Source organism: Cajanus cajan, chromosome 6 (genome assembly GCF_000230855.2).
Source record: "Cajanus cajan strain Asha chromosome 6, NIPB_CcT2T_4, whole genome shotgun sequence".
Lineage (NCBI taxonomy): Eukaryota > Viridiplantae > Streptophyta > Magnoliopsida > Fabales > Fabaceae > Cajanus > Cajanus cajan.
Genome location: NC_138522.1, coordinates 56,886,566 through 56,958,654, shown reverse-complemented (window position 1 = coordinate 56,958,654; position 72,089 = coordinate 56,886,566). Strand labels below are relative to the sequence as shown.

The window sequence follows — 72,089 nt, the reverse complement described above, 5'->3', positions numbered from 1 at the left end:
AGATATTTTTAAAATTTTTATTATTATTAATTTTAAAAAAATATTATCTTAAAATTTGTTTTAGACATGATAATGTGTTAGATTGACTTTAAAAAAAGTGGAAAAGAAAAATTATACTCACTTTACTTAACAATCATAATCACAACTATCAAATCATTCCTAAAAAATCAAAACTTTATTTTTTAAGAGTAAAATAAAGTTTTTATTAAATTATATTCAATAAAGTACAAAATATTTTTGTATAAAGTATAAAAAAAGTAAACATTATGTAATAACACAAATTACATGCTTTGAAACACACTTAAACATCATTAAACATGCCTTAAAACACATTATTTATTTTTTTTGGTAATGGGGGGGGGGGGGGGGCTGAAAGCCCAAAAACAGAATCAAACTAAAACCGCATTGTCTGCGGCTAACAAAGAAAGTAAAAAGCTAGGGGGAGAATCAAAAATAGTAATACTCTCCTCTGAACCGGGACTATGCCTAGCTAACTTATCAGCCACTAGATTTGCATCTCTAGAAATATGAGAGCAAGAGAAAGAAGAAAACTGTAACGATAACTCATTAATTAACTTGACGATATCAAAGCATGGATGCCCTCTGTTGCATCCTTCTTCAACCAATTTGACTGCCTCCTTAGAGTCTGTTTCAATTGAAATTTGTCCTCCTAGATGGTGATCCCGAATGAGACGAAGTCCTTGCAGTAGCGCCCAAAGCTCGGATTGAACAATAGAGCATCGTCCAAGACTTCTAGAGTACGCAATGATAAATCTGCCTTCTGAGTCTCTGACTATACCTCCACATGATCCTTCTCCATCCCTTGATACCGCGCCATCCCCGTTGAGCTTGATGAAACTCTCAGGAGGTCGCTTCCAAAGATCAGTACTAAATAGAGGGGGTCTCATTAGTGTCTCCCCTGTCGAACTAACCAGTTTGTATGCGAGAAAAGAAGAAACATTCGCTCTTATCTCTGCCACCACCTGTTCCACAAAGAGAGTGACGTTTTGGAAAATCTTTCTGTTACGATGATGCCAGATTTATGCAAGAGTAAAGGCAAATGTGAGGGGCCAGTTTAGATCTAACTGACTGTTTCTTACCAGGTTGGAAGTTATCCAACACTGAATATCTCTATTTCTTGACCTTCTAGTTATTGCTCCACCTGTAATTTTATTCCAGACTTCCCCTGCAAACTCACAGTCACGTAAGACATGGATAGTATCTTCTTCTTCCTGCATGCATATGGAGCAAGTAGGGTCTGGTCCAAGGCCGCGTTCAAAACGGGTCAGGTTGGTCAAGAGACTGTCATGCAGAACTCGCCAAAGGAATAAACGAATTCGTTCAGGGCCTTTCCACTTCCAAACCGCTTTGAAAGGTGCAGAGTGAGAATCATTTTGGGTAGGAGAAGCAACAAAATAAGCTGATTTAGTGGTGAAAATCCCGTCTGGAGTAGGACCCCAAATTATTTCGTCATAGTCATTATCAACATGTGGAGGGCGAAGACTCTGAATTAACTCAAGTATCTCGGATGGAAGCCAAGTTTGTAATCTTTCAATATTCCATTCTCTCGTATCAGTAACGTAATCACCCACTGACTTGAAGAGTTCCACTGGAGGGACAAATGTTATAGCCTTCTGGATGATAGCCTTCTGAGTTGGTAGCCAAACATCATACCAAAATCGAATAGTCTGACCATTCTTCACCCTCCAATGGATGTGAGGAGTTACCAGGCTCCAAGTGGCGCATATACCTTGCCAGAGATTTGACATTTTGCTTCTTTTTGTTACACGTGGTATGATTTTATCGAGATAATTATATTTAGATCTGACTACGTGAACCCAAAGTTTATGCGGTTCTGTTATTAGACTCCAACAATTCTTCATCATGTAAGTTGTGTTTACATTGCGCATGGAACGTAACCCCAGACCCCCGTGCTCTTTGGGTTGACACACCGTAGACCAGCCAATAGCGTGGTATCGTCTCTGATTATTACTCTCACCCGAAAGAAAGCTTCGACATAGGCGATCCACTGACTGCATAGTGTATGAGGGAATAGCTGACAACACAGATTTGCAAAGGGTGAGTCGGCCTGCAAATGAGAGAGTAGAGGTTTTCCATCCGCTTAATCTTTTATTTACCCGTTCAATGATCTCTTGGTAATCTCTTTGACAAACTCGTGAGTGGTGAGCTGGAATGCCCAAATATTTCCCCAGGTTGGACGTGCATTGAAAGCCAAATGTTGTACTGATTTCGTTTCGAATAACGTGAGAAACATTTTTTGAGAAGAAAATCCTAGTCTTCTCAATGCTTACCTTTTGACCTGAACTGCCACATAATTGATCCAAACATGATTGAATTACCTCAACTTGGTCTGACGTTGCTTCAGCAAATAGAATTAAATCATCAGCAAAAGCAAGATGGGATAGAAGAGGCCCATCTCTAGACAACTTGATTGGCCTCCATTGCTGAGATTCTACTGTTGATGTGATGAGTTGGAATAAGCGTTCCATGCACAATACGAAGAGATAAGGCGATATAGGATCACCTTGGCGGATTCCGTGAGATGGGGAGAACTCCTCTAGTGCCTCTCCGTTCCACAACATACGAAATTTAGGAGAGGTTATAGAAGCCCATACGAGGTTTACAAACTGACTGGGAAGACCAATGTCGAGGAGGGTGTCTTTTACAAAAGACCACTTCAATCTGTCATAGGCTTTCTCAAGATCGATTTTAATAGCCATCCAACCTTTGCTTCCTGATTTATATCTCATGGTATGAATAACTTCTTGGAATATGATAATGTTGTCTTTACTATGTCTCTGTGGGATGAAACTGCATTGGTTAGGGAGAACTAACTTATCCATTATTTGCCTTAATCTTCGGGCTAGAACTTTTGATAGGATCTTGTAGGATACATTGCAAAGGCCAATGGGACGCATCTGTCTTAAATGGGTAACTGTATCCACTTTAGGAATAAGGACAATCAATGTTTCATTAATCTCAGCAATCTTTTGTGGATTTTCTTCAATTTCATGAATGAGTTGACATAAGGAGTTTCCGACTACATCCCATTGAGACTGATAGAATATGGCTTGTAGACCATCAGGGCCAGGGGCCTTAAAACCTCCCATGCTCTTAGCCACAGAAAGGATTTCGTGATTATTAATAGGTGCCCCAATGGCAGCAAGCTCATTGTCCTCCAGCTGGTGAAACGCATTCGACACAGGGAACTCCTCGGCTTCATTTGTATCAGAGAATAAAGATTTGTAAAAATTTGTAACCATTCCTTCCAAATCTTCCTTCCGGGAAACCCATTCTTCATTGTCATTCATAAGCTTTTCTATCCTGCTTTTCCTTCTCCGCACAATAGTAGACCCATGGAAATATCGTGTGTTTCTATCACCCAAGTGTAGCCATTTACAGCGGGACTTTTGATACCATAATATTTCTTCTCGCTTAAGGATTAAGTCTAGTTCTGTCCATAATTCCTTTTGTAACTTTTCCAGAAAAGGATTAGACCTTTGGAAAAGCTCTCGGGCAATCCCATGTAGGCGTCTAAGGATCCGTCTCTTTGCATAAAAAATGTTACCAAAGGTTGACTTGTTCCATTCTATTAAAGAATATTTTGTGTATGTAATCCTTTGATTCCAGTTCTGATGGTTGTTCCATTTGCAGCGTAATATATCAGAAAAGCCTTCGTGAGTAAGCCAAATAGCTTCAAAACGGAAGGGTCTTCTAGTGGTACAAATAGGCTTGTCGGGAGAGAATCTTAACAAGATAGGCGAGTGGTCGGATTTCAAGGGGTTAAGGTGTGAGAGGGTTGCATCAGGGAATAGGAAACGCCAATCATAAGATGCTAAGGCTCTGTCAAGGCGCACAAAGGAATTGCCTCGGCGCCATGTGAAGGGGGCCCCAACACAACCCAAATCTAAGAGATTACAATGGTTGATACACTTACGAAAGGCTATATCCCCTCTTGTGCAATAGTTATCAACGCCTCCTTTTCTTTCAGAGGAATATAAGACTGCATTGAAGTCTCCCATGACCATCCACGGTCCATCTACTTGCTTGGCAATTCGACAAAGATCCCTCCAGAGAGGTATACGACCTTGTGGGTGCGGGCTAGCGTAGGTGAAGGTACAAAACCAAGGGTCACTCCCATTAAGAATCTTTAGATGAATGAATTGATTAGAATGTTCCCTGACTTCAACTTTCCAAGTCCTCGAATCCCACATGCACCATAAACCCCCTGCATGTCCTTGAGCTTGGACCAAAAAGCTCTCATCAAGGTTAATACGGCGCGTTACTCTTGTTGCATTGTCACCACTGATATGAGTTTCCATAAGGCAAAGAAGCCCAACATTATATTCGTGTATAACATCATTCATTAATGATGAAAACCCACGACCACCTGCTCCTCTACAATTCCAACTCAAACAATTCATGTAGACCCATTTGTATTAACGGGTTTTGAAACCCCTGGCTCCTCAACATCCTCCATGTCACTTGCGGCAAGATTGCATGTGACTTCAGGCTTGCTACTGTAAGAAGGGTCTAAGTGTCTCCTTAAAGCTTCCGCAAATGCTCGAGTTTCAGCATCTGGTAGGATAGCTTGCGACAAGGCATTATTTAGGAAAGGCTCTACTGAACGTAAACCATTAAGCACTCTTCTCGAGTTTTCTCTTTGTCGTTCCACCAAGTCCGTGGGTCCCTGGGCGCTTGGGGTTGTATCCGAATGTGAAGCAGTCATGGTTGCGGAATGATCCAGCATGTTTTTCGTATGGCTAACGTGCCCCGTTTTAGGTTTCATTGGGCCTCCGAATGAAGAGTTGCCACTTCCCCGAACATGTTGGGTATTTTTCCCAGCCTTTGGGTTACGAATCTTGGTGGTTTGAACCGAGGTGGGAGCGGCATGTGTGGTACTCGCGTTGTGCATGGGCTCAGTTGAGTGCCCCGTATCTTGTCGAATATTGTTGCCAATTCTGGGTTTTGTTGATAAAAGATTTTTCCCTAACTTTTTTCTGCGATTCACTATCATCTAAGGCCCGTATGTAGCCTCGCGTTCTGGGATCTGATTATCAATATCCGAAATCCTTGCATCATCAACAGGCTGAGGAAGATCGGTCCTTGGTGCTGGAGTTGACGCTGGTGCAACCTGGTTGCTAGAATCTATAACCATGGGACCTATGTTTTGTAGATTACTATTATCCGCAACACCCGGCGTTTGGGTCACAGGTTCACCACAAAGGTCCTGTCTATGACTGTATTTTTCGCATTTGAAACAGATCGCATGGAGTCCCTCGTACTCTAGTTTAATGACATGGCCCAATACATTAATCACAGATACGAGTTTCCTGTTCAGATTAATTTCAACACAGATCCTTGCAAACTTACCTCTAGAATGGATTGAGGTCAGTTTATCTATCTTTAGCATAGTTCCAAGCTTGTTTCCCACTCGCCAGAGGAAACGATCATTGTATAGTTCAATGGGCAGGCCAGGAATTCTGACCCATGCTGCCACTTTTCTTATTTGGGTTGATGTTACTGTGAAGAACGGTCTCCATCTTTGGACCAAAATATAATGATCAGCGATCATCCAGGGGCCTTCATATAAGGCATGTCTATAGTCTTCCTCTGCAGTGAATTGCACCAAGAAGAAATCGTCTGGCATGTCAATCATACGCATAGAACCAGCCTTGATCTAGTCACGGTTAATTTTGTTTTCTAGTGCCTTGAAAGAGATGCGTTTGCCTAACACATGAATCACAAGAGCATTCTTCCAGGGTGAGCACCATTCCTCAAATTCATCTTGGGAGACATTAATGGTGGGGCATGGATCAGGATCTGATTCCTCGTCTACAGTCAGATCGTTATCATCATCAAAAACCTCCTTAAAATCTTCCATTTCCTTAATCATCGCATTATAGTCTGTGAAGATTTTTCCGCCATTCATGGTCAGAACGCTTTCAGCGTATGATCGCTTTGGGGAAACTCCGAGAGGAGAGGCCGTCATTTGATCATCCATGGCAATGTCACTAAGCTCCTCTCCGTTCTTCGTTTTGACCTTCTTGGTGCAGCGATGGTTCACGTTTTCTTCTTCTTCTTCGGAAACCCTAGCAGAACTCATATTATTGTTTACTCAAAATAGTTTTTTTTTTTTTTTATAAACATACAAATGTGTTATTAATAATATAATAATTTAAGTCTATTACTTTTTTTTAATAAAAAAAAAACAAGAGATCATGCAAGTGCAATGGAGTGTCTAATGTCTCCAATAGACCTATTTAGCCATTACCTCGGACAAATTAACAAATTTAAGGGAATCAATAACTAATAAATATAAAATATTATTTGTAACTATAATATTTCATTATTCCCATAATTAATGTTACATTAAAATAAAAAATAAGTTTTAAAATAAGTGTTATGTTAACTTTTTATATTATTCTAATTATTTGTAACTATAATTACTTTTTTTTTATTGATATCTTTGATAAAATTATGTAGCAAGTAGTTTTTATATTGCATTATTTCTAATAAAAAAGATTAATCATGTTATTTTTATAAAATTCTTTTTTTTATCTATTTATTATTAACTTTTATTGATTTATATAAAATATAAATGAAGTAATTTTTTTACAATAATAATAATAATAATAAAATTTAAATTTAAAATTAAATTATATATTCCTTAATTAATGATCCAAATTTAATCTTCTTAAATTGAATATGAAGTTAATTAAAAAAAATATTACTACTTTATCTATGAAGTCAACAGAGTTAAATCCCATTAAAAAAAAAAAACTCTAGAGAATTACATTAACAAGAGAGTGAATGACATTAGTGCATGCAAATCGACAAAGAGGACATGTGCCATTGTGCACAAACCATTCTAAAATACAATGATAATGACAAATGTGGGAACAAAGCAACCTTGCTGCATCATCATCAGAGTTGAACTCTTCCAAGCATATGAGACAATTCTCCTTTTCATAATTTTCAAATTTAACCTTGAATCTTTCAAGTGTAGTTGTACCCGCAGGTAATGAATAATTATCACCCTCACAAGTCATTCGTTGTAACAACTGTCACGATGGAACTTCATTAAGAAACAAGTATGGGACATTCACTATGTTATAGTGACAACCAGCCTTGAACACCATAACATACATGCAAAAGCGCAAGTGAACCTTGTGATACTGTAGTACTCATTCACGTCATTTGAGACAGGTTTGTAATCATATCACAATCATTAGTATTGAGGAAAGCTTGAGGTACGCCAAGATTCACAAGAAAAGTGTTTAACCATTCACGATTTGCATTAGCGAAAATATCACCATGTTTTGGTATTGCTAACATCAAGGCCTGAGCTCTTACTTTTCTCCTCGGTTGTGAAGTCCCTACAACCATAATCACTCAGATAAATTTATCACCTCGCGCTTTCATTGTTAGAGGCTTCTTTTGTGTATTTACACGAAAAAAATAAGAACAACGAAGGAACGAAAATTAAAGGATGATTGATTCCAAAAATTGTGAAGTTCCAATGTATTTATAATGCTTGAGTCATAAATATTTATTAAATTAATTGACATTTTAAATTTAATTTAATTTTTTTATATTTAGTTTGATATGTTTGTAATATCATGTTAAAGATTTTTTAAAATTTTCTGATATACCAAATGATGTTGAAATTATGATAATCTTAATTAATATTAATTTGAATTTAATTTTTAAATTTTTATAAACCATATCAAATAGGGATTATGATATGGTAAAATGAGCTTCTCAATTTTCACCTTAGAAAGTATAGTAAATATTTATCGATAGTCATGATTAATCAAATTGAAATAAAATTTAGTCATAATTAAATTGAGCTACTTAAAAAATTATTCAATAATCATGATTAATTCAGATTTAAAAATTTTGAAACTTAAAAAAAAAATCTTATCAAAATACTTGCTACAATCTCTTTCAAGTAAGATTATATATATATATATATATATATATATATATATATATATATATATATAATAACTAGTTGGAAAGTGGAGGTACACTACAAGAAAATTCGAGATTACAGACGGCCAGAATCCGTGGATAATCCCAAAAATCTGTAGGTAATAGTTCATTTTTGACGGATTATCGACGGACAACAATCCGTCGATAAATTGCTCGTCTGGAATATTTACCGACGGATTATAATCTGTGGATAACTTTTCGACAGATTTACTTACGAATTTATTCGTGAGTAAAAATAAAATATATAAAAGTTAAAAGAAAAAAGGACGAAAAAACGTAGTTACTTCTTCTTCAGAGTGGTTATATCTTATTTATAGGTAGTTATATCATATTTATAATTAATTAAGGATATTATTATAGTGAGAAAAGTGAAAATTAAAATGAAGATATTTTCTTTATTTATTGTTATCGAAACTATTTGTGAGTGTTACACATGTTCTTTATGTTTTTCTTTCAAACTTATTTTTTTAAAAATTTATTTCTATTTAATGTAATAAAATATTAATCTATCTTTAAATTGTTAATAAAGGTGACATAATTTTTTGATGTACATATTTTTTATATATTATTTTATCTCTTAATTTCCAAAATATCTCTTTCATATTTTTATTTAATTTATATTTTTTTTCTTAATTTTTTATAATTTTTTTTAAACATTTCGCATCCTTTAAATAATTACTAGTATTTTAATTTGTTTATTTTATCAATTAAATATTTATTATATTGAACTAAAATTTATAATAAATTATATATACTATATTTGAATATATAAATTATATTTAAAATTATATAAATAGGTATTTTTAAACATATAAATAATCTATATTATGAAAAAAAAATTTATTTTAATTATTAATAATTTATTTTAAAAATATTAAAATTTAATTCATAATAAAAAAAATGTATTAGATGAGAAATTAAGAATTCCTAAAAATGCTTATGTTGAAGAATAGTCCCTTGAAATATTTTCACATAAAATAGTTATTTACTTTTAATATATAAGAATTGATATTATTATTAGGGTAATTTTTATTTTTTTTATAATGATATTCAATTACAAATTGATGTTATTTTGAATTTGTTAAATTTTATGATAATATCTTAAAAATCATAACTAATATAATTTTTAACTGACTAATTAATGATATAACAATTATTACGCTGCATGAGGAATTTGTTTAATTAATAATCCAAATTCCAAACCATATCACGAAAGTATTAGTAAAATACTTTCATGTATGCGACACTCTACTTTTATATGCTAACAGCCGTTAATTTATTTATGTCCAAGTACATAAAAATCAATTATATTTTCACACTTTCTTAATTTTTATGTGTTATTATATTTAATTACTCCCATATATAGTATGTCGGTATTTTATTATTTTTATACACTTATTATTCTATTAAATAATTGTCTTCACTTTTTTTTTCTCAAAATTATCTTTAAATTTTTCTATTAATATACTGTATTTTTCTTAATGAAAAATCCTTTGGTTTTTTTTAAATAATTAAAGATATCATAGTTTAATTTATTCATAAAGATTGCTTTTGAGTTTTTTTTTTTTAAATTTTTGAATCCAGTTAATCTTGTATGTTATAATTGTTACTGCATTTGTCTTTTCACTATTCTATATTTCAGTAAAAAAAATTATCAAATTAATTTTTTCATAACATAAATAATGAATATAATAATTATTAGATAAAAAAATAATATATAATTAAAAATTAAGAAAAGGTATTTGATCACCACTAGCCTATGCCATGCTTCATTTTTGTTGTTCAATATTTTCATAAAATATTTATCTTTTTATAAATATGATCAAGAATGAGATGAAAAAATGTATGGGAGTTAAATAATTAAATGATTGTTTGGTTATATATCTATAAATATAATAAAAAAATATCACTTTTTAATTTTTACTTTATATTAGATTACTCATTATAAATTTATACATTTGGTTGAGTTGCCTAAAAAAATGAAGATAAGAAATAAACAATAATCATGGAAAATGACATATTCTCACAATTTTTCAACACCGAAGAGAGAAGACCAAGTTAGTATTGTGTGGTGGAAAAAGAGTGTGAAAGAATTCCCCTCCACTTGTTTGCGTTGACCACAATCTGATATTCCTAATATTCGCCTTCACTCTCAGATGTTGATGTCCATTGGGTTGAATGGGACATGGATCAGCTCGTGAAGCATGTCATTACCCAAATTAAGCCCATGGCGGCCCAAAGTCTCACTCCAGGACCAAATTCCATCCATGTTTCATGCTTGACATGAGCATGCACTACTATGCTTCCATTAGAAACTAACAACCTATGTAGATGATGACATGCTTCCATTAGTACTAGCAGAAAAAGGGGGGAAAAATATCTATGCTTGCATTTAAAAAAAATAATAATAATAACAACAAAGATAAGTTTCATTTATATTTAGTAATGAATAATTACATAACCCCTTTTCACATTATCATTTGAAAACAAAATGGCATTCACACTTAATAATAGAAATTGAAAAGCTCAGTAATAAAAATTTATTTACCTAAATACCTATCTTCCCAAAAATATTTTTACCAAACTACTCAACTTTTCCTATAAAGAGGAAAATGGGCCTTTGAATCCACAACTTGTACTTTCAAATTTTGTTTCTATATCTCTATACTCATAAGTTTGGCATTAGCAAAGCCAAATTCCACCTTTTTTTAATTATAGTTTAAATAGTTAGTTCAATTTAAGTTTACTTAAATATATAATTAAGACTAATTTATATTTTTTATTTTTTATCTATCAAATTTAAAATCAATTTAATTCTTTTAAAATAATAATTATTTTCAATTTTTAAACATGATTATAAATATCTTTAAACTAATTTAAGATTTAAAATTTATCTTATTAAATTTATTTATATAAAAACTCTTGAACAAAAATAAAAAAATTATAAACATGATGAAAATTGTATAAAAATAAGTTTAAAGAATAGTTAAAAATTTAAAAATTATAATTTCATATTTTTTAATTATAACACATTTTTCACATGATTTTCATTATGTTTATAATTTTTAAAGATTCAAATATCAATTGAATATTATAATTTTTATGTAAAATTATTATTGTTTTTGAAAATATCAAATAAATTCAAATATAAAAAATCAAAATAAATTAATATGAATATGAAATATAAAATAAAAGATAAAAATATAACTTAACTCATAATTAACAAGTTTGTGGTTGAGTAGCATGAGTTGTCATTTGTTTCATATTTCCTATTTGATTTACACGTATCAAAACAAATTTTATAATTAAATTTTTTATGTTAAAATAATGCAATATTAGCGTAAAATAACAAATCAACTCTTATTATGCTAGTGTAAAATATTATAATATATTAAATTTAAGCTTCAATGACAATTTCTCTTACTTCAACCATCATTTCAAAAATTAAACAAATTCTTTTTCTTATTCGTTCGTTGCACTATGCGTCAATCGTGAGCTAGCATATATACTAGCGGAATTTTAATATTTTATTTTAATTTTTAAATTTAGTCATTTATTTTAACTTTTTAGTTCAAGTTAGTCTTCCAAGTTTTAAAATTATCATTCTTTACCAATATATTTCAAAAGACCAATTTAATCTAATGAAGACATATTAAGAAAATAAAATTAATTTTTTTTATATTAAAATAACAAAATAAAACATTTTAAACTCAGCAAAACAAACTAAAATAAAAAAAATTAACGACTGAAATTCTCATTCGGCTTGCAATTTAAGCCGTCAAAATTAATTGTGTAAATAAAAATTACATTATCTTAAACCATTTAAATAAAATATTCCGTAGGAAAATCTGCTTTGCAAAATGCCAAATTCCCCTTATATATGCCTTTTTTACAAAGAACCCTTTGTATATATATGTTTATTAACCGATAAACTTGGTAAAGAAAAATTGATAGCTACAAAATTTAAAACTTATGAAATGAATTGAAACGGCAATTATCATAAAAGCCTGATTACTTCATAAAAAATTGAATAGAAGATAATTTTGTTATTAAAATCTTATTTATGATTAATTAAATAAAAACTTGTAATTTTAAGATATTTTGTTCAAGAGCAATTTTACTAAAACCAATATGTTTAAACAGTTAATATATCTATTTATTATCCCATCCCAACCATTCCTGATGGAATCTGTACAAGGAGCCACTTTTCATATTTCATTCATTTCCTAATGATATTAAATTATTGCAATTAAATAAGTAAAAAACACCTTCGCAATAGTCTATCAACATTGAATTTTCTGAAACTAATGGTGTATGCAATTTCAAATACATCATCAGAGAGGTCTCAGATCGTTAGGACACATCATAATCTAATTAAACAAGATACTCAGCCAATGTAGGCAATTAAAGTTCATCACAGACCTCAAACAAATTCAAACTAGGACGCGAATCCAAAATCATTTTAAACAACTAAATTAAGTTTAAATAAAATGCAATTTAGGGTTCATAAAAATGAAGGGGGAAAGAGATCACTCAGTGATGGCTAAGATTTTAAGGTTCGATTCTGCCAGCAATTTTCCTCAACTTTATCTCAGAAGAGGGAGCTTTGTATCCTCATTGTGATTACTCTTTTCCCAAACAAAAATAATTAAAGTAATAATAATTAAAGAAAAAAGAAAAAAGAAAATGTAAGAGATCACTCAGTTCAGCGGGGTAGTCGACACGCAACGCAATCTCCCGAAAGAGAGAAAGCTCTGCATTCCGGTCTGTTGAGCTTGAATTTTATGGAGTCATCACCGTGATCTCATACCATGCTTAACGATATTCATAAAAACAAAAACAGATAAAATGATAACAATGATAAATCAGATGCATAACCAACACAAACGCATATTAGAATAAGAAGAAGAAGAACATGTAATCGAATAAGGTAGCTTCGACGGTGGTTCAGAGGCAGCTGTGTAGGCTTCAGAGTTGCTCATATTGTCAATTTATAGGAAGCATATTAGGGTTTCTGAGAATGCGAGAACCCCGGATCAAACGCTGCCGTTTTACAACAAATAAAACCTCGCTTTCTGACGAGTGGGCCGGGCTGAGTACAATCAACTTTATTTTTTTTGTCATAGTTGGGCTAAAGAAAATCTCCATAAATATTCAATAACTAAATGATGTATTAAATCCAAAAGAATTTTCAATAGTTTTTTTTAATATTAATTGATAATTTGTTCTATTTACTAGGATTAAAATTAAAATCGGTGTTCAGTTTCAATCCTTAACTAATTTTGTTGCTTTAACCAATTTTTCAAAATAAATATATGAAGTTCGTACAAATAAAATGACATCTACTATTATTTTTTTTTTTTGCGTAGAAACTACTTTATTGAAAAATGTAAAATTCACTTAAATGACTATATGCATCTTAAAGGATTAATGTATTTCTTAAATAAATTATTTAAATAAATATTTTTTTAATTTATCTTTAATGGAGTAAGAACTAGGAATTAAGAAAAAGTCTTTTGCACTCAAAACACATAAAAAAATGTCTCATATTTATACTTTGAGTGAAATAAAGAGGAAATATAAATAAATAATAATAATACAGAAAATATGTTCTATTTTAATGAATAGAAATAAGAAAAAAAAATAAGAGATAAAAAAAATCTCTTTGTTAGTTAGGCTAAGCAGAAAAGAGTATAAAAAAATAGATAAATAAAAATTGTATAAAAATTATTTATACTACTTAAAATTTATAATATTAATCTGTCATTTTTTCCCTAACATAAATTTTTTTATTCTTTTAAAAAAAGTGTCATGAAAATTAATTTTCCAATAAATTTAAACAAAGAACGCAAAAGAAATAAATCATGTGTTTCTTCCATCCGATGTTAATTTGAGGAGAAGTATTTTGGTTTGTCCCTTTCCTTTTAAATAAATGACGAAAATGTAGCATTTATATGCCTTTTGATTGAGGGCAAGTTAGTGAGATGAAACAAGTCATTAACACACATAGTCCAAAAACTACTAAGCAAGCCACTAATAGCATATTAGGGTTGCTAGTAGAGACCTGTCAAAAAATTATTTTACATGATTAAATAAAGTAATTTTATTCAATCACATCTATTCAATTACTTGATAGACACTAAAAAACTTAACACCTAGTGAGATTTTAGTAGTGTAAGAAGAAATCAATAACATCTATAAACAACATGATAGCTAATTCTTTATCATTAAGCATGCGTATCAACCCATATTAGCAACGTTTTATCAAACTATACAATTCCTTATGTTTTACTTTTTTTACTTACCAGTTAGTAAGTTTTAAGGTTCGAATGTATCTTCCATCAGTCTTTTTCTTCTTTTCTTTTTAAGTGCAAAGAACTTTAATTTCAAATACAGTACTACTCAAAAGGGAGAAATGTGGAGACCATCCACCCGCCGTATTACATTTACTAAATATGAAGCTAAGCACAAAAATAACGTTTAAAAACAAGAAAAGAAAATAAAGGACCAACTATCCGAATAGAACGTATTAACACACATGTTTTTCATATATTGGAAGGAACCCGTGTAACTTCGTGTCCGTTGAACACACAAGTCTTGCTTCCTTTACTCTTCTTTTTCCATGTTAAAGCTTAACTTGTGTAGAAGCAACTGAGGGTTGTGGACCTTGTGGTCAAGGTGATCCAAGCATTTCACCATGTTTGTAGTAGACTGGTAGTGTTTGGGTTTTTAAATCTGTCATTTCACTTGATAAACAAATACTCCCTACTCCTTTTCAAGAGCGATAGACAACAGTCATAAACTTTATATTTTTGCTGTCGCACTTAAAAACAATAATAAAACCTTTGAGGGGTAATGTTCTAACAAAGAAGGATATCATACGAATCCTTAGTGTAGAGGACTTGAGTATTATATTTCACGGTCAGTCCAAAACCGGCAACAATTACCTAACCAAGTCCAATATCTTATATAGTTCGAAATCTTCCTCTCATGTATGAAGGTTGGTGTAGCCTGTGGATGTGAATTATGAAATTATGATTTAAATTCTTTAATGACAAGCACTATATATAAAGGGATTTATTCCCAAAAATGTCTCTTAAGCTTCATCACACAAGAAACATCACTTTAACTTGCATAAAAGTCTTAAAAATAAGTTAAACAAATTTAGTAGTGAGAAAGAAGCTTACTTTTATTAGCTAAAGGGAAAGACAAAGCGCATGCATTTTACAAGTAGCAACGGCTCTAGGAGTAGGAGTAGGATCTTTGCACATGAAAGCCACCAAATATGCGTCACGCAACGCAAGGAAATTGTCTTTAAATTTCCAGATCATGACAAAGTTGTCGCATAAGCCACATATTCTCATCCTCCCACAAACTCTCCATCAAGTCCCAACCACCCAACCCAAGGGTAACATGCTATTCCCCTGTTCCAACATTGGGTCATTGAAATTGAAACTTTCACTATAATCGAAATGTTGAGAATCTAAACGACCCTGAAACTCGGCGCATGGTGAGTCCAAGGCAGTGGAAGCGGAAGCGTGGGCCAGAGCAGCAGGGTCTGGGGCAGTATGGGCCGGGGCGAAAGTTTGCGATGGTGGGTGCATCCGCTCAATCAAACGGGGCATCCAATCGTAACGCAGGACATCTTTGAACTGTTTACTATCCACGTCACAGTTAAGGTTCTTTGCTTGCTTAATCACTCGGGTCCTCCAATAATTCTTTATTTCGTTGTCTGTTCTCCCGGGAAGGTGCCGTGCAATTTTCGACCACCTATAAATTATTATTTCCCCACTTAATTAACTTAGTTTTGATTCCATGTTATCCACTAACTCAAAATTAACAGTAACATGTTCCAATTAATTAAATACCTGTTGCCCCAACGAGAGTGGAGGTCGAGAATGGTTATCTGTTCTTGGAGTGTTATATTTCCGCGACGAACATCAGGACGCAAGTAGTTTAGCCATCTTAGCCTGCAACTTTTCCCCGATCTCTTCAACCCTGCACATTTTATTTTAGATTATTAAAAAAAAGTTAAATAAAAAATGAATTTTTTTTTATTTTGGTAGCGTTAGAAAGAAAAGTAAAAATGCCTGCGCAGCGAGCGAGGGAGTTCCAGCGACCGTGGCCGTGGGTGGCGACATAATTCACGAGAATGGTGTCCTCTTCAACGCTCCATGGACCTTTTCTGATGTCTTCTTCGCTCTGTTGTGTTTTCTTCACCTTAACATCCATTCCTCTTATTCACACAACAAACACAGAATTTTAACATGCTATTGCTGGCCTACTGCACAGTGTCTTAATGCGTGTTTGATTTTTGAGAGATAAGTGAAGTGAGTGATAAATAACAAATAACTAGAGAGGAGACAACACCAACCAAGTATAGATGAAGGGGATGGATTGTGACTTACTGACTTTCTTCTTCCACCGTCACCAACTATATATAGCTATTAAGCTATGAGATATATGGATACAGGTACTAAAACTAATAGAGAGATAATTTCTTTTTTTAAAATACGTCACATTCTCAATCTCTATATATAAGTTTAAATATTTATAATGAGAATATTTTTAGGATTTTTTTCAAAAAAATACTTTAATCAATCAACACAATTACACGTTCAATTTGAAAATAAATTAGTTTTAAATATTTACGATGTTAAATACTTTAAGAGAATTTCTTTTTTTTTCAAAAATTGTCCAATAAATTTAACAAAACTAAATGCGTCGATTTCACATGGCAGAGTATGCAGCGCAGCATGATACATCGCTGTTAATGTTTAAATTGTCAATCGTGCTGATTGAATTTTGGTGTGTATAAAAGGAGTTGCATTTTTTTTTGTTTTCTCATTAAAAAAAATAAATTATAAAGATACCAATAAAGTTTGAACTAATCATTCACTACTAGCTTGGCCAACTTTTGCATCGTAATTGATATACAGGAAATAATTTCAGCAGAGATTAAGATTATTAAAATCAATTGTTTCTTAATGAGTAACCTTTTTTATCTTGCTTTCTGAAATGCAATAAGAGCATGTTTTCCACACGGGACCTTTAGAAAGTTATTTTTTATTTGAATTAATGGTTCAATAGTTATTCACTTTATTGATTACTAATTTTTATTATAAAAAAATTAACTAATTATTTTTAGTGAGATTTTTTCTTGTGAACCATATTTTTTCGTCTACAATACTTAAATTTGACATCTTATTTGAGAAAATTAATCCTAATTTTGTTCGAAGTAATGACTTATTGGCACGGGTTAATTTTTATTAGTTTGATTTTTGTAATTTTTTTTTATATTATTTAGTACTTCAAAATATTCAAGGTACACTTTTAAAAATAATTATTAAAAAATAATAATCTTACTCTTTCTAAATATAATATATCATATAATAATTTGTTGTCCCTTTGTCATATAAATAATATTCTAACATATACACATTTGACAAATATTTATTTTATATGACTATAATTTATAATAAATAAGTATTTTAAATATTTAAATTATATTATAATTAAAATTTATATTAAATAAATATTTTAAACATACAAATTATATATTAAATTTATAAAGAAAATTTATATAGTAATGTAATATTATTTTTAATCGTTGATTTTTCAAATGCTGAAATTTAATTAAATAATAATAATTTGAAAGAGATGAGACACCAAAAATTTTCTAAAAACGCTTTTATAAAAAAAATCATCTAAAAATGTTCTTATGAAGACTCTTTCTTAAAAAAATCACTTTTTTCAATATAACTATTCTAATTTATATGTATAAAAACATTTAAAGCACCTCAAAGAAAAAAAATACTTATTATATATTACAATAATATTTTATTTGTTATATAAATATATTTTTTTACAAAACAATGAGTTTTTTCTTTCTTGTAAGGTGTAACTATATCATAATCTTACATAAAAAATACATTTAACTTAAAATAACAAATCAATAATTTACACATGATTAAATTATATGTAAAATTACGGTAAATCAAAATATAAAATATAAATTTTCATGATTTATCATAATAAGAAAAAAAAAGTTAAATTAACAATCAAAATAACAATTAAAATTTAAATATAAGTAATTAAAAAACAATAGAAAATAAACATGTATAGCATTATTTTGTTTAAATAATTTGTTAAATTTAGGAGTTAAAAATCATAATAAGAAATTAGTAATACATTTTTATAATTTATAAATTTTAAATAACTATAAAATATCATATTTCATAAAAATTATATAACTATTTAACTTTTAACTTTAAATTAACGAGAAAAGTGATAAAAAAAACAAATAGTAATTGCTAGCAAATAATAATAAAATAATTTTTAATAAAAAACATAATAAAATAATTTATTAAAAGTTTATAATGAAATGTTGCACTGATTTTATTTTATTTTTAAAATAATTAAAAATAATAATAACAAAATAATATGTCTACTAAATTATTTAATTTAATTTATATTTTAATTAGTTAATAAAACTAATATATTTTTGTGATTTTTGTTCAAGTGATAATGAATAAAAATATATTAATTAGATTTTCTATTTTAAAAAAGATGTTGTGTCTTTTTATATATATAAAACCTTATTCCTAATTTATAGAAGTTAGATTTTCATCTCATGAAAATGTTTTTATGAGAAAGTGAGATAAAATAATTTTTTTAGAAATAATATTTTTTTAGAATCTTTTATTCTTAAATATAGTTATTAAATATGAGAAACTAATATTTTTTATTTAAAAGTTTAAAAAAAAAAAAAAAAAAAAAAAAAAACACTCTCAAACGCTCCCTACAGGTTAAGCATGTTTCCTTTAACAAAAGACATGGATTAAATAAAAAGAAAATGGAGTAAAGGATAATAGATTCTTTGACTGCTTTTTAAGAAGATTACATGATTTAATTAACATATAGTGGCATAGTCATCAAATGTTGAACTTCATATGGGCCATGCGCTATCCATATAGAATGCCGGGAATAATTGGAAAATTTCGGAAACAACAGTTTATTCTATTAATAATTTGTTTGTAAAAATTATAGTTTAATACCATTTTATTTGTTCTATCTCGTATGTCAACAATAATTTCATTCATTTCTGAAGAAATGTTTCTTCAAATTAATATATATATATATAATTGAGATTTGGGAGCTGGGGATAACGGTCAAAAGTATGATAAGGCAAAAAAATACAAATTAACGAGCGAATGAATGAGCCACTAGTTCATCAAGAATAAATGCCATGACCAAACACAAATTAACACACACAATGGTGGGTTAGTAAAAGTCCAAATATTTTATTCAGGTCAAAATTGATGAAACATTCTTGTAGATCTTAAGTTTATTCAATCTAATTGGCATTGATTATAGTTTCTTGTATAACAAGATGGAAGATATTAGTTAATACTAAATATTTTAAAATCGCTGGATGGTTCTTTACACGATTCAAATTTTAGAATGACTAACATTCTAATTCCTGCCTATACATATATATAAATAAAGACAGAATATATAGTTAATATCAGAAATAATATTAAATTTTTTAAATTAAAATATTAGAAATAAAATTATCATATATTATTATTATTGTTATTATTTCTATCTATTGTCACTGTACTCTTATTTTTATTATTGTCATTATTGTTGCTTATACTACTATTAATGACATTGTCATTAGCCGTAATAAAAATAATAATAGTGATGATATCGATCAAATGATCTAATCAATTTAATTTAATCTAAATTGAAGAAATCTTATTAATTATAATTATCATATCGATTAAATTTTGGATTTTGATTTTTAATAATCAAATTAAATCAATCTATCCAATTGATCTAATATTTATTATTATTATTATGGATTATCAAATAAGAGGTAATAGTAAAAGATGAAAAGGGGGAAAATGATTCATTCAACCTATTTTTTTGTTTAAGGTCGATCCATTTGTTCATGAAAGTTTAGTACTAATTAATCCAAAGGATGAAAATGAAATCTAAGTTTTTTGTTTGTCACTTTGTCTCTCATTCGTAAAAGTTTAATACTGATTACATATTATAATTTTGTGATATTGGTTGTAACACTTGTGATATTTTGTTGAGGATGACATATGTTTGTTATTTATTAAGTTTGTAATTTTTAATGTTTTAAGTATTACTTTATAATATTGACAAACAAATTTAGAATATTGAATGTTTTATTAGTTGAGAACATTAAAAATATATTTTACAAGTTGTCTAATATGATTTTATTTTAATTATTTTTTATAGATAAATTCAATGAACTAATTTACTCCAAACTTTATATGATTGAATTAGATTGATTTAAATTTGATATTGAAAAAACAAAAAATTTGAACCAATCCAATCTATTTAAAGTTGATCAAATCATATCAAAATATATTTTAAGTTTAATATATTTCAATCCATGCCCACCCCTAACAATAACAATTGTAATAGTGGTGATGTCAACTACAATATAGTAGTGACAACGATAATGATTGAGACAAATAAACAATTACAACAATGATATTTGTTATAAGTCTTGTGATATTTTTAAAAATATTTGCTACTAACACTTGTGATATTTTAAAAAAAATTATGTTGCAAGACATATTTATATGTTTTTATTTTTTATTTTTTCATATTTTTATTATTTTTTAATTAGTTATGTTGCTATTTATATTAGGACAAGAGACTGAACTGTAATATTCTTGTATGATATTTAATAATATTTTTGTATAAAAAATAAAATAATATATTATAAAAACAAAATATATTTAAGGGAAAGTTATTCCATTCCTTCCGTAGAAACGTTGAAAGGTACCAAACCGTACTATAGTAATGTGGAAATTGGTAGAAAGAATCAAATTCAAGATGGACACATTATTTATGTTTTCTTGTGTTGCTTTTGATGCTGTGTCCTGTATGTATCATCGGTATTCTGATCTCTTGTTATCGTGTCACTGTATTGCGTGCAAATCGCACTTGTCTCGTGGATTCTTTCCAAGCATTTGCACTCGTTAGTTATTGTATTATGTGAAGAGAGTTAATGGATTTGATTTGACACATTCTATTCAAAGGATCTGCTCCCACACTCTGCCATGGGTGGCTTGCATAAGTACGCGTTTCACTTGGTTCTACATCCATTGAACCAAAATTATGGTACCTCCGGTTTAACGTAGAGGCAATTATATGCAGCTTTTGATTTTAATGTATAACATGTTTGATTTTCATCACCATACTTCAAACCAATATTGCTTAAAAGGACATTTGGTTTATGTAAAATAAACAAATATTTTATATATGAGAAGTTTCTTTGTGTTTGTAACACTATTTTTATTAATTATTGTTATTTTTTGTCGATAATTATATGTTGGGATGGTTTTTGAAGAATTCTTGTGAGTTTCAAAAAGTTTCACAAGTCTAAAAAAATTCAACAATTGAACGAGTGGACAATCTCTTCCTTGCAATATTATGAATGTAGTAAAGATCACAGAGCGCGAGACATACAAATGTTAAGAATGATAATGAAAGGGGACTCAACAATGAACGTCAACATTGACAATTACAAAAAACATAGTGATTGGGAGCAATGCCATGAATGATAGAACAAGTGAACAATCCATTGTAACATCATGAACACAACAGAGGCAACAAAGCACGAGACGCACAAATATTACGAACAATGATGAAGCATATACAATAATGAATAAAGGATGACAATGGAAGATGCAGTGATAAGGAACACAAACAATGACATGAACGCAAAGAAAAATAATAGTAGGAGAGTAAATACAAACATGAAGCACATATATATATACGAGGAGAGTTTAAATGATACTGGTGTAACTTTTACTAAGTGTTACACCGTTCAATAACTTTATATTAAATGTGAATTTTAAAAACTCAATCGTTAGATTGAAAATTCATATCTCTTAGATTATATATATCAAATTTTATATTAATTTAAGATGATTTAATACTTCATTCTCATAAAATAAAATTGACATAATATATATATTTTAAAATATATTAAAATATAAACACTTTGATTACCTTCAAGTTATTATTCAATTTTAATAAAATTTGACATATATAATCTAAGAGATATGAACTTTTAATCTAACGATTGGATTTTCAAAATTCACATTTAATATAAAATTATTAAACGATGTAATATTTAATAAAAATTATACCAGTATAGTTTGAACCCTTCTTTATATATATATATATATAAGCACAATGTTTATATACATAAATGTCCTCTATATAAATCAATAGGCGAACCTTCTATACATAAGTGTTATTTATTCATTTTCCTTAAAAAAACACTTTTTTTTATAAGCGTTATAATATTTTTGTAAAGAAATTAAATTAAATTAAACAAAGGATAATATATTTTTTCTTAAGTATCCTCTATATAGAATGTAATAGAAGATTATACACAAGTCCTCTATTTGTTTTCTTTACTTTTTGAAAAGGAAAAAAAACTTTAATATATTTTTTAATAAATTAAATAAATAAAAAACAATATTCTTAAGCATTCTTTATATAAAATCTTATTATAGAGTTTATTTAACTAAGTATTTTTTTAATGTTCAATATTCTTATACACAACAATATTTAATTAATTAAATGTTATCTATTTCCATTTTTATGCTAGTAAACATTTTATTATAAAAAAATATTTATCCACAAAAGTATAATTTGTTATAAAAAAAAAGGTTTACAACAACTCATCCACTCACTTCAACTAATTGAGTTAGACATCATCTATATGAAAATGTTATTTTTTAAAAGTAAATCAAACATAAAAAACTAACATTTACAATTCCAGATTTATAAGAAAGTAAAAAGTAAAAAAAACTTATTATCTGCTAAGTAGAACTATAATTATGGTGTATGGAGTTCAATATATTCAGAATGTATCTTTATTTTTTATTTTAAAGTATACATAAAAAAATAGTATTATCATTTAATAAAAATTATTATTTATTACAAATCTCTTCAGTTTAATAATAACTATTTTAGAATATCATAATTTTTAATTAGTTAATGTAAAGTTTTTTACACTAATAATGTATAGAAGTTCAATATATATATATATATATATATATATATATATATATATATATATATATAAATTTTTACCCCTTAACTTAAAAATAATGTTAAAATAAATAAAATTCATAGATCTCCATTTTCTTTGGGTCTTCCCCGAGTGCCAAGTGCTTATGTAAACAAATGTTATTCATTTTATATTTTTTATTCTTAATGTTAATTTTATTTGATTTATTTAACTAGCGTTTATATGTGAACCTTTTATCTTTACGAAACGTTTATAAAAGTTAGAGAAAAATCCGTTGTTCATTTTATTTGATTGCGAAAAATATATTTTATTTATTATATAATTTTAAAAAGAATAAAAAATATCACATTTATAACTTGTAAGAACTAATATGTTTGATATTTTAAAAGTTAAAAAAATATTATCACCTACATATTTTTTTATAATGAGAAAATATAAATGAAAATTACTAAACATGATATATAATACAAATTTATCTTTATATATTAAATATGAATAATTATTTCAAATAATAATGTTTTTAGCAGTTTTTTTTAATGCTTTGAAGTGTTGTTTTTTCAACGAAAAAATATCATAAGATATTTTTAAAATTTCTTATAGTTTCAATTTGTATTTATCATATTTATTTTTAAAATAAATTTAATAATTTTAAATAAATTATGAAAAATTAAAATATAGCTTATTCTTTACAAATATAAATATAATTTATATGTTAAAAATACTTATCTGTATAGGTTTTGAATTAGTATAATTTACATATCAAATATATTATTTATTTATATGTACAAGTTATTATAAATTTTATTTATATATACTAAACATTTCACATATATGATGCTACCATCTAAAATACAAAAACAAACTTCAGTAAAAGTAATAAACCAAATTTTTTTGAATAAAAATTAATCACCAACAAACTAAAAAATACTTGACATGAATAATGTAGGGGAAAAAAAGTGAAAGGTAGATTAAAAGGAAGATGGATGTATATTAATTAATAATAGTTCTATTTCAAGAGATATGTAAAATAGTAGAGGTGTTTATAAATAATAATTGTGGTGGTTATGATTAGTGGAGTATAGATAGAGTGTAGGAAAGAGAAGGGGTGACGATAGAAAAAAGGAGGCAGTAAGATCCGTGGAGTATCGTGGTGATTTGAATGTTCAATGCAAGTGAATGGCACATGCATGAGTGAGTACACTTCTCTTCCTTAACCAAATCGACACGTATGTACTAATTGCCAACAGTTTTATAACTGTATATGTAAGGATGGAGCACGCGTCAAGCCATTTTAACTCCCCTACTTCGTGACAGCCTCATTTATGGTAGGGACATGTACCTCTGCTCGCCAACAACGTCAAATGTCTTCCCTTCAACATTATTATTTTCAAATCTTACACTATTTAATAAGTTTTTATTAGTAAAGAGTGCTTACGATAATACATCTAAACCCCTGACTTGAAAGGAAAATAACATTTCTATATTTGTTATTAATTAGTAGAAATTACAACAAGAGTAATAAAATTTAAATTTAAAATTTTTTGTTTATTAATTCAACTCTTCATCATTAACTGACTCAAGAGATTTAACATTTTTATCTCTAAAATGTTATTTGACACTAATAAAAAAATGAAAAGTAATTTTTTTTTCTATGGATATGGTTAATTTAGTATTCTAAAGTTGATAATAAAAAAATAATCTATATTTATAAGAGATGATTTTTATTGTCAAAATTATTTGTTACTAATTATATGACATAATAACAAGAGATTAAAAAAAATATTGATTAGTTATTTGAAAAAATTAGATATCCAAAATCGACAGTCAAATTGAAGTCAGACACTCCTTCAAAAGTTTATCTTCATATTCGAGGAAAATACTCTTTAACAATAAAAAAAAACTTATGTTATCAATTATTTAAATTTAGAGATTTGTCACGCTAAAATAATTTCTAAAATCTCTCTTGTTAAAAAAATTCCTAAAAAATATTTTTCCAAAAATACTGTGGCAGAAGATAATTTTTCGTATTTAATTTATAGGAGTTAAATAATAACTTTTGAAATAAGTTTTTCTATAACTATTTTTATTTATCAAAATCAAACTCAACTATGAGATTTATAACAACTCAAACATCATGCTAAATCAACTAGATAGCATTGGTTTTCTATAAGTATTTATAATAAAAAAATAAGGAAGATAAATAAATATTTTTCATTGTGTAAACTATAGTTAGTTTACTAAGTTAAAACTAATTTTAAAAAATTATAAAATAATTATACAAATTAACTTATTTATAAGTTTTTAATTTTACGAACCATGTAAATACATAATTAATAATTAGATTTCAGGATGATCCTGTGATTATCTAATCATATGAAAGGATAACACATTCTTAAATGCAAGGAAAGCATCACAATTTATGGGATCATATAATGTTAAGAATATGTGTCTTATAACAATCATAAATGATTTGTAAAAATATTAGTACATGATGTCGTTATATATGTTTTTGGAGATAAAAAATAAGAGATTTTGATAAAAACTTTGGATTAAATATATATATAAAATAAACACTCATATTAAAATAAATTACATATTCGTTGAATACTTTGAATTATGAATAGAAGCTAAAACTCTCCGATTACCATCGCATGTGATCACAAACCAAAATAGTTATATATTAATGTTAATTTTAAATTAACACAATCAAAAGAGCTTCCAAATTTATATACAAATATGATCTAAAGAGCTTCCAATTTTATATATAAATATGATCTAAATCTCTTAACTATATATAGTATAATATATTTTGTTTTATCTTACGTGCAATTGGTGTGTGTTAAAGTTGTTAATTAAAAATTTGATAAACAATTTTATAAATTACAAAGCATAAAGTAGTTGTTAGAAGAAAAAAAGAAGAAGAAGGCATAAAGTCGTTACAAAATTGCAATAAATGAACAATCACCGCAAACAAAATGTATTTGTCATTTTTTTTGACACATTCAATTTCTTATAAAATATTAGAAGAAAAAAAAAATAAAGAAAGCACGCGTACGAATGTATAGTGCTTTCTGTTTCTAGCTATATTGATATTCGTAAACTTGTCGGCACTCGCAACAAATTATTTGTCAAGTAATTTATAACAAGCAAATCAAACGAAAGGCAATAACAATATTCATTCAGATTTATACAGTTCTAAAGTGACGAAAAGAAAAAAAAAATGATAGCAAAGTATTATAACTTTGTTGTTTTTTTTTTATTTTTAAATACTAGGATACTATTATTTCAAAAGAAGAGATAAAACATAAACGAAGCGATAACATGGTAAAAAAAAAGGGAAACCGGGCATGGACTAAAATAACATTAAATATGTTTATATTAAATAATATAAAAATAATATTATTTGACATTTAAATTAAAGTAATTTATATAATAAATTTTATTATTAAAAGCACAATCTTTTTATTAAGAGACAATTATTATTTTTTGAAGTTATAAAATAGGTGGACTGATTTTTTTTAAATTAAGAAAATAATAAAGATCGATCTGAATAATCTTTTTTATTGATATTATTTTTGTGTTTATTAAGAATAATTTCTAAGTAAACAGATAGAAATTAATTATTTTCTGGTTAAAAAAACTTAAATAGGTATAATTCCTACTTCCTACTTATAAGAAAAGGGTGGGATTTGTGCTGACCTTACTAATCTTTTTGTACAGTGTCTCGCCCCATGATCGAGACGAGGAATGATGTTAATATTGGAACGTTAATGATAATGTCAGTTGACTCAGTTCAATTAATTAATTTTTGAAGTCTACATTCCTTTGTGGCTCACAATAAGCTTGAAAATGACAATAACTCAAATTATTTGCATTGAATTTTAATAAGATTAATTTTGATAAAATAAATTGATAAAGCAAAATTATTTGTAAATTTTTTTTATTTAAAATTAATTTTATCAAATTGATACATTGGTATTTAGTTAAAATTTCTATTTTTTTGCCCTGTTCATTTAAAGTACATGTAGACATATTTCCTTAGTAATTTGTATAAAAAAAATAGTTCGCATTACCAAAATAAAAAAGAAAAGTTAGAGATTATTATGTTTATTTTAGAAGACAATACTTGGAGAGTATAAACTAGAGATGTCAAATAGATTGAATTAGTCTTGTCTAATCTAACATATACGAGTTAAATATTATTTTAGGTAAGGTTGATTTGACCTATATTTTTTTAGGTTGCCATTTTTTACCCTAACCCAACCCATGTTGAGTCATTGAGCCATCGGACTTAATTGACCTAATTAAAAAAATACATTTTGTAACACTGTTGATTTTATGTTGTTATACGTTGATTATAAGATTATGTCATTTAGTTGTTAGTTGTTGTTGAAAACTTTAGAGTTAAAAGATTTTGAGAGCAAGTTAATTTCTAGATTGTTGAACCAAAGGTAAATTTAGTCAACTTGAGGAAAAATATATAAGGAATTTCTTTAGAAGTAGACTCATTACTTAAATTTCCAAGAACTCTTGAGAGGTTAGAGGGAAATTCTCTAAACCAAACCTTTTTTTTTTCTCTCATTTCTTCTGAAAAAATCTCATCTTCTCCCTTCTTATAAATGATCCATAGTTATTGAACTTGAAATCCAGTCTTGAGGAGTTGAAGATTTCGAGGTCAGAGTTGTATGAAGTGGTTCTTCTATTCCTCTTCTTGATTCGATTTTTCAAGTGGTAAAGGAAGTTTGTGTCAAATTTCTTGATGATGCATGTGAGTGTTTTGCTCATAGTTGTTTGATTGTTTCGATGTTGAAGTTGAATCATGTGGTGGTTGAGTATGTGTGCAGAGATGACAAGTATACAATTTTTCTCAACCATTACATTTGTATTTGTCAATCTCATCAACTAGACTAATATTTTCATAATAATTTCCTACATTTGAGGTATTGGGTTTAGTTTTCTTAGCCTTTTTAATATCTTGGTCATCGTTATTAATACCCTTTCTACTTTTATTGTGACTTGATGAACACAAACACAAGTGTCACTGCATCTTCTTCTTCTTCGACAAATGAAACAGATGACAGGTCAGAGGGTCAAGTCATTAAGGACGCAACAAGAGTGGTGAAACTCTCATAGTAACTAATCCTAATTCTAAGTTTGTAATCACAATTCTATAAGTGAACATAAAAGAGTGAATTATTATTATTATTATTATATTTTACCTATTATTTTATAATACATTATAAATTTATAAAATTAAAAGCAATTCAGATTATTCCACTTATTAGTTTAATGAACTAACTTGTAAACTTATGGACCAACCCGATCTAGGCTCATTTGATCTATTGGGCTTAGCGAGATAAACTAAAATTGTTTGATTCTAATTAAGTCATTCTTTTTTAAGATTTAACCTTATTTGTTAGATAGTTGAATCAGTTCATCGAATCATATCCAAATTGATAGTTCTAGTACCAATATAACTTATTAGAATATTTTAATTTTAAGTTTTATTATGTTTTTAGTTACAATTATAAACCTTTTTTATGTCATTACTTTTAGTCCTTTATATAAAAAAACAAATAATTAATTAATCAAAATCAATAAAAACAGTTAAATTACCTAATTTTAATTAGTAATATTATAATAATAAAATAATTTAGGCAATAATTATATTCAATGCCAATATACCAATAATTTCAAATTTTAATTTTACCGACAAAAAGTACTCTTATACCCTCTCTTATCCTCACCTCTGGCACCGCTAAGAAAACGAAATGTGTCCATGCGTAATCCCTCTGACGCAGTCCTCTTGATCTCACTATATGCCATTTTTATTTTATTCTTTAATCCACTAATCAACCAGCCTAGAATAAATATATTCCCACTAAACTTTGTATTTTTTTCAGAGTCATTTCAACTTAAGGAGCATACCACAATTTCCACATTGAATAACTTTATTCAATTCACGTCTGGACGAATTATGTTCCACATCACTTGGAAGTTGGAATAAAAAAAGCATCACACACTTATGTTTGTTCATATGAAAATACATTTTTTTAAAAAGATAATGATTAGGAAAATATAAAAATGATTCATCCCGGCATTGGGCCAATTGTTACGACAGAAGTGGGCCCAGCTTCAGATAAATCCTGGCTTTGGGCTAAATGTACGTAAGTTTGTATGGCTATCCACCAACCTACAATCATTTATATCTGGGGTCAAACAACCCAAGATAATCAACCTGGGCCAAATCCAGCTACACTACTTTGTCTACCCTACCTAGATCGCTTATGGTGTGTTTGGGGAGGAATTGAATGAAATATATGAGAATGTGATAATTGATTTGATAAAAAAAATAAGATGGAGTAGTGCATAATTTATAATTGTTTCATAAAATATAATTAGATTAGAAATAGAGAAAAATTAGTATTTCAAAATCATATTTTTTTAGATTAATTTTTATATAAAAATAAACAATATATGTAATTACTATTTTACTCCTCTCATTATACTGAAGTAAGATTATATTTTTTATTATATAATATAGTAGCATAATCAATCCTACTAGTTGACAACTTGACAAAACCAATTTAACTACACATTTTGTTTTGTGTATAATGTATTATATTAATAACATATTACAATATAATCATTCATGATATCTTAATCTGTTTGTGTTCTACTTGTATATTCTATTATCTTGATTGCATATTAAAATATGGTGATTGTTGTTACATACATGAGATTATATTTATCATTTTATTCAACCAACTTTAATTTCACGATAATATTTCATTTAGAGAGCATATTTTTGTAACTTATGGAACCCACGTATTCACACAGTTCTTCATAAATCATTTTTACCAAATGTGAATATTTTTATTAAATTGCTCTTTATCATTCCCCTCATATTCCTCTTAAATTATGCCCCCAACCAGAATGTTACAAAGTGGTATTATGTATTAATAAATTATTAGACATTGATTTGTCTCTTATATTATTTTGGATATGATATATAACAAGTACTTTTATTTTTAATATTCAAGAATTATTTTGGATACAATTTATATATTTTTATTTTAATGTTTTTATTGTGTATTTAATTATTTTTTATTATTAAATTTATCATTTATAATCTATACTCGCTTAGGATACGATATTAAAAATGAGATTTATAAAATGGTTAAATCTATAAAATGTTAAAATCCATACATAAATTGTTTTATTTAGGAAATTAATTTAATTTATAAAATGTTAGAATCTACGCATACATTAAAAGTTAAATTCAACACTTAACATATACCAAGATAAATATAAAAAAGAGACGGATACGGAGCTACCAAGAACACACACTCGAGCTCATAGAATCAGAGGCCCAATCAAGGAATAACCCATATCTGCCTCCATAACTGTGATTTGCGTCCCTATCAACATTTGTGTTTATTATTATTATTATTTTTTGGAACAAACTTGAGTCTAGAGAGGCCCAAGCAAAGAAAATGGCTGAGTTCTATTTTTTAGACACTCAAATTTCAAGAGACAGTTTCATTTTTAATTATTCTCCTACCTAAATTTATTCATGTAGTACACTTGAGGAACGAGAAAATAGTTTTTAAGGATGTTGTTGCCTTGTTGGGATGTTTTTGTCTTATTCAGGTGTCTAAAAACATTTTTCCCCAGAAAATGGCTAGTGTCATTATCAATATTTTTTGGAATCAAAAGTGAGAATAGAGACATGCATAAATGGTCTGAATTTGTAGAGAGCTATTAATATCAGCCGAATGTAGAAGTAGAGAAAAACTAATAATAAAAAGTTGTTTTAGGTGATATACAGAGATTTTTTAAAGAGGAGAAAAGTTCATTGCAAATTTTGTACAAGTACCATACTAGTGAAGGAGAAAGAGATGGTTCATGGTGCGAAAGTTCAGGACTAGACTTGAAAGTTGAAAGTCCACGTGTTGGGTCCCACATTACCTACGCCTACCGTCACCAAATGGCGACACCTGAACCTGACTCCCCACACCTGCGTCGTATGTGAACCGTGAATTAGATGCCATGTTCCCCCTTCCTTCTTGCACATTCATCTTCACTCACTTCGTCTACGATAAAGTCAAATTGACTTCCTCCAACTCCAAGTCGTTCGGTTTGGGCCTTTCCCCCATTATCATAAGACATCAACACAGCCTCTATACACGCCATCATTGATGGATTCATCAATGCTGGTCCCTCCAACTCATCATGCAACAAGCACCTCAAGATCCTCGATAACGTAGTTGTGGCACGTGGTAAAACATCTACATCACTACCTCCATTACTTTCATTGATGATGATGATTTTTCAAAAATAGATATGTCGCAATCGAAATTGTAACATGACGCTAAAAATAAAGTTTAAAATAATGAAGTAATTATTAATGTTTATTTTTATAAAAAATATTAAAAAAATTATAAAATAGAAAATGGTTTACAAAAATCAAATTTTTGTGTTCAAGAGTCAATTATGTGTAAGGAAGGTATTAACACCTCACAACATTCGTACTAAGACGATTACCTTTAATTAATTAAATAAATTATTTATAGTTTATAAAATATTTATCTCACCCTAAATTAATTAACTATAATGATCAAATGTATTTATTTAACTAATGCATTAAAATTATTATTGTTATATAAAAAGGAAGATTATTATTTTTATTTTTTGGCTCGACAATATTTATTTCTTGCTCCTACATATCTCCATGTGTAATGAAGAATTAAATTCACGTAGTTCTTTGGTAAAAAATATTTGTGTGTTGATATTTTTTAATTAAATTTTATTTTTGTTAAATATAGGATTCTTGAACTGTCTCAACTTATTCACCCTAAAAATATAAAATTGATTAAGGTGTACACCAAAGTCAATTCAATAAATCTTTAATTATAATTATTGCTATAAATATTATTATCTTAAAAGATTTTTTGGTTGGACATTTTGTTTTTGGAGAAAAAATTAAAAGATATCAAGTTGCCACAACTTGTATTTTAAATTCAAAGGTTAAAAAGATGTCACATCTAATTAACTATTCCTCCGATAAATTTTTTATACAATACTTCAAGTATTTATATTGAATATTCTAACACTATATTTTGATACTTAATCATATTTTGAATTTAAATAAGACTTTAAGATGACAAATAATCTTTTTTAAAATGACAGATATTACTAATATAAAAAAAATGTGAGTTCAATATACTCACTATTCTTCGCTCAAGAAGTGGTAACTTGCTAGTCTCTTCCTCTAGGTTCTCTCTAGTCTTCAGAGAGTGCAGAAGAAGAAGAAGAAGTCCAAAGTGGAGATGTGTGAAGTCCTTTGAGAAGGCCAAGGCACTACTATTTATATACTTTCAAGAGTGACCGGAACGGCCCGTTCTGACGTTGCATCTTTACTCACAACAACCATATTTGGAACGACCCGTTTCAGGCTAGAATTTATAGGTCTTTTTGGTAAGTTGGAATGACCCGTTCGAGTTTGGGAACAGCTCGTGCTAGTCTAGAAATTATAGGTCTTTTTGGAAGGTTGGAGCGGCCCGTTCTGAGCTAGAAATTATAGGTCCTTTTTATAGCTTGGAACGGCCCGTTCTGGGCTACTAAAATCATATGAAAATTACTAAATTACCCTCCACAAAAGTATGAAAATTGAGATGTTACATTTGGCTTCCATATTTTTGTCTTTTTTATTCTTTCTTGTATATGTTGTTGAAATTTAAATCTGGTTTGTAAAATATTTTATTATTGAATCATTGACTTGAAAACTTTGAGAGAGAAAATAGTGGAAAGATTAATGGAACAAAATTGGTGTTTATAAGATCCAAACCACGATAATCCTATGGTTTATCTAAGTCTATATACCAAATAAGAGATACAAAAAACTCTCTAGGGAAACTCGATCAATGTCCTATCACTAAATCTAAAACATGAATATCAAAATTGACACTACAAGAAAATTCGCTATTACAAACGACCAGAATCCGTGGGAAATGCCAAAAATCCGTGGGTAATAATGCATTTCCGACGACACCAATCCGTTGGTAAATTGCTCGTCTGAAATATTTACCGACGGATTTTTATCCATGGGTAACTTTCCGATGGATTTTCCCACGGATTTATCCGTGCGTAATTACCCACAGATTAGTCCGTGAGAAATTACCCACGGATAAATCTGTGGGAAATTACCTACGGCTTTATCCGTGGGTAATTTCTCACGGACTTATCCGTGAGAAATCCGTGGTAAATTCTGTGGAAAATTATAATTTTTTTAAAAAATTCAAAATTGTATTAAATAATTATCTTATTTAATGATATTAAATCAATCATAATTATGTAAATCAAAACAAGTTCATTCATACAAAATAAAATGTCATACATAACAAATAAAGTTTAGGAGTTCAAATTTAAAAATAACATATAGTACGATCAGTAGAATCATAACATAATGTCTAATAATCAGAATATCCAAGTGAATTTTGTTGATGTTGGTCATTAGTTTGTTGATCATCTGTTGGTTGCCGATTGTCTTGTTGTTGGTCTTGTTGGTGTCTGTTTGGTTGTTGAGGTTGATGTTGTTGTTGCTGCTGTTGAAAAGTAGTTTGCATAGTAGGTGGTAGGAATGAGAGTACAACATTGAGAAATGTGTTGAACTGAGTCTGATATTGGGAGGTCAAGGATTAAATCTTAGTCTGATACTGGGAGCGCATCTGACGCATCTCCTCCTCATTAGCTAAAACTCGTTGTGTCAACTATGAAATCTCCTGTGTATTTTGAGACTGACTTAAAGATGTCCCCACAAAGTTGCTATCCTCATTCTCATAAAGATCTCTTGTACCATAACGACGTCCCTTGTATTTTCCACCGATAACTGCATTCCAACATTGACTCCTAAGTCTATCCTCCTCAATAGGGTCTAAAGAGGTGCATTCTGAGGTGCCAACAGTGGACCCAACCTCAGATATAGCTTGAGAAAATCTAGCTTCAAACTCTTCGTATTATCATCATAAATAGTACGTTAAAATAATGTAAACATTAATTATATTAAAGACAAATAAAATAAGTAACATAATAGACTCACATGTGTTCGCCTAGATCTATCATCAACAAATTGACCAATATCTTTTCGTAGATGAGTTTGCTGAAAGAGTTCATCATGGTGTACAGGTCGACCAAGCTCCTTTTCCTACAAAAAAAACATTATATAAATAAAAATTTAACATATAAAATTAAGCATTAAAAAAATGAAGAGTAAAATATAATTGCAACTCATTTGAGTTGCTTCATGCATTGAAAAATGAAAAAGTGATTCCAAGTGTACCATGTCAGTATTAAACAACTCAAACACAAATTTACTTCAATGGTAAATTTTTTTAAGAAATTCAACTTTTAGAATTTTTTTTTCTAATCATTTATGAACCAATTTCAAATTTTTATTAAAAAGGATAATTGCACTACATTGAAAGAAAATAAATTATGAGAAAAAATACACAATAAGTAGATATTAAAAATAGAATAAAGTAATAGTAAATACATATCCTCCAATGATAAGAAATCGAGATTTGAGTTGCTTCATGGGACAAACAACTCCCATTGAAGTTGCTCTTAAATAATTTGGACGGAAGTCCGACATTACAACAATTTAATTTATTAAGAACCAAATTAAGACAAAAAATTAAAGTCAGACTAAATTGAAACAAACAATTATAATAAATGACTAAATTAGGTTTTTAGCCTTATTTCTATCATTAGAACACTTGTAGAATTCTTGTAAAAACATTATATATTTAAATATATACTTACAAAATTAAAGAGACAATTATAAATAATATATGATGCGATAAAAAACAAGGAAATAATAATAAGTGCTAATAAATTCTATATATGTAATAAAAGGATGTTTATTTTATTTATTAAGTTATAATGTCTTATTGTATGTAACACGTATATTCTTGGATCGCTCGGTTCCTTACGCGTGGGCGTTCACTATACATACAACGTACGTGGCTTCTACTTTTGCTCCCTGCCATAAATTTTAAAAAAATTCTTCAGTACCCATATTATTTTAGAAAGTAGTCATAATTATAATTTTATTTTATATTTATGTTTTTAATATTTTATTTAAATAATATTTATGATATTTTATTCTTTTATTTTGTAAATTATTTAATCATTTTATTTTTATTTTATATGTTTTAATTTGATTTGTAATAATATTATTATATATTTAAAAAATTTAATTTTAATAATTTTTTAAGTATATTTTTGTCTTTTTATTTTAAATTATTGAATTTATATATTGTAATTTTAATAATTTATTATTTTATTATTTATTATTTATTTTCTTTTTTAATGTTTAGGCTTTAGGATTTATTTATATAATATTTATGATATTTTATTCTTTTATTTTTTAAAATTATTTAATTATTTATTTTTATTTTATATGTTCTAAATTTTTTGTAATAATATTATTATATATTTAAATAGTTTTATTTTAATAATTTTTTAAATATATTTGGAGCGTACAAGCACTATACAAAAGTTAATTTTGTTTACTTATTATTTTGTCTTTTAAGGTCATTATTTTTTTTATTAATAATTAAATAATGGTCGATGTATTTTATTACCGATATTTATACAGAATATTGAAAAAAATTCATTAGATTATAACAAACTAATTAAATTGATTATATATAAAATAATGATTAATAAATAATAAAATTTAACAGTTAATAATTATTTATCATAAAATTATGTAGTTTATAATTGATTTAGTGACAATTACATTCTTATCACAAAATTGTCATTAAATTTTTTTTTTTTTAAGCATTGAAGGAAGCTCAGATAGGGTTCTTTCCAGTTCAATTTCGAGATATCATTCCGAAGCGTCTAGTTCATTATATTTCCAATTTGCATGGGATGTGATTTTCCTAAAATTAGTGGTCCCGTTTTAGATTAAAGTGTTGGACGGCTGAGATTTAATTATATATATATATGTAATTGTATTGATTTTTTTAAAATACGGTATTATAATATGATAATTATGTCTTATTTTGTAAAGTAGACCCATTCATACGCATTAATTGCAATATTAACCCTTGACGAAGTCACCCAAGAATGTAAACGTTAAGGAAGTCTCACTAGTCCTACTTATCGAACTCAAAAGTTTAATTATCATTTTGTCCGCGACCGCGAGTACATGCTATCTGAAAATAGTTAATGTTTTTAGGTATCAATATCCTAAATTATATTTTTAGTTTTTTTAAAAATTTATTTTAATCTTTTATTTTTGAAAATATTTATTTTAGTCTTTTATTTTTTAAATTTGATTCGATTTGATATATTTTAAATAATAATTATTTTTATTCTTTGAGATATAATTTTAAATCATTTTTTGATTGATTTAAAATTTAAAACTCATACTGTTAGATTTAATTATATAAAAATTATCAAAAATAAATACAATTCAAATAAAAAGCTATTGTAAACATGATAAAAGTCATATAAAAATAAATCTAAAAAGTAATTAGAAAATACAATTTCACATTATTTTTTAGTTGTTAATGGGATAAATTTTTTACAAAATTTTCATAATAATCATAACCCTTTTAGATGAAAATGTTAGTTCAATTTTATAATTTTCATACAAGTAAATTTATTGTTATAACTTTCATATATTAAATTAATAAAAAATTAATTTAAAATTATTCTTTAAAATTGAGAATGATCATTATTTTAAAAAGACTAAATTAATTTAAATATAAAAATAAAAGATCATAATAAATATTTTAACAAATAAAAGGTTAAAATAAATTTAAAAATAAAATAAAAGACTAAAAATATAATTTAATTTTATAAATATTATTGATGTATAAGTGTGAATAAGAATGTTATATTAGATAGAATTAAATATGTTTCTAATATGTATATATTAGAAAAAGATTTAAGTTGAAATGTGCAGAGAGAGGGCATAAAGGTGGTGTTGACATTGGTAGAGGTTGGATGAATACATATGTGAGAGCTAGTTGCGGACATTAACGTCATAAAAATAAAGGAACAGCTGTGAAAAGAGAAGTGCGAGCAAATTAAACTTTGCGGTCAAATTAAGTCAGCTTTCCTTTTTTTCATTTGTTGCCCTCTTCATATATAGTGAATAGATATATAGGACCTCTCCAGCTTTTCTATTTTCTATTTTCTTAATTTTTAAAATATCCCCCTTTCGTTAAGGTTGCTGGGACTGTTCATGATTTTGGCTCCAACAAATCCTAAAGATAGTCGAAGATGATGTGTCATGGGGATGGGGGTATCTCTTTTAAATGTAACCAAAATGGTACCATAATTGTTAACGTTGTGTGACAAGGGTGTTGGAAGTTGGAACAAAGAATTCCATTTCCACAGTTTCTATCACTTTTTTTTCTTGTGTTGCATATTAATTCTGCAGGCTCCGTGTATGGCTAGCATCGATGTGGTTATCAATTCGTTTTGAATCGAAAAGCAAGAGTGTGACTGAGAATAGAGATGGAGCCATGGAGGGTCTCAAAAGATATGATCGTAGACATGCATGCATACTAATGGCTACATATTTTGAAGCGTAGATTGCATGGTTTGGTCCCACAGTACCTAAAATGAGAGCTATTGGAGAGATCTGATCCGCAAAACCTGATGTTGATACTTGGTGAGCGTCAGTATCACTCAACACACCTCCATGCCATGTGAACCATGAATTAGAGAGAGTTAAGTGTCTGTGAGCAGAGAATTTTTTTTTTTATTGGTGGGACAGAATCTTATTCTCTATTTTAATTAATGATGTAAGAGTAGATAATAAATCACGCATATTGGTAGTTACGAAGGAAAAAGTTAAAAATATATAAAAATATAATTCTAATTATATTAATTAAGAAAATATATTTTTACTATATATAGGGTTGGATATTGTTGTGCTTGTGATGACTTAGTTTTTTTTTTCATGACTTCGTTTCCTTCCAAAATAGTCGACGTTTTGGGAGAATATTGTTGACTTAAAATTAATTTTTGTTTCTACGTAAGAGAACAAACTCGTGCTATATTTCAACAATTAACAGGAAATAGAGAATAAAACCTGTTTCAAATTCTATTTGTGGCAACTAATTTTTTTAGTAATATTTTTTTCTTATATTTATTAAAATGTTACTATATACAAAATAAATAGATTATTTTACAATATTTTTTAACGTTTCTTTTTTAATATTATTTTTTTCAATTATTTTCAAAATCAAAATTTCATATCGAGTAAAAAATGTCACATAGATTATTTTGCAACATTTTATTTGAAAAATGTTACTATAATTACTTTTAAAATCAAAGTCCTAAATCGAGTAAAAAAAGTATATTTCTTATCTTTAATTGTTACCCATGATTAAAGTCTCACATCGAATAGATGAATAACTCATAAAGAGTATATATAATCATATAATTATATATACTTAAGATAAATAAATTTTGATATTTTATATATAATTATAATGGTGACTAATTAAGAATGTCTTCCCTAAAAAGAATGTCTTTAATCTCTCTTAAAGAACTCTCAGGAGTTTAAGAGACATAAAGATATAATAATTAGTTTTAATATCTAAATTAAAATTAATTATCATTTTATAAAGTTAACAAAATCTTAAAGCATCATTAAAATGTTACAAAAATACTACTTTGATAACATTTGAAAAAATTGTCTAATTATATAAAAATGTTATTGAAAGTTTTTAGCAACATGAGCTATATACAATATTTGATAATATGTTGCTAAAGCAAATGAATTAGTAACATTTATACACAATTAAGTAACATTTTTCAAATGTTGCTAAAAGCTATTTGTGTTGTAGTGACTATATTTTAAAAACAATAAAACTTGTTGTCACTTAGAATGGTTTCGTGCCAACCTTCTCCGAAGAGATCACTTATTAATCTCTTCTGCTCGATAGATTGGTTGTTCCAATAGGGAGGATATCTGCAAAAGAATTTTTAATGCTTAAGTTAATTTTTGATAATAAGAGTATCTCTTATATATTTGTAATGTACATAATTTTTAGAGATAAGATTATCTTTTCTGTGATGGTTGCTTTCCACTTAAATCTCTAGTCAATGTGGGACAAATTAATATTATTGGGTTTGCACCACCAATCAAAACCATAAATTTGATACATGATAGAAGAATGTAAAGAAATGTATATATAATCAAAACTGGCTTGGAAGGTGAGGGTTGCTTTCTACTTAAATCTCTAATCGATGTGGGACAAATTAATATTATTAGGTTTGCACCACCAATCAAAACCATAAATTTGATACATGATAGAAGAATGTAAATAAATGTATATATAATTAAAGATAGTGTGAATGAAAAAAGTCCATTCACACTATCTAGGATTTATAAGACTTGAGTTTTTTTCTCAGATATCATCTTAAAATAGTGAATTTAAGCCTAACTCAACTCTACAAAACTAGTTTGTAAAGTAAGAATTATTTTTCACTTATGTCTTATTCAATTACCTAATTTCTAATTAATGTAGGACTTGAATTTTTCTTAATATGTCGATGTCCTTTATTTTTGGTTGAGTTCGTCAACTCGGTTAGGTCGATAAAAACCCATCTTGGTTTATTTATCAAATTATACTTAATATTTTCGGTCTTTCTTGTTATAAAACTAATAAATTATTAGATGTTAAATTGATTTATGTGATGAATTTATAATTACAAAGCAGTGCAATTTCTTTTACGGTGGATGCAGATTATTTATCAATAATATAAAAAAAAACTGACAATACACAAAAAAAAAGTGTTTATCAATAAACCTTCAGTGTTTATTTTTATTGATAATATTAATTAAACACCACATTTTGATAAATTCTTACAAGTTATTTTAAAAAAATAAAATACCAACATTATACATTGGTTGGAGCATAATTAAGCTTGATTCAGTAAGATACTAGAGTTGAGTTTTTAAAATAGAAAAATAATAATTTAAAAGAGAGACTCTACGTTTGGTATAAAAAAGAAGAAAAAAGAAGAGAGGCTACTAAAATAAATAGCAGCAAAATTTTGTTACGGATATCAACCATTAGCAAAGTTAATAATTTACATCTATTATATATTATAAGAGAAAAAGTTAAATTTTCAATAAATCTCAAATTTTTTTTAGACTTTTAAATTTGGATTCCTAAATTAAAAAAAAAATGTAGTTAGATTCATAGTCTTGTAATAAGTATATGGATTTAGTTTATGACAGAAAATTGGCAAAATAAAAAAAGGTTTGTGATGTTTTAAAAATCTGACGAGGCTATGCAATAAGAAAAACAAAATAAAATATTTAACTAGAAAATTATTTATCTTGTTTAAGGATGTAGCTAGTTAAAAATTCTGAAATAATGCAAGAGTGGGTTTGCAATTATTATTGATTGATTGTTATGAGGATAATTAATAATTAATCTCTGTGGTGGTGAGATCAGAAACTTAACTCTACCAGAATCTTTGGGAGCGCCAGTCCCAGTCCATTCTAGTCTCTTCCACCACATCCTACAATTCCCCTCTCGAGAACCTTCGCATAATCACTCCTCACCGTTGGATCACTCCATCGTGACACGTGGCATACACACACTCCAAGATGCACCAACTTGCATGATCAAATGCAGCCACAAATCCGTGAAATCACTACACCTCCTCCTTTTCTTTATATATACACACCCACCCTCTCCACCTCTTCACCATCCAAACACACAACAACCTCTGCATCATTTTCTCACTCTTTTCAACCTCTCTTCAATCCTCACTGTACACTTTTCACTACTCTTAAATCCAGAACACCAACATGGCCCCTGAGCTTGTCCCCACCCTGGCGAAATCCGGTGCCGCCTTCACCAAACCCGCGACTCTGGCGAGGCGCGCCTACGTCACATTCCTCGCCGGAAACGGTGACTACGTGAAAGGGGTCGTTGGCCTCGCCAAAGGGCTGCGAAAGGTGAAAACGGCGTACCCCTTGGTGGTGGCCGTGCTCCCCGATGTGCCGCAGGAGCACCGTAACATCCTGGAGTCTCAGGGCTGCATCGTCCGTGAGATCGAACCCGTTTACCCACCCGAAAATCAGACCCAGTTCGCTATGGCCTATTACGTCATCAACTATTCCAAACTCCGTATATGGGAGGTACGTCTTCTTTTCTCTTCTTTTTTTAACTCTCTCCTATGTTTTTATTATTGTTACACGTGGACTCCACTTGGTCGGTTTCTTACACGTGGAGCCTCATGATGCATATGTTTTTTAAAATTTATTGTTTGACAGAAATACCCATTTTGCAGTTTGTGGAATATAGCAAGATGATATACTTGGACGGAGATATTCAGGTATACGAGAACATAGACCACTTATTTGATCTTCCTGATGGGAACTTTTACGCTGTGATGGACTGCTTCTGCGAGAAGACATGGAGTCACACCCCGCAGTACAAGGTGGGGTACTGCCAGCAGTGTCCGGAGAAGGTCCAGTGGCCCACTAAATTGGGCCCACCACCTTCTCTTTACTTCAACGCGGGCATGTTCGTGTTCGAGCCCAGCTTGGACACCTACCACGACCTCTTGAAGACGGTGCAAGTCACCACTCCCACATCGTTCGCGGAGCAGGACTTCTTGAACATGTACTTCAAGGACATTTACAAGCCCATTCCCTTGGCTTATAACCTTGTCCTCGCTATGCTGTGGCGCCACCCCGAGAATGTTAAACTTGACCAAGTCAAGGTCGTTCACTACTGCGCAGCGGTATGGGACTAATTCGTTAATTAATTGATACTTTAGTTAATATTATTGATCATTTAGTGAGAAGATGTGAATTGAATTAATGGTTAATGAATGTGTTTTAGGGGTCGAAGCCGTGGAGATATACGGGGAAGGAAGAGAATATGCAGAGGGAGGACATAAAGATGCTGGTGAAGAAATGGTGGGATATCTATAACGACTCTTCCCTTGATTACAAGGGGTTGAGTGGAAGTGAAGACATGGAGCCATTCGTGCAGGCTCTATCAGAGGTTGGTCATGTTCAATATGTGACAGCACCCTCAGCTGCTTAAGATGAGTTTGTGGACATTCATTGTTGTGATGAAAAATAAAAAGTTAGAGAAGGAGGAGAAGTAGGTGGGAAGTGCAAGGAAGACTTTGCGGTGAAAACAAGGGAGGTTTCTTTCTTTGTTTTTGTTGTAGATAGAGGGAACGGTCGTGGATTGCTTTGGAAAGGAGCTCTCCACCTTTTATATTTGTTTCTCTTTTTGAGAATTTCTTAGCGTCTGGTAATTAATTAAGGTTGGAGGGTCTCTTCATAAGAGTCTGGATCTGGTCTTTGGCTTCACGTATGTGTTAATATATGTATTTCTGTGTTCCTTGTTTTTTCTTTTCTTTTTGTTGGGACTTTGCCATTGTAATAATTCTAAGGCAATGCTTAATGATTAAGGGAATTGTTGAACGAAACTATATGTCTACTTTGATGGTAAAAGGATTCCTTGTCTGTTTCCTGTGAAACTACTATAGGATGTTTTCTATATGAATAGTCAATTTGGGAATGGTATTTTGCTCGATAAGATCCTCCATGTTGAGGAATTTTAGGTTTGAATTTGAATAGGTATTGTCTTTGCAAAAGTGAGATGAGTTGGGGAAATGACATCACTTATCATCTGTCCTCCATTATGAAGCAAGGGTTAATTGAAGGAGAAGGCAGATATAAAAGTTTATAGTGAGTAACAGAAAGTGTGGAAATCTCCGGTAACATCATGATATTCTTGAATAACTTTGTAATTAGGCACTGATCACAGATATTATTCATGTCTTCCTGGCAGTAGTTTTCATACCAAAAATATTTTGTGATCACGTGTTCCTCGTACTAGTAGTTTTCTTACCTAAAATATGTTAGGGTAATTAACAGGGTCGTTCGGTACGGTCGATGTATTAATATAAAAAAAACAGACGATCTTGAATTTCCAATTGGATGAGAAGCAAAAGAATATATATTTCCTTTTACCTTCTCTTTTTCAAATGTGTTTTTCTTTTTCTTCTTTCCATTCCAACTTACATATACCATTATTATTGCGAGAAAAAGAGGACATTTCTATTGTTCCTAGAATAGTAGTAGGGTAGGAATAATAATATCATCATGTGTTCATTTTGGAATCGTTGGTCAGTTTCCAAAGATGGATTGCTTGAGAAAGTCTTTTACAAGTTGTTATATAATCGACGTTTGGGGAAACTTTGATAGGTATATTGTTTTTTCTCTACTCCTTTCTCGATTTCACTTCCAAATCAGTTATTATATGGATAAAGTATTTATAGTTCAATTTCTACCCAAATAATTTATTTTTAAAGTATTGTTTTAGAAAAATTAAATGTATTTTTTGTTTCTGTATTTTTTTATTTCCTATGAATATTTTTTTTATTATTTCATTCTTAATATTTTATAATTTTTTAAAAATAGTCATATATAATAAATAAATATTTATTTATTATATTACGTAAATAAAATATTTATTACGTAAATAAATTGATTTTATTTTATTTTTAAAATAAAATACTTATTATATTTATTACATTACATAAATAAATTGATTTTAAATCTTTTTAAGATAAAATTTTAAAATATAATTCTACTTTATCATACTAAAAAATGTGTTGTTTTAAAAAAATTAAAATAACTTATCTATGTAACAATAATGAAATGTAATATAAAATATAATATATATTTTATTTTTTATGTATAATTTTTTTTAATAAAAATTAACAGTAAAGACTATTTTAAAAATATTATGAAATATTAGAAATAAAAAAATTATAAAGACTAAAATAAAAAAATATCAATTACATGAACAAATGTTATATTTAAATCTTTTAAGAGATATCCGATTCAACTCCATGGCAGACTATTTATTTTTAAAGTAATTACTAATATTTTAACTTGTATAATGCACAAATATATTTATTACATATATACATTATATTTAAGAACTTGTATAAATAAAATTTTTAATATATAAATTATATTTTGGATATATAATAAATAATTTATACTGTAAAAAAATATTTTTATTTATTAATAGTTTAATATATAGGGTTGATTTTAAATTTATTTTTATACTTTTATTTTATTATATCATTTAATTCATTACATCTTTTTCAAAAAGTATTGTATGTAATTATTTTTCAAACTTTAGCGAGTTTTCCGTAAAGGTGAAAATGAAAACGATAATTGACATTAAGCAGCATCTGTCTTTTATATTTATACTTGATTGCTAACTAATAAATTTTAAAATTTAAAAATTGAAAAAAATATTTTTAACTGAAATTTATAAGTCATTAAGTTAACTTATTGAAATTTTAAGTGTTTAGAATTAGTTTCTATTTTAACATATAAATATAAATTGATTTCAAAATATATTCATATAATTATTTATTTTATGATATATATTTTTTTAAAGTAATAATAAGCACTATATATTTATTAAGGGAGTCTTGGTTAAATAAGTGCGTGAAATGTTATAAATCATTTATCAATGGTTTTTAAATTTTTCTTTAATATCGAATTTGATTTATATATATTTCATAGACGATTATATAAAATTAAAAAAAAAAACTGTGATATTAAACATATAATAATAAGTCTTAAATTCTCTTTTGATCTTTATAGTTTTAGGAATGTGTATTTTTGGTCTTTCAATTTTTTTTTATTAAAAATTTGATATTTATAGTTTTTAAAATTAAGTAATGTTAGTTCACCTATTAACATGGCATCCAAAGTAACACAAAAACTGTTTAAGTGTACATGAATAATATTGTTAGTTAGACTTATAGAAAAATAATATTATTAAAATTAAAAAAATATTTTAATAAATTACAAATTTCAATTGAAATAAAAGGAAATATAACACATATGTAGTAATTTTTTTTAATTGAAGTCAACATGACTAAGTAATTGTTAGGTAGTTTCACTTGTGAATAAATTTTTTGTTTAATTTTTAAGATGTTAATAAATGGACATATTTCTTAATTTTAAAATTTAGAAAGACTAATTTACAGTAAAAATAAAAATAAAAATTAGGGACCGATATTGCACAATCACATAATTTTAAGGACCAAAATTTAGTTTCTCATGTTGAAGAAATAAAATTTAAGATTCATGAAAAAGCATATAAAACATGAAGGAAAGTAAGCGAGCTATGTCTTTTTCATTGTATAAACTTGACAATTTAATTGAAAGCGCACTACCTTTCTTATATTCTTTACCTAGTTTTGCATATAATTTCTAGTTATATAGTATAGGAATATAATTTTATGTACCCGTTAACTAATTAAAAACCATCTCAAGTATAACTTGTAAAATTATCATAACAGCTAGTCCCTCTAAAATAGTGTTTTACATAGAAAAAAAGGTAATAAATATACAAAAGAAAATAATAATTTTATAAAACTAATCTTAATTGAATTTATAAAAAGTAATAAATAGATGATTGAAAACCTTAATATTAAAGGCATAAATAGAAAAATATTATTAATGCTAACTTGAAAAGTTAAAATGACAAATATTGAGACGGAGGAAGTTATAAATTTATACACGTGATAATTTATAATTAAATAACTTTATAAAAGCATTTACTCTATTTATACATTTCAATTATTGAAGCAAGACTTGCTCGTATAAAGATCACACAAACTCGGTAGTACCTACGCTTATGTTTGCAAAAAAATTTAGCCTATGATTCCTTATCTCGATTTAGTCGTTGTGAATGTGTCATTACTATTTTACGATAGTCTACATTTCCATCTGAAAAGAAAAGGAATCCAATTCAAAATAAAAGCTGCAACGAGGCAACTGTGGCGAGTTATAACGAAGGGAAGTAAACAATAATCGATGTCTGAGATACACTGTTGTTAATTGTGTTTAACATATCATGTATAAATGCAAAAACTTTCAATTATAAAATTGACTTCACAATTCAATGGGTGAAACAATGCCTTCAATTTTGGTCATACACGAAAAAAAAAAAAAAACGCAAATTATTTTGATATTAGGTAGTAGACATCTGTTCTTTATCGAAGACAAATAATACATGCTAGAGCAGATAAGATTCTAAACAGGGTAAACGGTAACCACATCAAACATCGGAAGTCAGAATCGAAACTCAACTGAACTTCATGCAACCCACGACCGATAATCACTATGCCTGCAATTACAAATAAAAAAGGGAAGAAAACAATTAGTTAAGGTCTTGATATGAAATTGTATTTAAAATTAATTGCAGTGTCCCAGAAAACAATTATCCTGTATTAACCTTGTTTGCAATGTTGTTTGAGAGCCAGTCAAGTCCTTCATAAAGTCCTTCACCAGATGTGGCACATGTGCTCTGGATATACCTGCACGTGAAAAACATGAAGATGACAATGGGCATGGGAAGGAGCCCGGAGACAAGCAAATGCCGACAGCAATATAATTTATATTACCAGTGACGCTGACGAAGAGAATGAAGACCAAGCTTATCAGTTATTTCAGCAGCATTCATAGCATTTGGAAGATCTTGCTTGTTTGCAAAAACAAGAAGCACAGCATCTCTCAACTCATCCTGACAAAGTTATTGCCATACATACAAGAGGAAGTCACAAAATTAAGCTAGGAAACTATGCCCCTATAAAATAAACCAATTTCTCATATTCAATCACTAAGGTATCTATTTAATTACCTCATTTAACATCCTGTGCAGCTCGTCTCTAGCTTCCACAACACGATCTCGGTCATTGCTATCAACCACAAATATAAGTCCTTGGGTATTTTGGAAGTAATGTCTCCACAAAGGACGGATCTGGTAGGGAGAATATAACAAAGTTCACTACTGAATTGGGAGTATTTATTTTTAAATAATTCAGATTTCAGAGATAAAACATATTCTGACACAAAAAACATGCTAGAAATGTCTAATGACTGATAAAGTCTAGAACATTCAAAAGAGTAATTTGTTTGCCTTAACCCTAAACCTATGTCTTATATACACATGTTTGCGAATCAGAATCCCGAGTTTTCCAGAAGTAACTCCCAAAAATCTTGGAGTGGTTCACCTTGTATTTATGTAAATTACCCATATATCTGTCAAAATGGCCTAATGAGCCTTTATTCTATTGAGATCACCCAATCAATATGAGACCGGAGAACCTGATCAGATTTCAATCCAGAGGGTACAAAAATATATAGCAAAATGGAAAAGGTTAGACAATTTAAGCCATATATAGAAGTCAACCCATAATGGTAAATGGTTAGATGTTCAGCACCGTAGCCAGATCTTTCTACAGTATTGGACTTGGATCCAAGCAACAGACTCACATACATAAAAACAAAAAAAAAAAGAGTAGAAAATGCCAACTAATTTTAAGACTTATTTTTTTGTGCTTTCCGTGTAAAGACTAAATACTAAATCTCTCACAATTTCAACTAGGTGGATCAAAATCAAAAGTTCATGAAATTGATAAATGTACTCAGACCAAATACACCGAATCAAAATATACATTTTTAAATGACAAATCTATGCATGGTAGCATTATCAAATTATGATTCACTAGTGTTAGAAATTAGAATGAGATTTGTCTCTGAATCTGAAATAGTACCTTGTCCTGGCCACCAACATCCCAGACAGTGAAGCTGATGTTCTTGTACTCCACAGTTTCCACATTAAACCCTAGAAACACCAATGGTGGAACATTTACAATGGATTTAAATCAATTGACGGAAGGAAATTGGAAGATGATACGTACCAATGGTTGGAATGGTGGTGACGATCTCGCCGAGCTTGAGCTTGTAGAGAATGGTGGTCTTACCGGCGGCGTCGAGACCGACCATGAGTATACGCATCTCCTTCTTGGCAAATAAGCGACTGAAGAGCTTCGTGAAAGACAGACCCATTCTGAACAGAACACAAGGCGTCAAAAGAGCAGCGCTACATAAAAGTGATTAAACCCTAATAATCAACTTTCAAATGGTGATCCGAACACATAAGACGCGGATCGGGGATGGAGAAAGGAAAATGGAAGGGTGAGCATTTGAAAATTGAAAATAATAATAATAATGAAAAAGAAAAAGACTTGCCTTGATGAGAAAGATGAGATCTGCTTTGGTGTCTCTGTTTGCAGTTTGCAGTTTGCAGTTTGCAGTTTGCAGTTTGCAGTTTGCAGTCTGCAGAGAGCAGCGGTGAGGTAAGGGCAAGATTTGATGAGGATTGAGGGGTGTCGCGCTAACCGTTCCTTTTACGCATTCTAGTTTTTTAAATCACAGACAACTAGATGCGTTTTCAGAACTTCCTGTTCAAATTTTAGTGGTCTCAACTCTCAAATTATTTAAAGCCTCTCATTGCTTTTAAATTTAAAGTTAAATAAATAACATAAAATAAAATAAAATTTATCACACACTCCTGTTTTTTATTTATTTATTTATTTAAATTTTTATGACACATTCTTTTTATTTATTCAAATTTATCATAAATTTTTAGTTCAAATATTTTTAAATGTATAAAATTTTGTGTGTTAGATAATGTATTGTTATTGTCTCTCATGCTATAAATACTTTCTTCAAACTAGGTTCATTTAAATAGGAAAAGATGATGAGAAATTTTATAGTTTATTATAAATTATTTATACTTAAATATGTTTTTAATTCATTATATTTAAAATAAATTTTCTTTTTGTCAATTAAATTTAAAATTAATTTTTTTAAATTTTATAATTTAAAAATTAACTTATTTTAATCTCTAAAGACTACAAATAACACTATTTATAAGAGATAAATTAAATATTTGTGCAACACGTTTAATGTGATATTTTTATTAAAAAAACAATAATTTTAACATCACAAATTCAATTATGAAAAGGTTTTGTAAAACAAATTCACTAACAAAATTCTAATAAATAGATGAAAACAATTTTTTTTACTTCAAATTATATGAACTAAAAATAAAACTTAAATGATTAAAATTAGGCATGGCAATTTAACCCGTATCTGTGGATACTTGTCCTGATTTAGATGGAAAAAATTCGTGTTTATCGGGTTCGGGTTTTTCTCGATTAAAATCGGGGGCGGCGGTGAGGAAGAGGATGTTAATACCCACCCCGCCCCCGCCCTCACCCCGCTTAATGATATAATTAAAAAATTATTTTTATATATATATAAACCAAAATTAGAAATATTAATATGTAAAACTTTATATTATTTTATTTTTCTTTTATTTTTTTAAATTGTTCATATTTATTATAAACAAAAAAGAAAAAAAAATAGGAGCCGGGTGCGCAAACTCGAACCCCGCCAGAGGCGGGAATGAGGACCCAAATTTTATCCCAGGAGGGTATCGGGATCGGGGACAGGGCAGTTTAAATTTGCGAGAGCGGGGACGGGGAACGTAAAACCCACTCCCGCTCCACCCCGTTACCATGCCTAATTAAAATGTACTTTTGGTCTTTTATAATTATCGATCCATAATTTTGATTCTCCAATTTTTAAAATTACTCAATTTTAATCCCCTCTCACAATTAAATCATGATTTGACATTAATGTTGAGATGAATAACTTTGAAAGTGATGACTACTTCAATGAACTAATGATATGACATTACAATACTTATACATAAAATTATTTTTTATAATTGAAGTAAAAAGTGATGACTACTTACATGAACTAATGATATCACATTACAATACTTATACATAAAATTATTTTTTATAATTGAAGTAAAAATATAAGTAAATTATACATGATGAAACTATTAGAATCAACATAATAGTAAAAAATTAAAATAATATGTACATAATCTTATGTTCGAACTCGGATGATAAAAAAATATGACAATAAAGGTAAAATATTATTAATAAAATCTAAAGGCAATATCATAGATATTAATATCGTTCTTCAATCAAAATCTACATTTTGTTGATTTTCGTCACTAATATCATAATAATACTAACATAACAACAGGATGATAAAAAAATATGACAATAAAGGTAAAATATTATTAATAAAATCTAAAGGCAATATCATAGATATTAATATCGTTCTTCAATCAAAATCTACATTTTGTTGATTTTCGTCACTAATATCATAATAATACTAACATAACAACAACTAAGATTATCCTCAACAACAACTGAGATTATTCTCAAAAAGAAAAAAAATCTGATTCAATATAAATTTTAATTAGAGAAATTACACAAATACTTATGGCATTTGCCCTATATCTATATCATGTCATTAATTTTATTGCAACTCATACATCTTGCTGTCATCTGACATGGCAACAAAATGATTACATAAGTACACCAGATTGGTTTTTCCACGATCAAATATTACCAAGTTCATATTGACTATGAAGTAACTCAGCATTAGTTAACTGTAAAAAAAAAAAAAAAAATTCAGCATTTGTTAATTATTTTTTCACAATTTTCTTCACCACATAACTACACTACACTTACAATACTGTCTGTCATACATCTTCCAACAGCAAAGTACAAAATATTAAAAGCATAATACAGCATCGTAATGCATTCCAAATTCCACAGGTGACTAGGGAAAAGGAGAATGGGTGAGAGAACCATATGACAAATGCGGATGCAGATGATCTTTCGCTCCAACCAGTCATACAGAAGATAACATGTCACTTCGCCCCCCACTCATCCTCTCTGCCTGCTCCCCACGTTCACCTGAAAAAAATCAAATTCAAAACTTCTGTAGAAATTCTGACTGCAGAAAGTTATTCTTTTGTTATTTTGGCAATTCCTGGAGGAAAATGATTACCTGTCCGAATTCTTATGACATCTGAGACGGGGATCACTGCACAATCAAAGTTATATTAGAAATTTGATTCCAAATTGAGGCCATTACATATACTTATTGAATTTAGAAATTAGAGTTTAATTCATATTTTCTCAAAGTTTTCTGTTAAGAACTTGGGCAAGAGTAGACGTGTGCATCAATACTCAGGAGCATATATTTTGAACAAGATAATAATCCTTGAATCAAAAGATCACTCTTACGACTTACAAGTTCCTACGCAATCTAATAAATTAAAAGATTCAGTGAAAAGGGAGGAGTGGTACACGTGAAAGCAAAAAATATAATAAAGACAACGTCCTGTGTAAGTGTAACTCAAAAGGTCCATTTTCAATATTGTTGACTCCTAGACTGTAATACATCCGGTTGTTTTAAAACCGTGACAACTGAGAAGGATAGTTACAATATACAGAAAAAGAAAGATTTTCAGCTTGAAAAAGGAATTCATAAATTTTTCTCTCAGACTGCATAATCCATTTTAGTTTCTTTTTTTTTTTTTTCCCCTTTCAATTGATAAACCTTTTTATTCATGCCTAGTTGCTAGAAGAAATAACATATCATTATTGAAAATGAAATAGCTATTGAACACTAAATCTTATTTTCGCAAACCTTGTTGCCGTCATTGTATTAAAAAAAAAAACTATCCAGTTTCTGCATTTCAACACAAGGTTAACCTGTTTGCTCAGGACACCAAAGAAGGGTAATATTTGTACGAGAGAAAGAGCCTAACCGACTAAACTGGCGCATTAATATCCCTAGATTAGCACATAACATAATGATCAAAACACATACAAAATAAAGCTGCCAATAGACCAGTCACCAATGTATATATAATTCACATCAGATAAAGTAGGTTTAGGTCTTACAGAAAATTTTTCCATCACCAATCTCGCCAGTCCTTGCCTCCTCGATAATTTTGTCAATTACTTCCTCAACCTATTGACGTGTGGCAACATCAGGGAATGAACAATTTTGTTGGTCCTTAAGTATGGCTATGTTTCATTCTAGGGATGTCCAAAAATTATTGATTTGAAAAAAAATAAAATTGAAAGTGCTTATTGTAACTTCTCCAGCCATGTTCTTTGTGGTTACAAAAACAGTATTTTGTTTTTCTTTATTCTTTTTAAATCCAGAAAACATTAAGACAATGACCAGTCCTGTTACTGCATTAAGAAATTAAGAGAGACAAGTCGCAGAACAAAGCAGACCCAGTGCAAATGGAATTATCATGTTCATTAAAAATAAGTTTGTGCTTTTCTCTCTCCAATAGTTCTGGTCATGGAACTTGCGAAGATTCAAATCCCCATAGATAGACAACAGATTTAGAACCCATGAAATCTTTGGACCATCAGATACAATGGTTATGGACTTTATGACATTTATGAATAGTATTAAGCATTTTAAAATAAGTATAATTTGTTGATTTTTTGCAGAGAAAACGGTTATTTAGTGATTAAGGGCATACTGAAAGTGACAGTAACTGACAAATGTCTACTGTCTACATACCTGGTCCTTTCTCACTACTATTTCCATTTTAACTTTGGCAACAAAATTGCCTTCAGAAAATTCAGAGCCTGCGAAGAATACACTATTATTAGTAAAAGACAATGATGTATGTGAGCACATAACCTATATGCATAAAAGCGTGTATAGAACTCGAAGCCAATGGAAAAGAAAATGCATTTCTTGAACTACAGAATAAGTTACAAACTTGAAACATTGCTAAAGTTGGTTGGCCATGCAGGTATGGATGAAAACTGATTACCAAGTAACGATTAGTTTTGGAATGAGAAAAATGGAATGAAGACATGTAGGAAAACAGAAAAAACTCTTCTAAAGTGAGTTTGTTTGGGAAGTAATTAGTATTTACCCTCAAATTTTGGTGGGTTAATATCACAAAGCATTTTAAATTAAATTAAGGTGGATACACCATTACGTTACAGAGAAGCTCAACTTATAAGAGTCTTCTTCACGGGAAGACATATATTCAGTTTTTAACAACTTGTAGTCCGCTATGACTTACTTACCTCCCTGCCTCTCCTTTGAACCACCTTGAGCACCAAAGCCTTTGACATCAGATACAGTGACACCACGAATTCCCATTTTCAACAAAGCCTTCGAATCAAGAAAAATAAAATTTAGCACCAGCATACGCCAATAGAAATAAATTGGTAAATCTAATAGCACAAGGCCCACCTAGACAAATAGTCAACGACAACGAGCTATATAGGCCAAACCAATAATTATTCAAGAGAGAATGGAGTTGCTTTTTTCAAACACTGGCAATTAGGACAGAAGCAAGTTACCAATTCAACTAACCAAATGTGCGTTTTATTTGCCATTCAGTTAAGTTGAACTTGAATGATATGAGAGTAGGACTAGGATGCACGTCGGATGTGTTTTTGGAAAGTGGGAAATAGTGAAAGCAAACACACCCTAAATGACACAACTTTCGTTCCAAGGAAGATCATAATTAAAAGCCTCAACTTCTTTTGGCTAGTGAAGTGACTAGAACTAACAAGCACTCTTGAACTTGCACGAATTACCAAATTGCTAGAAATCTAGTGCTTAGCTCCACTTGAAGAAAGCACAGGTATCAAAGTGCAGGGCTATTGCGATAGTGCATTCAATTACAATACAGTGAAAACAACAGGATTCACCTTCCATTTTACATAAATAATGAATCAACCGTCGGTTTGGTCCATAAAGTATTATTATTTTCGTTTCCTAAGAAACCCTCAAAATTATAAAATTATATAAGTACAATCCTAAGTAACGAATATCCTATCAATTTAGTTAGTCTCTAATTTGATACATTTTAACAATTTTTAGAAACTAATTTGAAGAATTTTTTAATACTTACCGAACAACTTAATATCATTTTTAGTACTCAGGGGTTATTTATATAATTCTTTTAAGATTATTTAAAAGAGAGGATATTGTTGTAAGGAAAAATTTTGATGGTTTATTCAGTTAGTAATAAAAAGATTTAATTACTATTTTAAATAATTTGATGGTTTATTCAATATGAAATAAAATGATTTAATTACTATTTTAAATCCTATATATTCATGACTTTTAATCTATATAATTAAAAATAATTTATTTTAGTCTCTATTTATTTTTTTAGTCCTATAAAATAAAATAGACTAGAACGACTGAAAGAGAAAAAAAATAGTGTATATAAAACTAAATAAAGTATTTTTTATTTTTATAAAATTGTACTCACCGAAAGGTTAATTAAACCAAATGAAAAATATGGATCAAAAGATATCATACCGAAGAAACCTGAGCGACTCGCCATGGCCTGTTCCAGAGGAAATTCAACACAGCATATATAAAATGAGTGAATATATAAACAGGTAGCTACAAAAGCTCATTTTTGAGGCATAAAAAAAGAAAAGGGTTATAACTTGTAACCTGAGAATGGCTTCTACTTTGTAAAACTGGGATTCTGGAACATACCCTGGGAAAAGAGAACAAGTAGCAAATAACAAATTAAGTAATCGTATTGGTGGAGAAAAACATAGAGCATGCAGCTATTTGTACCCGGAACATTCTGGGCTCTGATCTCGGGAAGAATCGTAGCATTTTTTCTGCGTCTTAGACCCACATTGCGCTGAGGATAATCTCCAATGTCCCTGCGGATTAAGCTGGAGGAACACGCAATAGGCATTTCAGATTCTTTGAGCTGAAAACCCACAACACCGAGCACGTGCGTTCTGGCGATCGCAGCCATTACTTCTCCTCGGAATCACTCAGAGCTAAAGCTGCTTTTCAAGTTTCAACCCAAACAACAAATATCGGTTATTAATTTATTTACTTTCTCCGCTCTGCCGATAAAGTAGGCGAAGAGAAAGCCCAACCCAATGTAAAACGGGCCCGGCCCGGCCCAATTGGATAAGTAAGCGCAATGAAACGGCGTTGACGGTTTGCGATTTGGAAAAGGAAGAAAAATTGATTGTGTTCGTTGAAGATGAGTGATTTCGTGTACCGAATCAGTACGGCGAAGGAGTGGGAAGCGTTGCAGAGCGATGGATCCATTTTCGGTGGTGAACTTGACAAGTCTTCTGGTTTCATTCATCTCAGCAAGCTCGACCAGGTTAATTTCACGCTTTTCTAAATTTAACGGTTCGGTTCTTTGCTTAATTCTGATGATAAATTAGGTATAGGAATTGTTATGCGAGTTTATAGTTCCAATTGATTTTAGTGGTTTATGGGATTTGCATGCTTCGTCGAGATTGCGAAGCTCTCTAATCGAAATTTTCACGCTGTTGCTGAAAGACGAGTTATTATTTTTCAGGTTCGGTCAACACTCGAGAACTTTTTCTTGAACAGCAAGGTGGAACTCTACCTCCTTCAAATTGATGCTAAAAAGGTTTGCACCTAATTCGCTACTTTATTCAATGTCCTAGGGTTTTGATTGTCGTTTTGGTGAAATTAAGGTTCGTTAATAACTGCCAAACAAGCCCTTGGAGCTTCCGAGGCACAAATTATATACTTGTTAAGGTTTGAATGAGGTAGGACGAGAATGTTTAGACTCTCTCACTTGTTGAGAGAGAAAATTAGAACAGCTTCTTATTATGAGGCCACTTTATTTTATTGTCTAGCTAATAGAAATATTTCGTGTTTCTGTATAATATCCTCTCAGCTTGGCGATGGTTTGGTGTATGAAAATGTGGATGGTGTAAATAGCTTCCCTCATTTCTATGGGCCATCTCGAAGCTTTGTCCCTCTCCCTCTTGATGCAGTAGCAAAAGCAGAGAAGCTCACTCTCTCAAATGGTCGATTCAATTGTAGCTTGCTTGATTAAGTATTCTTTGTATTCACTATCCAGTGTGTAGCGTGAATGCTTGTTGCCTATAATCTATCTGAGTATCTCTGTAATGGATAAACCAAACCTTAATCCTTTCTTAATAAAGGAGATGGATGCTGTAATGTTACTGTTTGAATCCTACGTTGCTTTACATTCGGTGTTTATTATTTTTTTAGGGATAAAATATGATTCTGCTCCCTCAAAATACAAAATATTTTTGAAATTTTAGTTTTAATCCGGATAAGAGTTTAATCCAATTTTAGTCACTACATTTTTACAAGACATGTGAATTTACTATTTAAAACTAAAGATATATTAAATTTTTATACGGACTAAAACTATCTTTTCGAATTATTTTGAAAGATAAAAACATATTTTTACCCTATTTTTCACATACTTCTATCAATCATATTCTACCTTTTCTTTTTTTATTTTTTACTCTAATTATACCTCCTCTCTCTCCCACCATTTTCATCAGGTTTGCCAACGCAAAGTTGCCTACCTAAATTGATCACTTGCAAAATTCCATTGCTTGCAAAATGAAGATTAGACCCATGAATCACACATTGTTAACAGTTAGAATGGCAGAGCGTGGGTACATGGAAATCATAGTGCAATGGCTGGGTCGCTGAGGATGCATTCCCTAAGTTGGTAGTTATGCAATTAACATCACCACAATTGTTAAGGTTTTCCATCATATGACATCCTTGGGCCGGGATTTTCAGATAATCCCTAATTGACTCCTGTACAAGTGGGTGGCCTGCAGACCTTGTGTAGGTGTGTCTCTTTTCAAGAAATTCATGGAAATGAAAATCACCTGGGTGCAATTTATATATTTGGCCATTATAGCAAGCTTTGCTTTTTAAATTGTTCCAGGTTACTTTTTCCAAGCAAAGCCAAATATCTCCTTGGTTTGCTTAGTAGAATTTTTGAGACATTTTTCCCCTCAAGGAGCTTTTGGAGATAAAATGCTTACTTTAATGTCAGGAAGGATGCTGATATGATGTGCAAGTATTCCATCATCTTCCCTAAGGTTCGGTTGATAGTAAATGAGATCAATTTAAATATTTAATTATCAAACTAAGCTGTAAAAATTGAATTATAAGGAACTATAGGAAAATATTAACGAGGGACCAAAATACTGAAAGTAGGGTTTTGTCATTAGGATATCACTATATCAGTTCGCTTTTGTGAAAAGCAATTACAGGCCGAATGTTACTCGTCGTAAAGAAGGTTTTTACTCTTGCAACGCATAATTAAAGTACACACAAGTTGAATGAGATATAAATAAGAGGTTGTTAGATGAATAAGATGTGATAAGTCTTTGGCATTAAATCATTCAAAATATAATGATGATAATTTCTTTGATGAATCTGTTGATACAACGCTAGTAGAACATATATCTATATGGAGGTGGAAAAGAAAAATCTATATACACGACACCCATCCCAAAGAACTTGCATTACATTCTAGGGTGATATGGTTCCGGTTTGAACGATCTCTTAATAAAGGAATTCACAGTATCTGTTAGAACTTAGAACAGAATTGCATATGGTGAGCATCCATACATTCCATCAATGATCAAGTATTCAAGTACCCCCGCATTGCCAACTACATATGTATATAATTTAGATGTTGGCCAAGCATAAGTACTAAAAACTGCATGTGCGACTGATACATTTGAAACCGTGGATTAATTAGTTAAGAGACATTATTTATACAATAAATTTTACAAATTTTATAATTAATTTTTCTTTCTGTCTCTCTTCACCGTAACTCATATCACCCATTTTATCTCACCCTTTTCTCTCTTTGTTAAAAAAAAACACTAAACTAAACTAAAAAAAATAAACAAAATTGATGAAACAATATAATTTTTCATTACTTTGATTCACTTTGGTCTGGTATAACCGTTTTTTATTATCACTGACTGATTTTGAAGATTCATTGATGGCTTGTTGTGGGCATGGGATTGAGTTGCCCTAAAATAATTACAACGTCAATATAACACGCGACCAGTACTCAGATTACTATAATATGGGAACTGACAGTGTAGCATGTCATTGTTCTGAGCATAATGATTGCTCCGCAAAATTTTGTGACAAGTTGCCAGGGAAGGATTATCGTTAATTACTTTGATTCAACAATCGCCACCAATAAATAAAATTTTCAATTTTACAGCACTCTTCGTGTTGAAAAAAATGGCAAACTTATCTCTGATTCACGCGCAAGATCACATGCACGAGCTAAAAATAAGCAGAAAAATTCAAACACTCTTATCCACCATTAATAAAGTAATTTAATGTTATTGAAAATAAAAATATTTTTGACTCCTTAATCACACGCGCACTACAACAGTGCCTGCAAGAGTCATTCACATGAGCACAATATTATTTCTTGTTTATCTCTTTAAAAGTGTAAAGCAATTATATGTTATTGGTTTTAAGTAATGTAGAACTTCATTCTTTTAAAATACATTACACATATATAAACACTTTATTATGGAATTTTTAGAGTTTTTTTAAATTGTAGGAAAAATATACCAAAACACATAAAATTATTATTTGTTATTATTATATATGGTATTTTTTGTATTACATTTCCGTTTTCAATTATTCCTTGTTGTATGCGTTGCTTTTTTCCTCCTTTCGACACGTGTAACCTCACGTTAGCAACTATGTGGGCATAATCTAGTAATATGATTGGATAGGGTCAATCTATTGGTCTAGAAACACCTATAAAATGAAAAACATTGTAGGGTATGGGCTTGAGTACTCGAATGAAATCAATATCTTTACTTGTGAGGTTGAGGATGGAAGTACAAGAAAAAGAGATATGTAAAATCAATGTTGGGAAGAAGTTGAAAAAATTAGGTCAATGGGAAGTTCTACTTTGATAAGTTGGTGGTCTTTTGTCCTTTGGTTGGAAATGGAGGTGAATCCAGAGGAAGGAAGACCAATTGATGTTGATGATTCAAATGGAAACACTACTTGTTATAGCTCTCTCTTATTGGCATTACCTTTGTCCAAGGAAGGAATATTGGTTGGCTTTTCCTAATTTCGCCAACTTCATCATGTAATAAGTGCTCCCTTCCCTTTCGTTTACACTTTTACGTGCAATTTAAGCCACACAGGGCGTTGCTAAAGCGTTCAATTCCTAATGATTAATTACCACTAAACTGGTTTTGTCACATGTTAAGAGGAAACCGATCCATTCAACTAGGATTTTGTTTCAAAAATTTATAGCCAATCTAATCGCTGATCATAACACGTGGAAAGGTAAAAGAAATCTACACATATATTCGAATATGCTTTTCTTCAAAACTACTCATTAGTCTTACTTGGAAGTTCTTTTGGGAACTGGGAATGGAAGTACCTCAAAGAAAATTTGGGTGGATTTCTTCTCCCTTCTAGGATCTCTAGCATGTTACTAGCTACACCTAATCTGTGATTTTACTATTATTATTTTTTAAATAAGAAAAAAGGGACCATGAAAACTAATTATGAACAAAAATATTGCATTCTCCCAGTCATTCAGATTAAGAGCATAATATAGAGGCAATGTCGGGAGCTCAGGTTTTAACTTTTGAGAACAAAAGTCATTGGACGGTTAAATTATATTCTGAATATTAAGGTAGTGAAAGAAATTGGTGAAGGTTGTAATCACAGATTAGGCCATATATAAAGAATCAAATAAGCAAGCGATCGCTTCATATAAGCCAAACATAAAAAGTAAAATATGTGATTACTAAGTAATCTTTCAGCTGCAATTAGTCACGAGCTCTAACAATTTATTTGTTTTTATTAATTTGATTTTTCTGGACGCGTGCTTTTTACATTGTTCAGTTACCAATAGCTTTCAAAGAGCAACTTGCGAAACTTATTTTACTTAAGCTGCCAATCGATATCTTTGTCGCGTTAGGAATGGATAGCCATGTATTCATCTCTTTGGCGTTCGGTATGGACTGTTGATTGAGAATGAGAAATTAATTGGGTATCGGAGCTTTTGGTACCATTTTTCTGAAACTGGTTTCAGCAATTTTGTCCAACTTTTATTAAAAAAATAAAAATAAAATTGTCCAACTGAATGAAGCAGATAGGGTTACTTCAGAAGATGCATGTCAACTAGTACGATATTATTTTAAGTGATATCGAATTGAGTATTCAACATTCAGTTACATTAAATATATATTTAAAAATAGAGTATTTTCGTTAATAATAATTTCATCTATTCAGTAAAAAAATAAAATTGTTTCAAATAAAAATATTTGGTCTCTATATATAAAATAGAGAAAGATTATAGATGGTATGTATACAGTTGAAAACATTTTTTTTTTCAGGGTGTTTCTTTTTGTAGAATGTCAAAAACATTAATTCTTTCTAATATTTTATTTATTATTGATTAAAATTTATTAAAAATTAAAAATTTTGTGATCTCGTATTTTATTAAACAAAAATTAAAATCCCTAAAATTTCATAATTAGAGTTCATCCCCAAAATTTATTCTTTTTAACCAATAGTATAAAATATTATTAGGAGAATGTTAAAGGAGAGTATTATTAATATTTTTCTTTCTTGTTTTATCGAAAATACAGCAAGTTACTTCCGAAGTCATTACATCTGGTTATAGTATTTATGGATTCAAGGTAAAAATAAGAGATAAGTACCTTTAATGTACGATATTCTAAAATATATATAAAAAAATAAAAAATAAATAACACCTTATTTTATTTAAAAATATATATTTTATTAATATTACATATGAATAATTTTTGTTGTACTAATTGAAATTTTGAACCTCATTTGAAAAAGATAATAATAAGAATTATAAACAAAAGAAGAAAAAAAAGCAAGTTACAAAAAGGAATAAAAATTAAATCGCATTTAAACCTTTGAAATTCAAAATAGGGTTTTTGCACCATGCATCGGTGTTTTAGTTGTGATGTAGGATGTTACTGAATATTAATGAGTTGTTACTGAATATTGTCAGCACACCAAGTCTTTAAGAGATATTAATGAGTTGTTAATCTTTTTGTTATATTTTACTTTTAATACTAATATTTAGAGAATTTCTTTTCATTTTTTTTTAATTATGCTTAACGGTAACATTCGTCTAATATATGTTCTTGAAGTTATCATAATAAATTACTGTCCTCTGTTTATAAAAAACTTTCATATTATCGTAGTTTGTACTCTTTATTCTTCAATATAGCTATAACATTTAATAACCGATATAATTTATGATGAATTTTTTTTTTCTCATAAACATGATTCATATAATGTGTTAAAATTAACAACTAAAAATTAATTTATGTTCACAAAATATGATTTTTACTAGTTATAAATATTATTTTAATATAGACAGAAATTGAATCTACAAATATTAAATTGACCTCTGTGTCTCAAGACAATATAAAATCTAGTTGAATACAAAATAAAAATACTTTTAAGAGTTTTTTTACTCAATTTTTTTTGGTAGAGAAATCTTATGAAAGCTCTTCCAAGCTAATATCTAAACAAACTAGTTAAATCTGTTTGGTTTTCCGATTGATAGGCTGCAATATGAAACGTTCTGTTGAAATGAATAATTTATTTTCTTCTACAAAACGTTGTCTTGTTGGAATGAGTTTGCATGTAAGACACTTCTCAAGATGACATGACAGGCGCATAGAGAGTCCATATATGCAAATAGAGTATGACTGTATGAGCACCAGGGTTTGGTATTTGATGAGTTATATGATTATGAGGAATAAGAAAAATATAGCTACACAATTAGTTAACCAGCTAGACTGAAAAAGAAAAGGTGAAAAAAATGAAGTAAATTAAAATAAGTTGATTTATAGGGAATTGAAACCTAATTTAGTGAATTAACGATCACACAATAGAATGGACCTACCACTTTGTCAATGTTGTTGAACTTCACATTAAATAGGTTTGCTTATTCGCCTTTATTTGCCTTTGACATCTTCAATCATGTGTAAGACTCGAATAAAGTTTTGTGCTCGACAAAATCATTTCAAGCCTATAGCAACAATTATAATGGAGGAAAACTACTTTAGATGCCAAGTTTTTGTGTTCATATGAACCTTCCCCAAATTGTTACGTTAGGTGTGCGACTGTTAGCAATAATGGCTCGCTATTTATTTTCTTTAATCATTGAGATGAGCTTCAAAGTGTGTGTGAAATATACTAGTTTAAGAAAAACAAATTGTGGACGATAATATTCGTTCTTGCACATAATAAACAATGATACAAAAATTTGTTCTGGAATGCTTTATTACCATAGGTTCATTATTGCAATATGTCTAATATTAGTTCAACTCGTAATCATTGATAATAAAATTCTTAGATTCTGAACCATATAATGCACAACGCTTTAAACAAAAGAAACAATTAAATTAGCAAGGTTGTTACTGGATAGTGCGATACAAGGTTTCAATCTTTCTGATCATATAAATTAGGGCACAATAAACATCTTTTGAGGTCAACATTCGAAAAGATGTTTTAGATATTCTTATTTATTATAATTAAATTGAAATATACTACGGTAATGTTTATATATATATATACATATATATATATATATATTTAATAATAATACAATTGAAAAAATACATATAAAAAAATAATTATCACTACAAGTAATATTATATATAATGACATACAAAAAATGTTATTATTGATATAAAATATATAAATATAAATTTATTTAATATATAATTATATATAATTTTAGTATTAATTTTAAATAAAATTTAATAACTGTCATTATAATCTATACGTTTAATAATATTATATCACTATTGAATATAGCTATCCTTTATTAAAATATTATTTATCTATTATTCTAAAATGTAACAATTTTACATTTATGTTCCTTTTTATGCAAGCAGTTTTTATTTATGAACTTTTAATGTTTTCTTTAGTTAATTAAGTATCTAAGTAAAGGATATTTTTAAATTTTATTACTTTAATCAATATTCACTTCTTTTTATCAATATTAAATATAATGATGACTATAAATCATTATGATAATATTATTTTATTGACTAATTAAATTTTGTTTTATAATTAAAAAATTCGTATATTCGACTTTAATATATATGTTACATACAATTGGTGCAATTTATTTACGAGATATTCATACAATTGTACAATTAAAAAATCTGTATATTCGATATATATGTTACATACAATTGGTACAATTAAAAAATCTGTATATTCGACTTTAATATATATGTTATGTACCGGAGAGAACACGTGCTGTTATGTCAGACACCCACACGAGCTGAATCATGCCTATGTAAACCTTGACGTTAGCATCGGCTCGGCATACATCCGAAGGATGAGAATAGTCTACTAGCAAATATCGGCTCGGCTGAAGGCCGATGCAAACAACACCATGATGCATCTCCGTACACTACGTATCGGCTCGGCCAAACGCCGACCAAGTAAGATAACTGAATAAGCATTTGTCGGCCCGGTCAACAGCTGAAGACGTGCAACTTCCCAAGCTTTAGCCTGTCGGCTCGGCGATGTGTCGAAAGGTTAAACAGATTATAGTACAAATCACAGTTAACAAGGATAAGCGCATGATTAAGACATGATTAGCTGATTAGCATTGTATTACCTAATTTGGTAAGTGTCAGAAAAGGCCCACCATGGCCAAGCCCATGTCAGGTATTATAAATAGGTCGCACGTAACGAGGTACGTCACTATTCATTATTAATTCTAGAAAATCGTACTTGTCCTGACTTAAGCGTCAGAGTGCTTTTTGCACTCCCCCTTTCAAAGTATCTACCTGAAGCTCCTGTTCGACCTTATGTGCCCTCGTACAGGTACATGTTACATACAATTAGTACAATTTATTTACGAGATATTCACTTTCTTGTGCTTTCAAAACGTGAGTCGGTGAGGTTTAGATAAGACTGACAAGAAATAGGAATAAATATGTGAAGAGTAAAAATTAGAAGTAAATCTGAAAAGATAAAGCATTAAAGTTCACAACACAAGATAAAATAATAATAAAAAAAACACGCAAAGGAACAAGTTATGGGAAATTATTAGCACTTGCATATTATTATTTTTTAATTAATATAAAACTTATTCAATTTGTCTTATCCAGATAAGATTTATTCAAATGAAACGCAAGAAAACAACTTATGCAAACGTGAAATGTTAATGGTGTTGACCAATAAGCATCTTTTTACTCCTTTTTGCAGAGAATGAAAGTTGGGCAGCACAACAACATTATCTGCTTTGAATAGTGAAAGTTTGCTGAGCCCGAAAAGCCCAATGCTATTTGCATAATTAAAAAGCCACCAAATTTAGAGAACAAAAACAAAATAAATTATTTTATATGGGCAAGTTGCAAATTTTTTGATCAACGACAAGGAATCTCTCATTAGAATTGGAGTTTGTTACAGAACTCGGGTCATGTTCGTGCATGAATCCATTCATGACCTAGCTATAAAGCCTAAAGCTGTTAATACTACTGCTTTATTAATACGTCTAAAACTGTTATTGGTCCATACCATTGCATGATACGACATTCTAAACATTAAATATATGTCACTCAATGTTCTACAATATTATAGTACTCCATATCATTGTTATTCTTAATAAATTAAAGAATTTTTTATTGTAAACATTTTGTTTTTGCTTTTGCGACATAATCGTGTAGCTATTATTTGTTTTTAAATTCAAAGCTTGCATGGTACTTCCTTTTTATTTCATTTTAATAATAAATTATAAAAACAACTAATAATTCATAAACATGTATGAATAGTTAATTAGAAACTCAATTTTGTTATATTCCCAAATTTCATGTATTTTATACATTTTTCATTTTTTTTTAAAAATGACAAAAATATAAATCAGTTCTGTCAATGACTAGTTGAATATGAATTGAGTCATCTTATCTCATTTTATTAAAAGAAAATAATGATAAAAAAGAAATGTATTACCATGATTTTTCTTTTTCATCACGTTGTAATTAATTGTTTTATGGAAGTCAAGGTTTTTCTCTTTATGAGTGAAATCAATTGATGTTCAATGGTGTAAGGAGCTCTGTATAAAACAAATCGTAATTGGAGTATTAAAGCATTTACAACGCAAGAGAAGGCTAATATCCCGGAAGAAACTGTATATGCATGACAGCATGAGTTGTCAAACTTCGAAAGCCACATGGGGAAAATATATATTATGGGGCTTTGTTTTAGGCTTTCAATATGCTGTTGAAATTTCCAATATTCAGTTCAGAACAATTTGAAGACAAGTTTGATACATAAAGAAGTTCAATATTGTTTGTGTTGAATTTAAAAATCTATTCATAAAAATTATCAACATTTTTTTAATTTTTTATACAGAAGTGGTTCCGTTATTTTTTCTTTTCTTGATAAGATAGTGGTAATGAAATTTAAACTCATAATATAATAAGTATACCTTTTAGAGAGAAAGGTTATGTGTAACTTAGTTTACAATAAATTTATTAATTTTTATAATAATTATTTTAAAAATTACATCAACTAATTAGTTGATAGAATAATTCTTTTTATACTGATAATGTATAACTATTAAATCTTAAATTTTAAAATAATTAATATAAAAGTCAATAAATTTGTAATTAATAACGATTTGTAATCGGATGAATAAGATAATATAAAATCTTTTTTGTATAATGTATACAATATTTTTCTAAATTTATATTGATAAATCTTTAACACATATTTTGAAGTAACTGATCATATATAAAAAATGAAATGAGATTTACATAAACTTTTACCGTATTAAAAAAAAAAATGTGTGAATTGTTAGCATTTGACATTGGTGGTGATGTTAGTCTAATACATTCTTGAACTAAAAGCAAGCAGAAGCAGTCATCTACTGAGCCAGGCAAATGGATCAAAAAATCGAAGATCAATAAAGAAATATGATAGTCAACTACATGGGTTGGTATATACTCAAGGAGCCATGAGGGATGATCTCGCATCTCTTCCCACTAGAGTTTTGAGTTGTATTATCACTACTTGAAAGTTATGATATGTTTTTAAAATCAGTAAGCTTCGGTTGACTACTCGATTTAATTACCACGACTTTATAAACATTATCTTGTAAGTTAAGGACGGCATGGCTCAAGTTACTTTCTGTAAAGGATTCAATTTGTACTTCTTTTTATAAATTCTGCATTTTTATTGAAAGATCCCACACCATTCAGTGTGGGACCTGATTATTGTCGATGCTGACTTTTGGCATAAAAGCATTGAAGGACTATTGATGATGAAGCTGGAAAGATTGGACTGATCTGTATTTACATTTTACGAGCCAGTGCACACAAAGTGCTTTCCACACCAAATCTACCTTCATCTCCTTCTCCTTTTGCTTCCTTTTCTAAAGCTTATAAATACTCTCTCCCCACACATTGTTGTTATTAGGAAGCACTCGAGAAGAATACAATACAAGTTGCTCTTTTCGTGGTGCTAGCTAAGCTAGACAATACAAGTTTACAAACCCTGCTTTTGGTACAGCTGGCTTCTTGGCATATTCACACCATTGAATCTCTCACTCTCCCATATGTCTCTTGAGGCCAAACGGCACTATTCATGCTACCTTGTTTAATTTACCCCCACATTCTTCTATCTCCCTTCCTCACTTTGCTTCTCATTCATATCTAACCAAAACAAACTGAAAACAAGAAAAACATGTAAACTATACAAATATACATCGTTGGTTTCTGATTACCAGTGTTAGTCTCAGTGGCTGCCTTTGAAGGCCTATATTGATTCCCTTAGACCCTTTTTGGTGGGGAGAAAGATATGGAAGAAACATTTGTACCCTTTGAAGGGATCAAGAATGATCTGAGAGGAAGGTTGATGTGCTACAAGCAAGATTGGTTGGGTGGAATCAAAGCAGGTTTAAGGTATGTATGCATGCTGATATTGTTTTGCCATTAGTGGGGTATGTACTGAAAGATTTTAATGTTTCTAGGCTTCAACCAATGGTATTCAAATTCAACAGACATATAAATAAGTTTCACAATTTTTGCTTCCCTTTACAGGATTTGGGCCCCCACTACATACATATTCTTTGCTTCCGCAATACCTGTCATCTCATTCGGGGAACAACTAGAGCGAGATACTGGTACTGAATATTCTAACTTGAATAGATTCTTCTTTTTCTTGAGAAAAAAAATAGTAGTAGAGGATATAGTCCTTCTCACAGCTTGATGTTGTTTTGCCCTTGCAGATGGTGTTCTAACTGCAGTTCAAACATTGGCTTCCACTTCAATATGTGGCATTATACACTCAATCCTTGGAGGTCAACCTTTGCTGATTTTAGGAGTGGCAGAACCTACCGTGATCATGTACACATTCATGTTCAATTTTGCAAAAGAGAGACCAGAGTTGGGCCGGAATATGTTTCTGGCATGGACTGGATGGTGATTAAGTCTTTATTTATTTATTTTTCTCAATGTTTTCATGTGGAGACCCTGATGCAATTGTTTTCTAGTACAACTCATCGTAATGTGGTTAACATTGTCCTATTTTCTTTTATAACTTGATTTTGTAGGGTATGTGTCTGGACTGCACTGTTGCTATTCTTACTGGCCATCTTAGGGGCTTGCTCTATAATCAACAGGTTTACACGTATTGCTGGAGAGTTGTTTGGCCTACTTATTGCAATGCTCTTCATGCAACAAGCTATTAAAGTAAGAACAGTTATCAAAGTTTACCTTTGTCATTCATTCTTTCCAATACACACTATCAACAATGTTGTTACGATATATTAGTACCTGAATTAAGACACTTTTTCCAAATTCATTTAACATCCTAATGATATCATTGTTCAGGGACTCGTGGATGAGTTTCGTATACCAGAGAGAGAAAATCCAAAATCAATTGAGTTTATACCTTCATGGAGATTTGCTAATGGGATGTTTGCTTTAGTCCTCTCGTTTGGCCTTCTCCTCACTGGATTAAGAAGCAGAAAGGCTAGGTCATGGCGTTATGGTACTGGTAAGTGTTTGTCTTCTTATTGGAAAAATAAAATAAAATAGAGTTTAGAAGTGACCTTACATACCCATTTTATATAGTTAAATTAGTTTCAAACCCACATTCTCATAGGCTCTAATACCATGTCATAAACTAACAATCCCATATAGTTACTATTAGGTGAAGACACGTTGATGATTTTCTATTACATCTCTAACTCTGTGATTCTATTACAGGTTGGCTTCGCAGCCTAATAGCTGACTATGGTGTGCCACTTATGGTCCTAGGTTGGACAGGTGTGTCCTACATACCAGCTGCAAGTGTTCCACATGGTATCCCAAGGCGCTTGTTCAGCCCAAATCCATGGTCACCGGGTGCATATGAGAATTGGACTGTTATTAAGGCATGTAAATTACAAGTTCTCTAATTGTCCTTGTTTACTAACAATCTTGGCTTGAAAAGAAAATATATATTGTACTGATTCGTTAATTGTTATGAACAGGATATGGTCCAAGTTCCTGTTGTCTACATAATCGGAGCATTTATCCCTGCAACCATGATTGCAGTGCTTTATTACTTTGACCACAGTGTGGCATCCCAGCTTGCCCAGCAGAAAGAGTTCAATTTGAGAAAGCCATCTTCTTACCATTATGACTTGCTCCTTTTGGGTTTTTTGGTAAGCCAGTCTTCGTGTTCCTTCCTAGCTTCAGATTTTAGCATTGAACTTTAATTTGTTGTATTAATACTTACTGAATAAGTTCTTCATGCCTATTAAACTTATATTTAATAATTCTTTTTCTAATGGTAAAATTCATTATTGTTGATGGAAGACCTTAATGTGTGGCCTTATTGGAATTCCTCCTTCAAATGGAGTCATACCACAGTCTCCAATGCACACAAAGAGTCTGGCAACTCTTAAACATCAGGTAAATCAAGTTAATATCTAATTGTTAGCATTTTATCAAATTTTCTCACTAAAAATGACAACGGTGGTACAGTTGCTTCGTAACAAACTGGTGGTAGCCGCACGAAAAAGTATGGGGAAGAATGCTAGTTTAGGACAGTTATATGGCAACATGCTAGAAGCTTACCATCAAATGCAGACGCCTCTTATTTACCAGGACCCCTCTGCTAGAGTAAGTCTTCTAACTTCTTTTCTTCTCTCACAATAATAAAAACCATTGATTAATCACTGTTTAGTGTTTAGATACCAATACAATAAAAAATGATACCACTGAACAATTCCTGCTTTGGCCATAGTAAACCTTATTATCTATATATACCTCAAATCATTAACATATGACATGTTGCTGTTTATGTCACATATTATTATGATCAGGCACAAGGACTAAAAGAACTTAAAGAATCAACCATTCAAGCGGCTACTAGTATGGGAAACATGGATGCTCCAGTAGATGATACTGTATTTGATGTTGAGAAAGAAATAGACGACCTTCTACCTGTTGAGGTAAAGGAACAGCGTCTCAGTAACTTGCTTCAAGCAATAATGGTGGGAGGATGCGTTGCAGCCATGCCTGTACTCAAGAAGATCCCAACCTCAGTCCTTTGGGGCTACTTTGCCTTCATGGCCATTGAAAGTTTGCCAGGAAACCAGTTTTGGGAAAGGATCCTATTACTCTTCACTGCACCAAGCAGAAGATACAAGTAAAAACAGCATTCTATTTCTTTTAGTTTTATCCTTGTGGTGTTCAATTCAATCCTCTACTTCATGCCTCTTATGATCAACAATTTCTTCGTTATGTGCAGGGTGCTTGAGGATTACCATGCAACTTTTGTAGAAACAGTTCCTTTCAAGACAATAGCAACATTCACCATTTTCCAAACCGTTTATCTTCTTGTATGTTTTGGACTAACATGGGTTCCTATTGCCGGGGTCATGTTTCCTATGATGATTATGCTCTTAGTTCCAGTAAGACAGTACTTTCTCCCCAAATTTTTCAAAGGGGCACACCTTCAAGACTTGGATGCAGCAGCTTATGAAGAACAAACAGCTTTACCATTCAACCTTGCAACAGTATGATTTCTTATCCAACAAACTTGGCTTAAATTTATGAAACAACAAAACTTAGATACAGTCGTAGTTCTATAAGTGATCACAATACTTTTTTTTATATATTAGAATTGGAGATTCATTTTAGTAATTCACATAATATAGGTTTCCATTAAAGATTAACATAATTTTGACTGAAGAACAGTACCAAAAATACTTATGAAAGTTTAGTCATAAATATTCACATCTGAGTCATTGTTGTATATATTTTTGTGGATGCACTTAATTATAAACTATATAACTGTCCTAACAGCAATCAGAGTTTGGAGGTGGTGCTACTCAAGTTGGAGAAGGTGAGATCCTTGATGAAGTTATCACTAGAAGTCGTGGTGAGTTTAGGCACACTAGCAGTCCAAAGATCACAAGCTCAACCCCAACACCAGTAACTGATCATAAAAGCCATTTAAGTCCACGTCTCTCGTTTAGTTCTCGATTGGGAGAACTCAAAACTGAGCAGAGTCCTCGGTCTGGTGCAAGAGGTTCCCTCAGTCCAAAAGCAGGAGAAGTGAGATTATCGAATCTGGGAAGAAGTCCTCTTAATCCGGACTCAAAGCATCAGGACCACAACTAATAATTAAACATAGAACATTGCAGTTTTATGCCTTAGAAGGATTACTTAGGAGGCTTATTTGCTGTTGCACTTCCATTTTTAGTTTTGCTTGTCGTGTTTGTAACTTGTAAAGTCCTTTCTTTCCCTGTCCCATATACGGCAGATTAATATGTAACCAAAGTGTGGCGCTTTCTTATGTCAATTGTATTAGTGAATGTTACTATACTATATTTGTGCAAATGTATATCAGCATCACATGTTTGTTTCAATAAATTGTGACTAGTTTGAGTCTTGTAATACTTCAGATGGGTATATACTACAACTGGATTTTGTGGTTCACATCTCTCTATCGCTTAGTATGATAATATCTCTGCCTTCAAACTCGTAGAAGCACCTACAAATTTCCATACAAATTATTATGACATGTAGATCAAGTTTTATTAATTTTTTTTCGTAAATTAAAAACTTAGCTACATATCAAGTAAAAATTGAACAAGACCATGAACATCTAATAGTTTCAAACCATACACAATAATTCTTCATCAACAAAACATACACAAGTGAACTTAACATTACATTTTAATCCAAAATATCAATTTGTTATAATTGGATCATTCTCATTTATATATTATTCAACGTACTCATTTATATTTAATGTAGTACTTCTCATTAACACTTGCATACCAACACCTTAAAACTGTTATTGTTGGGAATCCTTTATTGGAAATCCTTTATTCCTTGAAGACCATTATTGGATTACTCACATCTACATATGTTTAATCCTGCAATCTTCACATTCAAAATGTTCAGTCTTTTAGTGTGAGAGATTTGTGTTGGAAATCATGCATTGGCTAGTGGAATAATCACATTAGTATATATAAATGAAGGATAAGACTCACATTCTTAATCTATCACGGCTATGTACATTGATGTTGTTAATCTATCACGGCTAAGTACATTGATGTTATTCCGGTGTAATTAATATTATCTGATTTCTAAGCCATAGCCAATAGCATGGCATGCAAATGAAAGCATGCGAGTGTTGTTTATGTAGTGTTTGTGTGCGTGGACAAACTTTTGTGGCAACCTTTTTTGTGATAGGCATAGCAGTGTCGTAAACTGAAGAAGATTCATGCTCTTATTGGTGGTCAAAATGACCATCATTACAACATGAAAACAAGACCGCACTTGGCAGAAGAGTTTACTAGGAAAAGGGGCTTTAAGAAGAGAGGGCGAAATAAAGCAAAGAAGCAATGTTGAGCAAAATCGATTTCCCACCGCATATCCAAATAAAAAAGAAGAGGTAGCTAGCTACATCCACATTGTCAATTTCAAGCAAGCGTGGAAGAGCGAACAATGCTAATGTTTTATGCTATTCTACTATTCCATGGTGGGGTTCATTCATTCATTCATTTTGTCTAAAGAGGTTACATCTCTGTCTAATGATTCCAAAATCTCTGTCGTTTGAGTACAAATCAGCAAAAAGCTACAAAATAATAACTTAGCTAGTTAGCATCGGGTTAAATAGACAAAATCTCTGTTGGGTGAGGAATTAAACCAGAATTGGATTATTCAAGAAATGACACCTCAGTTGACCATGGACCACTACAAGAAGCTTTACAGAATGTGTAAGTTTTCAAAAATCATTTGACACTAACCCTGTCACAAATTGTGGCCA

General features: G+C 29.8%; 7 protein-coding genes and 3 non-coding genes across 11 annotated transcripts; 3 read left to right on the top strand and 7 right to left on the bottom strand.

Moving 5' to 3' along the window:
* Nucleotides 1-5,038: 5,038 nt before the first annotated feature.
* LOC145958786 (uncharacterized) lies at nt 5,039-5,686 on the bottom strand. The gene has a single exon (XM_083076330.1). It carries the CDS (start codon nt 5,684-5,686, stop codon nt 5,039-5,041), a length of 648 nt encoding a protein of 215 aa, XP_082932456.1.
* A 6,671-nt stretch (nt 5,687-12,357) lies between these two features.
* Nucleotides 12,358-12,445, bottom strand: LOC114915420 (small nucleolar RNA SNORD34). Its single transcript, XR_003803420.1, has one exon. It is a non-coding gene; the product is annotated as a small nucleolar RNA SNORD34 (small nucleolar RNA).
* A 103-nt stretch (nt 12,446-12,548) lies between these two features.
* Nucleotides 12,549-12,647, bottom strand: LOC114915419 (small nucleolar RNA R30/Z108). Its single transcript, XR_003803419.1, has one exon. It is a non-coding gene; the product is annotated as a small nucleolar RNA R30/Z108 (small nucleolar RNA).
* A 66-nt stretch (nt 12,648-12,713) lies between these two features.
* On the bottom strand, nt 12,714-12,823 carry LOC114915421 (small nucleolar RNA Z107/R87). The gene has a single exon (XR_003803421.1). It is a non-coding gene; the product is annotated as a small nucleolar RNA Z107/R87 (small nucleolar RNA).
* A 2,219-nt stretch (nt 12,824-15,042) lies between these two features.
* On the bottom strand, nt 15,043-16,507 carry LOC109792537 (transcription factor MYB2). Its single transcript, XM_020351959.3, is given in 4 exon segments — nt 15,043-15,435; nt 15,438-15,789; nt 15,888-16,017; nt 16,110-16,507. Coding segments are annotated over 4 exon segments (726 nt in total). The 5' UTR covers nt 16,252-16,507; the 3' UTR covers nt 15,043-15,333.
* Nucleotides 16,508-40,842: 24,335 nt separating this feature from the next.
* LOC109798131 (galactinol synthase 2) lies at nt 40,843-42,613 on the top strand. The gene is made up of 3 exons (XM_020358360.3): nt 40,843-41,303; nt 41,456-41,911; nt 42,013-42,613. The coding sequence occupies exons 1-3, from the start codon at nt 40,971-40,973 to the stop codon at nt 42,217-42,219; spliced, it is 996 nt and encodes a 331-aa protein (XP_020213949.1). The 5' UTR covers nt 40,843-40,970; the 3' UTR covers nt 42,220-42,613.
* Nucleotides 42,614-46,080: 3,467 nt separating this feature from the next.
* On the bottom strand, nt 46,081-48,478 carry LOC109797767 (ADP-ribosylation factor). Of its 2 annotated transcripts, none has more exons than XM_020357897.3 (7): nt 48,258-48,478; nt 47,927-48,108; nt 47,780-47,850; nt 46,864-46,983; nt 46,628-46,746; nt 46,459-46,540; nt 46,081-46,350 (listed from the first exon to the last, which is right to left on the bottom strand). In XM_020357897.3, the coding sequence occupies exons 2-7, from the start codon at nt 48,072-48,074 to the stop codon at nt 46,345-46,347; spliced, it is 546 nt and encodes a 181-aa protein (XP_020213486.1). In that variant the 5' UTR covers nt 48,075-48,108; nt 48,258-48,478; the 3' UTR covers nt 46,081-46,344. The 2 variants fall into 2 exon arrangements, with proteins under 2 accessions (XP_020213486.1, XP_020213485.1); XM_020357896.3 differs by having other exon boundaries at nt 47,927-48,075; nt 48,258-48,476.
* A 1,894-nt stretch (nt 48,479-50,372) lies between these two features.
* On the bottom strand, nt 50,373-54,723 carry GLB1 (nitrogen regulatory P-II-like protein). Its single transcript, XM_083077736.1, is given in 10 exon segments — nt 50,373-50,544; nt 50,627-50,821; nt 50,823-50,854; nt 50,949-50,984; nt 51,851-51,920; nt 52,491-52,558; nt 53,012-53,099; nt 54,264-54,291; nt 54,405-54,450; nt 54,534-54,723. Coding segments are annotated over 10 exon segments (804 nt in total). The 3' UTR covers nt 50,373-50,493.
* Nucleotides 54,724-54,951: 228 nt separating this feature from the next.
* LOC109797456 (dihydroorotate dehydrogenase) lies at nt 54,952-55,951 on the top strand. Its single transcript, XM_020357499.3, has 3 exons — nt 54,952-55,086; nt 55,288-55,362; nt 55,636-55,951. The coding sequence occupies exons 1-3, from the start codon at nt 54,961-54,963 to the stop codon at nt 55,795-55,797; spliced, it is 363 nt and encodes a 120-aa protein (XP_020213088.1). The 5' UTR covers nt 54,952-54,960; the 3' UTR covers nt 55,798-55,951.
* A 10,149-nt stretch (nt 55,952-66,100) lies between these two features.
* Nucleotides 66,101-70,750, top strand: LOC109797498 (boron transporter 1). Its single transcript, XM_020357552.3, has 12 exons — nt 66,101-66,718; nt 66,857-66,939; nt 67,045-67,237; nt 67,369-67,507; nt 67,649-67,814; nt 68,027-68,193; nt 68,293-68,466; nt 68,621-68,716; nt 68,789-68,926; nt 69,130-69,455; nt 69,558-69,825; nt 70,115-70,750. Exons 1-12 carry the CDS (start codon nt 66,615-66,617, stop codon nt 70,430-70,432), a joined length of 2,172 nt encoding a protein of 723 aa, XP_020213141.1. The 5' UTR covers nt 66,101-66,614; the 3' UTR covers nt 70,433-70,750.
* Nucleotides 70,751-72,089: the final 1,339 nt, after the last annotated feature.

What these genes read in the sequence shown, in the direction of transcription:
- LOC145958786 (XM_083076330.1), bottom strand. Translation starts at nt 5,686, where the DNA reads ATGCGTATGATTGACATGCCAGACGATTTCTTCTTGGTGCAATTCACT.
- LOC109798131 (XM_020358360.3), top strand. Translation starts at nt 40,971, where the DNA reads ATGGCCCCTGAGCTTGTCCCCACCCTGGCGAAATCCGGTGCCGCCTTC. An exon ending in CCAAACTCCGTATATGGGAG is followed by an intron (nt 41,304 to 41,455) that starts GTACGTCTTCTT and finishes CCCATTTTGCAG; the next exon opens with TTTGTGGAATATAGCAAGAT. An exon ending in TCGTTCACTACTGCGCAGCG is followed by an intron (nt 41,912 to 42,012) that starts GTATGGGACTAA and finishes AATGTGTTTTAG; the next exon opens with GGGTCGAAGCCGTGGAGATA.
- LOC109797767 (XM_020357897.3), bottom strand. Translation starts at nt 48,074, where the DNA reads ATGGGTCTGTCTTTCACGAAGCTCTTCAGTCGCTTATTTGCCAAGAAG. An exon ending in ATGTTGGTGGCCAGGACAAG is followed by an intron (nt 46,984 to 47,779) that starts GTACTATTTCAG and finishes TCTCCCTACCAG; the next exon opens with ATCCGTCCTTTGTGGAGACA. An exon ending in TCTCTTCGTCAGCGTCACTG is followed by an intron (nt 46,541 to 46,627) that starts GTAATATAAATT and finishes TTTCACGTGCAG; the next exon opens with GTATATCCAGAGCACATGTG.
- LOC109797456 (XM_020357499.3), top strand. Translation starts at nt 54,961, where the DNA reads ATGAGTGATTTCGTGTACCGAATCAGTACGGCGAAGGAGTGGGAAGCG. An exon ending in ATCTCAGCAAGCTCGACCAG is followed by an intron (nt 55,087 to 55,287) that starts GTTAATTTCACG and finishes ATTATTTTTCAG; the next exon opens with GTTCGGTCAACACTCGAGAA. An exon ending in TTCAAATTGATGCTAAAAAG is followed by an intron (nt 55,363 to 55,635) that starts GTTTGCACCTAA and finishes ATATCCTCTCAG; the next exon opens with CTTGGCGATGGTTTGGTGTA.
- LOC109797498 (XM_020357552.3), top strand. Translation starts at nt 66,615, where the DNA reads ATGGAAGAAACATTTGTACCCTTTGAAGGGATCAAGAATGATCTGAGA. An exon ending in ACAACTAGAGCGAGATACTG is followed by an intron (nt 66,940 to 67,044) that starts GTACTGAATATT and finishes TTGCCCTTGCAG; the next exon opens with ATGGTGTTCTAACTGCAGTT. An exon ending in TACCATTCAACCTTGCAACA is followed by an intron (nt 69,826 to 70,114) that starts GTATGATTTCTT and finishes CTGTCCTAACAG; the next exon opens with CAATCAGAGTTTGGAGGTGG.